The 60,948-nt window shown below is 38.3% G+C and overlaps 4 protein-coding genes, 1 long non-coding RNA gene and 1 pseudogene across 5 annotated transcripts in view; all 6 read right to left on the bottom strand.

The window, feature by feature from the left end:
• Positions 1-855: 855 nt before the first annotated feature.
• On the bottom strand, positions 856-2,717 carry LOC116314644 (annotated as a pseudogene).
• Positions 2,718-7,449: 4,732 nt separating this feature from the next.
• Positions 7,450-27,248, bottom strand: LOC116309447 (class I histocompatibility antigen, F10 alpha chain-like). The gene is made up of 9 exons (XM_039607609.1): positions 27,114-27,248; positions 25,751-26,012; positions 23,843-24,121; positions 19,085-19,387; positions 18,507-18,641; positions 17,955-17,999; positions 17,346-17,405; positions 7,674-7,712; positions 7,450-7,514 (listed from the first exon to the last, which is right to left on the bottom strand). Exons 2-8 carry the CDS (start codon positions 25,935-25,937, stop codon positions 7,708-7,710), a joined length of 1,014 nt encoding a protein of 337 aa, XP_039463543.1. The 5' UTR covers positions 25,938-26,012; positions 27,114-27,248; the 3' UTR covers positions 7,450-7,514; positions 7,674-7,707.
• A 6,209-nt stretch (positions 27,249-33,457) lies between these two features.
• LOC120436746 lies at positions 33,458-34,251 on the bottom strand. Its single transcript, XR_005610575.1, has 2 exons — positions 34,132-34,251; positions 33,458-33,822 (listed from the first exon to the last, which is right to left on the bottom strand). It is a non-coding gene; the product is annotated as an uncharacterized LOC120436746 (long non-coding RNA).
• Positions 34,252-34,356: 105 nt separating this feature from the next.
• LOC116318461 (class I histocompatibility antigen, F10 alpha chain-like) lies at positions 34,357-40,004 on the bottom strand. The gene is made up of 6 exons (XM_039607608.1): positions 39,873-40,004; positions 38,857-39,117; positions 36,881-37,159; positions 34,973-35,290; positions 34,561-34,641; positions 34,357-34,382 (listed from the first exon to the last, which is right to left on the bottom strand). The coding sequence occupies exons 1-6, from the start codon at positions 39,937-39,939 to the stop codon at positions 34,357-34,359; spliced, it is 1,032 nt and encodes a 343-aa protein (XP_039463542.1). The 5' UTR covers positions 39,940-40,004.
• Positions 40,005-48,103: 8,099 nt separating this feature from the next.
• LOC116309575 (DLA class I histocompatibility antigen, A9/A9 alpha chain-like) lies at positions 48,104-52,457 on the bottom strand. The gene is made up of 7 exons (XM_039607611.1): positions 52,400-52,457; positions 51,494-51,760; positions 50,535-50,804; positions 49,866-50,168; positions 48,692-48,796; positions 48,442-48,454; positions 48,104-48,347 (listed from the first exon to the last, which is right to left on the bottom strand). The coding sequence occupies exons 1-6, from the start codon at positions 52,449-52,451 to the stop codon at positions 48,444-48,446; spliced, it is 1,008 nt and encodes a 335-aa protein (XP_039463545.1). The 5' UTR covers positions 52,452-52,457; the 3' UTR covers positions 48,104-48,347; positions 48,442-48,443.
• A 3,247-nt stretch (positions 52,458-55,704) lies between these two features.
• LOC116326653 (class I histocompatibility antigen, F10 alpha chain-like) overlaps positions 55,705-60,948 on the bottom strand; it is a 6,043-nt gene continuing 799 nt past the window's right edge. Inside the window, exons 2-7 of the mRNA XM_039607610.1 lie at positions 58,847-59,125; positions 57,781-58,083; positions 57,203-57,298; positions 56,511-56,528; positions 56,271-56,339; positions 55,705-55,943 (exon numbers count right to left, since the gene is read on the bottom strand). Of these exons, the coding sequence (XP_039463544.1) occupies positions 56,293-56,339; positions 56,511-56,528; positions 57,203-57,298; positions 57,781-58,083; positions 58,847-59,125 (743 nt within the window). The 3' untranslated portion in view covers positions 55,705-55,943; positions 56,271-56,292. The remainder of the gene's footprint in view (positions 55,944-56,270; positions 56,340-56,510; positions 56,529-57,202; positions 57,299-57,780; positions 58,084-58,846; positions 59,126-60,948) is intronic.

The following is a 60,948-nucleotide window of genomic DNA, read 5'->3' as shown; positions in this document are numbered from 1 at the left end:
CAGAGAAATCTTTTAAACGTCTTCTGTCTCAAACATTTTAAATAAAAACCAAATACTTACTGTCAGTACAGCTTTGAAAACAGAGAGCAATAGTTATTTATTCAGAACATATGAAAGCAAAAATAATCTCATACAAATATTTACACTTTATGAACTTTATCACATGGGAAGCAACAGACATGAAACATATCAAATTATAAGAGCATTAAATTCAAAATTTGTTTCGTATTTCTCACTTTAATACTTTCTCCTCCAGATGAAGATTCCAGAGAAGCAGACTGTCAGCAGGAGCAGTATTCCCATAATCCAGATAACACCAGCAGGGAACACCGAAGAACCTGAAACCAACACATTTACATTCTGTAGTTCATCTCACTGTTAGACCAACGTTCATTAACACCACAACAGTCCTTTATCTAAAGAACACCACGGGAACTAAACACAGACTTTTATTTGTAGATTATAGTGAATAATCAAACTTAGGTTTTATATTACAGTTCAATGTTTGAGGCAGTCATAAACAATAAATGAATGAACACAGTATCAGAGTTTTGATCCTTCCATGTTATAAACAGACCACACAAAACCAGAACAAAATATCAGCGTCACTAAAACCACATTAACATTAAAGTTTGTTGTTTTTATTATTTAAAAAAAATCCCTCCCAGTGATGATGATGAAAGATGAAGATCAGTGTAATCTGAGCGATGTGTGATCCTCAGGCCTGCTGCTGTATTTATTTCTTCTTTATGTGCTCTTGTGTGATTGCCGAGGGCTCCATTTGCTCTTTCTGTTTATTGTCTGATTTATTTTCATCTGTGCTGTGTTAGTGGATCCTTCAGACTTGTTTGTGTTTTAGTTCTTGTTAGTGTTGTAGTCACAGAGTGTTATTGGTCCTTTAAGGGTCCCTGTTTCTGCCCCTGTGTTAAGTTCACTCAGTGTTTCATCCATTTCCTGTTAGTTTGCTTGTCATTTGTTCTTTACATCTTGGGTTTAGTTTTACGTCATTCTCTGATTACCTCGTGTGCATACAAACAGTCTCCTCTCCCTTCAGTCTTTGTTTTAGTGTCTGTTTGTCTTCCCTCGTGTGATTTCTCTGAGTGTATTTTGGATTTAGCAGTTTGTTGCCTTTTTTAGATACTTGTTGAAAGTTTTGGATCATCAGTTTAACGACCCCTTTGGACTAAAGCCCAGATTATTACTGTTGCTGCCTAATCTGTGTCAGACACCTGGTTTGTTCTAAGCATGTGTGAAAAGGGCTTTTTCCTGTTTCCTTCTTTCACATGGAGCCAAATGGAAAACCCAAATAAGACAAAATAAAGGTTTATTTTTAAGGTTTCTTCTCTTATGTGTCTAATCTTACCCTCATTAGTCCGGATCACTGCTTTGTCCAGTTTGGTGACGATGTCCTCGTTCACACCTGAGAGCTAAAGCACACAGTTGTACCTCCTCCAGTCCTTGTGTATGAAAAATCCAGATCAGCACTCATCTGGAAGGTCCCATCATGGTTGGAGAGGATGTCTCCTTTAATCACACCCTCATGAAGCTCCTCTCCATCTTTCTTCCAGATCATCTCAGCTCCTTTGGGATAGAAACCTGTAGTGTGGCAGCTGATGGCAGAGGAGGGAGTCTTCTGGAGGAGAGACACTGAGGGAAGAACTGAGGAATAAAAATAAATAAATAAATTAAAAAATCACAGTTGATAACAGCATGCTAAGTTTACCATTTCCATTTGATGTATTTTGAATGTCTTAGACACACAAATATAAATGCCGTTTAAAGAATGGGGCAATAGTACACAAGTGAAGTGAGTGCTGTAAACAGCTGCGGTGATGGTTTGGAAAAGTAAAATAAACAGAAACTGTGACAGGAAAAAGATAAATGTGATAAAGTGGAAATTCATGAGATCAGGATGTGGCCTGTTCATTATAGAGTCACATGAAATACAAGTTGTGTATTACAATAAATCAGGTCATGTGATTTTACCTGTCCTCATCAGAGAGCTCCTCCCATAGTTCACGTACTTCTCAGGACAAAGCTGGGTGTGATAGTTCCTCAGATCACCTGAAACAGATCTGTCACTGTCAAGTTTGGTGATTACAGCCTGTGTTACTGGAGCGATCCATGACTCTGATGACATCCGTAAGCTTCAGCCGTTTCATCGTCCCATTCACAGCCGTACATCAGCTGGTTAGTGTGAACACCTGAGGTCCAAGAGGAGCAGGAAATAGTTGATATTTTCCCACAGATGTGATATTTCAGTTTGGTTGAAGATCTTCATCAAAAACTACATAAATACACATAATCAACTTTTTAGATTTGGCTGGTCAGCAACCATGAAAGGCGCTAACAAGCTAGCTTATGTTTGTAACAATAAACATCTTTAAATCCTGGAGAGATTTTATTCAGTGTCAGCAGCTGGGTTAATAAAAAGCTTCATTTTAAGAGTAAAAAAGTGAAAGAGAAACAAACCTCCAGTTTGGTTGAATCACTGCTTCAAAATGTCGATGTTGCCTTTAAAGACCTGCTGGGTGTTCATGAGCCTGTTAGTCTGGCGTGCTGAGTACTCTGGATCATCTTCTGCAGCTTTCTCCATCCACTGCTGCTTAAACTCTGCTTTCTGTGTGTTGCTGTCATAGTGAATCATCTGAACATCATCAACCGAACCAACTAGGGTTGCCAACCATCCCTTGAAAAACGGAATCATTCCGTATTTAGAAACAAAAGTATTGAGCTGAAAAGGGACGCACTTTGTCAAATGGTTAAAAAAATAATTACACACACAAAAAAAAGAGCTAAGAAATTCCCCACACTGGGAAGGGTGAAGACAATCGGGTCGCCCAGCCCTGGCCATGAGAGCTTTTAGACTCAACAGAAACAGCGCATCTTTCATCTAATCATCCTATTATCATTCTGACAGTGCTGAATTAAGGGCAGTTTTTATAAATTATATATTATATCAGGGTGATTAAAATGTAAACAAAACAAAAATCTAAGGCTATGCCACAGTCCAACACAAAGGGTTTTCTTAACTATTTTTTTTAGACTGATACTGATGTGATTATTAATCAAATTATCACTAACTCGTTACTGGCTCCTTGTAAATGTTGCCAAATTAAAAAATATCAGATTGTATTTTTGTTAAAATTTATTTTAAATTATTTTAAAAGTCTAAATTGATGTGATTAATAAAGATAATGAGTAATGGATCATGTTACACTGTTAGTAATGTTGTTGACACACCCTGAACTGTGCAGGAATCAGGAAGTCCTCACTGACACATTGATGTGATTAAAACATCCAAACCTATTTTAGAGTTTAGGACTGGAAAGTGATGCTAATCATGCCCCCTGAAGCATTTTTCCCAGAACTAGCAGAGATATTAATGGCTTTTATTTAAAAATGGGAAAAAATGCTTATTAACAGCCTTTTTAAAAATGATCTTAAATATGTCCTTCTTAGCAAAACAAAGTTTAAAAAACTTTACTGTAAGTGATATAAATGTCTAACTCATGTCCCACTGTGCCGTGTATTTCCAGGAGAAACAGAAAAATAAACAGTTTCATGGTGACCTCTCGATAATCTAACAGCTAATATCTTATTATCTATGTGGGTCTGGGTGGAGACCCAAAGCTGAGGTCAAAGCAGCATCATCTGAGCCAATGAAAACCATCCTCAGTGCCAACGTCACTAATATCTGGGTTAAAATGACCGACTGATGTTATCAGCAGAACTGAAAGTAAAGTCTGCCAAATGTGATGAAATAAGGAGGCGGGGAGAGAGGCCGGGTGTTTCCAGCTTTGTTTTTATACAGGAGTATGTTTAGTTTATGAGTCATGCTGCTCAGATCTTTTGTAGATTAAAGTTTCTATTGTTTCTATTGTCTCTGTGTTGTTAAACTACATTTAGACTGAAAACATTGCCTAATAAAATGTCACCAGAGGACAAACACAGTGTTTTATTGACGCTACAAAGACTAAAACTGTGGTGAAGTGCTTCCCTCAGTGCTTCAAAAGGAAAACAGGTTATACATATACACTGACCGGACACTTTATTAGGTACACCTGTTGAACAGCTCATTAACACAAATTTCTAATCAGCCAATCACATGGCAGCAATCCGATACTTTCAGGCATGTAGATATGGTCGAGACGCCCTGCTGAAGTTCAAACATGGCAAGCTTCCATCCAACCATCTTCTCCCACTTATTCACCTGGTTCAGGTCCTGGGGGCAGAAGCCTGAGCAGGGAAGCCCAGATTTATCTCATCCTGGCACAATTACCTCAAAAAACTGTAAATTCATTCTGTGGTGGTTAAAGTATCCAGATAAAATTTCGTTAGCAAAATCTTATAAAAGGAACTGTTTCTTTTTTCTATTTGCAGAGCCGTTTTCTCTTTCACAACACAGCTTAGTTGCTCTGCAATAAATGGCACTTGAGGAAACAGGAGACCTTACTTTTCTTTTGAGTTTGTAAAGTTTATGAAGACTAACATAATCACAGTAGTAAGTTAATGCCACTGTTATTTTACACAAAGAGCAAAATAAGAGGAAAAGTTGGTCCAACAAGCCTCCAAATCAGGCCAAGAAAATCAAAATTGCTGCAGGGGCAAGAATATTAAGGCAATATGCTGCTTGCAAATGACATCAACCATTTTCACATTTCCAAACCTTAATTCAGTTTGACACACATTAAAATATTACCTTCAAAGGCAACGTAATTAGTTGGATGATGTGTCTCTAAAAATAAATCAGAGTGAATAATCAGAGATTTTAATCTAATCCACCCGTTTCAGGGCGGAGCCTTTAGTTATAAAACTCAATGCAAAGGCTCAGTTGTTAAAGAAGTTAAAGAACTATTTGTGGCAAAACAGATAAGATGAGAAACATTATTTCAGTCTCTTAACCACACAGAGGCAGTCCACCAAACCATCAAGAATTTTAAGTGGCATTGTTGAGTACAGAGCCTAGAAAATCACGCTGCCACTCCACAGACGTGGAGAGCAGATTTGTACTCTGTCACATTATTGTAGTGGCAGCAATATTCAGCCATGTTTAGAGTGAATCCTGTAAAATGCTGCTATTCACACCAATATGCTCTGTTTACAATGTTCACTGGCAGGTTTTACATGAGCTACTGGAAAACAAAGTCTCCATGAAATACATAAAAACTACTCTGTGACAAATAACTTTTGTTTTTCTTCACTGTCTGCTCCCTCGTTCTTCCTGTTCTTGTATCTCTGTCCTCTCTCTCTTCACCGTCCGCACTCAACTAGGAACCAGAGAATAAAAAAATATAATCTTAGAATAATTTTTGTGAGATTATTATAAGAGCAGGTTTGGGATCCATAATTGATAACAGTGTAACTAACAGCTTCGTTATGCGAAATCTTTATCAGTGAATGTGGGTAAAACAGAAGCTACAGCTTTATGTTTGGTGAATTTGACCACACGTCCACTCGGTTTCTTTTCTCTCTCTCTCTGCTCTCTCCTCCTCTCTCAAACCTTATATATTACAGTGAATAAAGGACATAAACAAATCTACATCAGCTTACAGCAAAATTCACAATGAATACAGACTGATGTTGGGCATTGAAAGGTAACATGATTTTGACTTACTGTCACTTGGATCGAGAGCTGTAAACAAACACTGAAGCCCAATTTGACCAGAATTGGAACAGAAATCTTTAATAAACGTACATCATCTCCTTGGCTGGCAACTCGAGATATTCCAGTGAATTAATCTACATTACCTAATGTTTTTGATGCTTTTAGAGAACAAATAAAACAAATAAAACACTTTATAAGTCACATTAATGTCCCTGCATTATCACAGCAGTTTGAACTTTTGCTGTATTTCAGTTAAAGTGTGTTTTAAATCTGCATCACTGATTTGTGTCATAAATTAAATTACCTCTGCATCTTCTTTCTGCCAGAAGTCTTAATGAGGTTATTAATGACAAACAGCCTCTGTGTGAGAGACTGTAACATCATGACATCAACAACACTGGACAGAACTATAGAGAAGTTAGGAAAACGTAACATTTGAAGACAATAATACTAAAATACACTATTATCACTACTGTTAATTATTTTTAGGGGCTTTGATGAAGAGTCTAAAGTGGTTCATGTTGTTCATGACACTTCATGTTGGAAAATATAAATGCAGCACCTTTTACATGAAAGTAGTGATGCACCCATCTTTACATACTAAGTAATTCAATATTTTTGGTCTCAGGTTTGGAACATGACTCACTTTTCACAAAGTTTCTGTGCACTCATGTTATTATACACTCCTCTCCACACTCTGAATACTCGACATTATGCACGACCACAATGTTAAACTTTTATTTAGATGTACAAGTATAGAAACAGTGCAGTAGTCTAACAAAACAAAGATTCATCTCCCTGATTCCATAAATCAAAACACAGCTGACCTGAAACATCCAACATAAAATAATCTTTACAATAAATTCCACATGAGGTACACACACACACACACACACACACACACACACACACACACACACACACACACACACACACACACACACACAGTAAACCTGATTTTTGGCAGCAGCATTAACCATCTAACAGAACAAACAGTAATAAAATATGCACATACATGTCTCTGTAGTATTTACGTAATACAGTTACCATTAAAGTCATGACTGTTCATCACTGTCACATGTACCAGGGTTTGAACAAAAGATATGGCAATAACAGAGTATTTGTTTTGCAATACTTATTTATAGGTTTCATCAAAGTGTTAACTAATTATTTATCACAGCTTTAATAAATCTTAAGCTCTGTGTTTCAAGACACTTCGTGTTGATACTTAGTGATTGTAAAGTGAGTGTAAATGAACTGATCTGCAGTTAATTCAAAGCACAGCAAAGCAACCGAGAGAACTATTAGTTCAACTTATTGACCTTGAATCATGATGCCTCCAAAGGTGCAGTGGTTAGCATATTGACCTAGTAAGTAAAAGGTTGCTGGTTGGATTCCAGCTCAAAACACAAATCCCCTTTGAGGTTGTGTCAGGAAAGGCATCCAGAGTTAAACCAAACATGCTTACTTATTATTGTATAAAAGTATAAAGTTATATTTTTACAGTATAAAGTTATATTTTTAAAAAATCAATTATTGCTCTTTTTATGTATTTTTCAGTGTTTTTATTTATGTATTTTTATGTGTTTATGTCTGTGAAGGTTCTCAGTCATCCAGGTCCTCGTAGTCTAAGGAGCTTGGAAAGAAAAGCGTCTGGACTTGTTTAAGTTGCTTGAAGACGTTTCACCTCTCAACCGAGAAGCTTCTTCAGTTCTAGGGTCAAATGGTGGAGAGTCCCAGATTTAAACCCAGTGTGAGTAACCCTCTGAGAGGGACAATGGACCCCCTAATGATCCTCTACCTAATCACATGAGCCAAGGTGTGAAAATGGGTGTAGGTCACAATCAGCCAAGGTTTCAGGTGAGCTCTCATGAAATGAAGTTAGTCCACGTGTTAAAACTGTCTCCTGTTCAGACAAAAATTCAGCTTCACAAACGAGGAGTGAACGAAAAATTCCAAATGCATCAGCAAATGTAATCAGTGGGAAAAAATAAGGATTTCTTTAAAAGCATCCAGTACAACACAAAGGTGACTGTGATGTGATGTGTTCAGTGACATCAGTTACCTTTGCTCCAGATCACACTCTCTTTGTCAGTCAATCAATCTAAAGAAAAAAATCAACAACATTCAGGTCAAAGACTAAAGTGCTGTATGCTGCTAAAGTATTTATACCTACATTTCTATATCTATATTCCATACTGGTACTCAGGTTGTTGCACTCTATTTATTTGTATTACTTATTACTTGTTATTCTGTTTTTCTTTCTTATTCTGTTTCTTCGTTATTCTGTTTCTTTTCGCTCCAGGATCGTGGGCACGTAATTTTGTTCCACCTCATGTAAACATGTGATGCGAATGACAATAAAGAATCCTTGAATCCTAAAATACAAAACTCAACAAGATGCAAGAGGTGTCAGACAAACACTGGGCCATGACCATCTCTGCACAAACCCTCGCCTGTAATGTCACTAGTTATACAATTTAACTAGTTACTTATTCCCCAGTAACAATCTGTTATATGGCCTCGGTTTTCTTCATATATGAGGCTTTAGTGGAAGCCACTGTTTCTTACCCTGTGTTACGGGTTCGAAATTGAGGATGAGAGTAAAACAATGATAGTCCAGAAGAGGTCGTTCAAACAATTGATTTTATGCACATAGCGTGGAGAGGTGTAAACTGCCACACAGTTGTACATCTCTACCCAAAATACACTCTAGATTGCTTTTTATAACATCAGGGTATTGTAACGCCCTTCTTGCGTTTACAAGCACATAATTTGCATGTACAGAACATTCATGTATTTTAAGAATTAAATGCAACATAGAGGTTCCTCCTTGTGGCATACTCTTCCGAATATGGTGATGACCTAAGGCCTTTGAGGTCACCATGGACTGGACATCCTTCCGTCACCTGTAACTAGGCAAACTCAAATACCACAAGAAGCTGAATACATTCAGGCCTTTGCTCAGCTACTATTTTACTGTAACAATATACTCAGCATATGAGTTATGATACATATATATTTAACTCAATCATTTTAAAGTAGTTATAACTGCACCTGTAATAAACATGTTAATATTTGATTATGATAACCCCTATAATATAAATTATAACATAATGCCAGCAGCTTCAATAAACACTTTGATGAAATGATAATTAATGCAATGATAAGATGATGGTTATGTAAAATAATCCCTGTAATTCCACAATTCCCCCTTTTGACGTCTTCCAAAGACGTCACTACACCATTCCCATGTCCACTACCTTCGCTCTGACCCTCTCTCTGCTACACCTTACTAACCTACTGTGTTCATCTAAGGTTCCTGTCATTATTCATAGTTGGTTCACAATATCATATCAGGCAAAATGATAAACCCTACTGCCACGTCTGCTTTGTTAAGCTCTTCAGTTAGACTCTGTACCGGTTTGCCAATCTGTGTGTACATACCTCTACACTTTTAATGTCTAAATGCACATCTGGATGTATGTGCACTTGTATGTCTATCTGCATCTATGAGTCAATCATTTTTCAGATATAAGGCGTTAATGTGAGAAATGTTTCCTGACTATTAACTCCTGATACTGGAGGGACTTTCCGGGTTGCCCAACCTCTTAGGTTTGGCCTTTTACACTTTACTAAAGAAATTTTTAACAGAGCCCAAAGAGATTTTTATTTTGCTCCTGTGCTTGACAGGATAAGGGAAGTTGTTTTTGTTTTGTTTTGAAATTTTTCCTTCTGTGTGTGTGTGTGCACATAAGTAAGGATATGATAATCAACATAAGATCCCTGGTTTGCAAATGATTTTCTGCCCCGCTGCAGAATAACATCATGTGGTGGTGAGTCTATGTTGGCTAGTTTAATACAGATATGTAACAGTTGCTTCATTACATTGCCCACTCAGAGTTGCGCAGTTTCAAAGTATGTGGAGAGTGTTTTCACAGTTTAAACATAGGTTACTCACATTTCTAGCCTGATTGTTTCCCAATAAAAGTGAAATCAAACATTGCATTTGATTTCACTTATATATTATCATGTTCTGGGCTCTATCCATTATATTAACTTTATTCAATCTCAATACTCTTTATGTGTGTGAGCAACGCTTTTAGCTTTATTAAACACAACCCGAGTAAAATACACACCATCCCCTGTCAGCCTAAATCTCCGCTAAAAGCACACTTCAAAGATTTCTATCTGGATTTACGCCTCTTTTGGCCTCAAGCATATACATAACATGCAAAAGTTACTGTTAATGCCCATTAGACAAGTTTCCATTATCTACAACATTTTGTTTCACCCGGCTCACCCTTACACATTTCCTGTTCACTTATTGCATATTTATCTTTAACACCATTTACCTCAGTAGTTGCTAAGCAGAAACAAAGCAACCTGTGGTCCACCTTTACCCTGTAAAATAAATCCCTGTCATGTTTGTGTCTGTAAGCATGTTTTGCATTCATTCATTACACTCCCGCCATTCCTGCAAGTTAGGAGCTGTAAAGTTGAAAGCTGCATCAAGGCCTTTGGCCTGGCCTATATATAAATCATGTGTGTTTGTAAGCGTGCGTGCAATTAACCTGCTATGTTCTCATCTTCCCTCAACATGTATCACCTGGACACTCTCACCAGTGAAGCTTAAAACCCTTTGGGACGGAACATCAACTCTAAACAAGCACAGTTATGCATTGTGTATAAAATGAACTCAACCTGTAAATAGAGACATCACTGTTATGACAAACATAAAATAATACTGTACAACACGTTATTAACACAGTCATCCTAAGGCAGATTATATGATAGCAATAAAAAATCTCTAAATCCCCAATCCCAACAGGTCCTGCTTTTAAATCTTCCCTGACTTTCCCTTCAAGTTCTGCTGTCTTAGTACAATAATTAGGTCCTCCTAATCCCATTAAATCTGCCATATTGATTCCTTCATGTGTAAATGTCAGGTTTCGAGCATCTAAAACTTTACTCAGTCTCTGTTGTGCTAATGATGTCATAGTGAACGCCTGCAAGTTCACATAAGCCACCACACTATGTTAGTTAGAACTTTTAGTGAGTGTCCTCTCCCTACATGTGCTGTTTCCTATATTATTTTGGCAGCCCCTGCTGCATGCTGTCTTGCATTTAGGGTGCCTTGCTTCTGTTGGACTCAACCTCATGCTAACCTACATAAATACCTGTCTTAAGAGAGACCTCTGCACAGCTCAGGCGCCAGTTGCAAGAGCTCTCTAACATTAGAATCATCCACTGTGACTTATATAGTGTTATTTCGGTACTTTATACTTCACACATTTTCAACGTTGTTTATATGGGGAGTTCCTCTTTTGTGTCTATATTTATTAATATGCCTTGTGCACTAAAACTTCCTGTTTTTCAGTCTGGCTGAGCACTTGTTTGTGAGTAAAACTGACCTCTACAAGCCTTCACAATTAAAGTACATAAAACAAGATAATGAGCCGATACACATTACAAATGCTTCATATATACAGAGAAAAACCCAATAATCCACATTTCACTATTTTGTTCTTTGGTTCAGATTTGGATTCTGTATTGTTCTTTATTTGTTATTATTTATATTCAGATTGTTTTTGCTAGTCTTGGTTTGTTGTTGTCTGTTTGGGAGCTGACATAGTCTCTATAAATAAACTTCTTTTGGTGGAGTAGCATCAGGAGAGAAGCTCCAGAGAGGCATCTTCCATGTTAAACACTAAAATATAACAAAAGAGATCTTCTCAACGTGTTGTATATTTTTAATATTTCCTTATTATTTTGTCATAAAATAAATCAACCAAATAACTTAAGCTGTGTGACAGCACCTTGCATTTACGCCGGGCTGTGAGCTGCCCTGAAGCTACACCCCCTTTTACCCCATTTACTTTCTCAATCTTAGTTTAAACTATTCCTGACCTTCTCCTTCTCTCATCTGATCATTTCAAGTACGTCCTGTACCAAATTTGCTTCCTCTTTTCAAGTCCCACATTTAATTACAAGCTCCAACACATTTGCCCTATATTGCTGTCTCGACGTGTTTCCTGTCAACTTAACAGAGTTATTCTCAAAACTCAGAGCTGAGGTTCCCCTTTTCTAAGTCTGTATGTTCTACAAGAGAGCAAGTCGGTAAACAAGTTTATCATCACAAAGGTTGTTAGGTAAAGGTCACGTAGACATTTGCTTAGTAACCCTAAAACAGCACATTTCATGTAGCTAATCGCATATATTAACACCCCCCTTTTTGTGACACATCTCATGTGTTACAAACTCAAAATCCTTCACTCAGGTTAGGCAATTAAAAGAAAAGTTTAATCCTATCATATTATGTATAAATGCTCCGGAGCTTAAACCTGTGTTTAAGGAATGAAATCAAATTACTCATCATGTCAAATCCTTTCTTGGCTCCATCCACAGCCTGCATCCTTGAAACGTCCTTAGTCCAGTCTTTTGTCAGTGTCCAGGTGGTCCAACCTATGGTCTGCCTGGTCCGTCCATTCACCTGTCCATTCCCACACATTCACTCACACGCATTAACATCTGGTAGTGGTAAACGTCTGCACAAATAATCACATTTTCCACTTTCAGTAAACTCAGTTAATTTATATACTCATCTATTTTCTTTTTAGTTGTTTCTAGGAAAATAGTTCTTTATACTTTTGGACTGGATTGGCTCGCTGCAATCCTTTTAGACAGGGACCCACAATCTGACCCATTGTAATTCGGACAAGGTCACCTTACTTTTTGTTCTCCTGAGACTATTGTCAGCGCTGTTATTCATTGTTTTCTTTTGCAGGCCTGCTTACAACAAAAATGAGAAAAAAAGAGAGCTGAGTATTAGCTCATCAAAGTACCAAACAAAATCACCTGACAGGTTTTTTCTTTATAAGTGCACTGTTACAAAACCCCTTAAACATGTCCATGTTTATTAAAACTCCCTCTTTAAAAATAAAACAACAACCTCAAAAATCTTCAACAATCTTAAATTTCACCCATCCAACACACCCAAAACGTAAAAAGCTACACCGTTTTGTACACAACATCCCCCTTTAAGCACTTTACCAAACTCACATTCAACCTTAACATATAAGCACGTTCTCACAATATGTCAACACTAATTTAAAACCTCCTAACCAAATTTGCACCTCTGAACAATCTACCCCTCCTTTAAGGCCTCAATCACACACACACAGCAAGCTCCTCTGTCCACATTCACACGAGCTCTCAAACTTTTTGCATACTCAGCCATATCTCAACAATTTAACTTGGCGAACGAAATACATGATTACACTTCATCACATTATTTAATTATTGTCAATTTCTTCCTATACTAATCCCTTGTTTTGATCAATCAGTGCAAGAGCACTCCTAAGTCACCTTTTTAAACTAGTTTAATCAGTTTATTCAACATTCACACCATTCTATCACTCATACAAGTAGCAAGCCGATCTTCATTGCGTATGTTTGTGTGTGCTATTTTTTGCATATATGGCTTCACAGTCTCACAGACACTTTCCCATTCTCCAGTTAAAGAGTCAGTTTTCTCCGTCCCCCAATCACTAACCCAAACTTTACTTCCCACCTTAAATCACAGCCCTGCTGGTCTTCCACCACCAGTTAGGGCTTGCTGTCAGGTTCCTGGACACTGTAAACAATTCAACCAGAAACTTGCCTTAACATATCCATTCATGTTAACCTGTACTTTCGTCCGACTCCTGCATCTGGAGAATTGGTCTGGGTCTGCTTTACTCCTGAAAATAACAAACTAAAACATTTTCATTATTATCACGGACGCCTAAACGACCCATTTCTCTTTTCTATTCAAAAATACCAATTATGCCATGTATGTAAGCGTGTTCTTCCTTGCGTTATGTGGTCATGTAAATGCAGTGTAAGCTGTTTTCTTCATTGCATTTTCATGTATTCATATTTAATTTATGCATCTTTTCACTGAGCTCTACATTCAAACTATCTCACTTCTGATTCGTTTCAAAAATAATCTCACATGTAACAATTTGTATATGTGTGTTTTCTATTCATTAATATAATTGTCAGTTATTTTGATTATCTTTACCTTTTGTATTGTTTACCTCTTTGTTGTGATGTGGTGGACATCCCTAAACTATCACGAGTTCAGGGTTCAATTTCAATCCAATCATCTCCTATCTTCTCATGATCAAACTCGTCCAACTTCATCTCTCACTGGTCCTTTTCCATTCACAGTGTCCTGTTCGGACTTCAGAGCCCCAGCAAACACAGTGTGTTTCTTCTCTGTTTTGATCTTTCAGTATTTCCTCTTCCTTCAGTCTTATTTTCATTTGCTCTGTTTTCTTCTCCATTCATCTTTTCAGTCTTTTCTTCCAAGATTGCTCCAAGCTTGGCAAATATGACAGTCAGTGCCTTCAAGCAGACATATCACGCTGTTCTTCACCAGCATGCATGTTGCATCACGTGCTTTCTGTCATGCTGCTGGACTCATCAGTCGTTGTCAGTGTTACTGCTTTCGCCTGCACTGTCTTTTAGCTTCCGTTACTTCTTCACGTCCACGATGTTCTATCGGTCTTCATCAGGAAATTGACTGTCCTTTACGTGTCTTCTCGGGTCAAGGACAAAGTGAGAGCTCAAGCTGCACAATTTCGAGCCAAAGACTGGCTTATTTTCTCCCAATTCTTTTAATCTACTTTTCTGCTGCTGAACTCAAGGTTCCAATGTTGAGAGAGTCCACCTGTATTGGCACACTAAAGCATATAATTAGTACTATATTCATTTTATCTTAAAACCTCCCTTTTGCTTCATCTGCCCAGAGTTAAATCTCTCTCTCTACTCTGGGTGCACACTTGTCACCGTGAGCTTCCCTTTATGGGCATGCATTTCCTGTCCCAGACACACACACGGTTTCCTGTTTCTACAGCTTCTGCAGAGACTTCCTTTTAATTTCACAGTCTACAAATAATCAGTAATTCTACTAAATCTTTATCTAAAAACAATATGCCTTCATTTCACTCACACACATTTTAATAGCGCTCTTTCACATCAGGACAACTAACACTTCTCCACACACATCACCATTCTTTAGGTCAGTTTTGTAGCATCAGTCACACAATAATTTCTTGAGTGGGTGTACTAAGTGCATATACTTATGTGTTTTCAATCAGCGTCAGTGGGATTTAGATTTCTATCCTGCCTACAGTATAATTCCAGGGCCCAAATATAACAATACTACTACATGCAAAATCTAATAATGCTTCTTCTGATCGCCTTATTACTTAAGTTACTAAAAAGCCGTAATGAGTATCTGAAACCACAGCGTGACATCGACAGGTTACGTCATAAACATCCCCTGTCCATGTATATTCAACTACACAATACCCTGAATCCAACATATGTATTTACATAAACTGTTATAAAATGTTAAAAAAGCGGTGTCAGTACAAACAGTCAATAAAACACAAGTCCTATTACTTTCAGCAAGTATTACGTCGTTCAGGGACGTGTAAAGCAAAACCCATACTCCAATTCTACATGTATCATAAAGTAGTCGTCATATTTAATAACCGTAATGCCAACAAAGTAGAAATAAAAGCAATTCTTCCCTTAAAACACAGGCGTAAGTCGTCCTGAACCCAGTCTCTGCAGTCAGTCATTAGTTACTCATTAGTAAACAGGAAATGTCACTCTAAATAAGTCACAGGCATCTCATTTACATAGACACAGACACACTCTCAAAATAACCAGCCTGCTGCAGTGCCCGTGGCAGACAGAGCCTATATACAAACATAGAAATTATAACACAGAGACGTCTTATAAATTAAATAATATTTACAAGGCCTTAAATTGCACAACCTACATAATTTAGACAAAATTTGAATTAACCCTCCAAGGGACAAACTCTAAGTTTTTGATCATCAATGACAGTCTCAGTTCCAAACTGTATCTGCTCTAATCCCTAAATATCCTAAGTAAATTTAAAAGCGTCCAACGCCCAAGCTCCAAGCTTTACTGCCCAAAAAAGTGCATAAACCATTCCAAACGGCAAAGTGGTCCAACCACTAGTTATTCTGGAGTGCCCCAAGCTCCACAGTGACCAACTGACTATCCCTCATAGAGGACGGAGTCTAAGCGTCCCCGACTCCGGCAAGCGTTACCTCTGGGCGATGCACTTCCTAGAACTTCCCACAGTTCCGTCCTACAGAAATTTAATCGTGTTTTAAAGACATCCTGTGAAACCACAAAACCGACTATATTGATGTCCAAGCCCAGCTTTATATTCAATTATAACTGTATGACCATATACAGATTTCAAATGACCTATTTCCTAAATTCAGTAGTCCAACTACTTTAACTTGTCCTTTTCCTATTTCCGTTACTTTTACCTATTCCTATTCAGTAGTCCAACTACTTTAAATTCTCTTTCCTTAGCAGTCCAACTGCATTTCCTTTAATCAGTACTGTCACTTAACCTTACATTATCATTACTTCAACTTCAATTCTCATGAGATTTTCACCAAAATCAAAACAGACCTTTACCAGTAATTTTCAGTGAGTAGACTTTCAATTTTGTCAGAACCAATTCAGCACTGTTTGGAAATAATTCAACAGGTAGTGCCTTACCTTTGAATAAGCCGACTTATGTCCACTCACTTCGACCACTGACTCGTGTCTGCCTGTTTGAGCACCTTGGACCCTCTCAGTCTCATTCTCCAACTTCTCTCCCTCAACCTCGGCCAATGCACCAAATGTTACGGGTTCGAAATTGAGGATGAGAGTAAAACAATGATAGTCCAGAAGAGGTCGTTCAAACAATTGATTTTAATGCACGCAGCGTGGAGAGGTGTAAACTGCCAAACAGTTGTACATCTCTACCCAAAATACACTCTAGATTGCTTTTATAACATCAGGGTATTATAACGCCCTTCTTGCGTTTACAAGCACATAATTTGCATGTACAGAACATTCATGTATTTTAAGAATTAAATGCAACATAGAGGTTCCTCCTTGTGGCATACTCTTCCGAATATGGTGATGACCTAAGGCCTTTGAGGTCACCCTGGACTGGACATCCTTCCGTCACCTGTAACTAAGCAAACTCAAATACCACAAGAAGCTGAATACATTCAGGCCTTTGCTCAGCTACTATTTTACTGTAACAATATACTCAGCATATGAGTTATGATACATATATATTTAACTCAATCATTTTAAAGTAGTTATAACTGCACCTGTAATAAACATGTTAATATTTGATTATGATAACCCCTATAATATAAATTATAACATAATGCCAGCAGCTTCAATAAACACTTTGATGAAATGATAATTAATGCAATGATAAGATGATGGTTATGTAAAATAATCCCTGTAATTCCACACCTGCTAAGAAACAGCAACTAGAGAGATGTGCATGGTCATAAAAATGTCTAGTTTGTCATATCTAGATCTTTGCCAGTGGTCGCATGTTCAGCTTATATGTTGCTCCCACTGAGGATGTTGTTCCCTTTAGATGAGAGCATTTTGAAAACAGTAATGCGAAAACAATCGACTGTATGAGAAGAAACGTGTAATATGAAGGCGATGGCAGGTTTATATGTCAAATCTGCAGCTGGTGAGTCAGACCAGCTGAACATTACAGAATTTTTTAAAAACAATTTAAAGTGCATCAGAGTATAAAAATCCATGAGATTAATGAGTGAAAACATGCAGTACCACACAGAGATTAAGGCTGTGTGTCACACAGAGCCTTACTGACCTGTCATCAGCTCAGTTTTGCTGGTTATGTCTGAAAAACTATGAGAAGAAAATTTTGCATCTGAGGAGGAAAAATACAATATGAATAACAATGTTCAGCTATAAGAAACAAATCATACAATCTGTTGATGTTGATGATAGTGTTAAATACAAACAGCTTGAACACAAACACAGGGAGAGAATCAAAGTTTTCTAAGTTGCAGGAGGATTCGTTCTGTTTTTGTCACTTTCATATTTTAACTTCATTGTGTAGGTCAGAACTATCTTAGAAAATCTGCTGACAGGTTTAAATCATTAGTATTAAAATGTAATTTATGTGAGCACAACAGAAATTTCAATTAGTGCACATGGAGGAGCTGCTCAGGTAAAAAGTTGACTGTGCAACATCCAGGCCATGGAAGAAGAAGAGGAGTGACGATGTGTGGTGGTGAAAAATGACAGAGGACAGAATAAATGAAGATCCTGAGGAGTTCTGGGGATGGCTGCAGCACATCATTTGAATATCCAACGTTCTACTTTAATATTTACAAAATGTAAAAAATAAAGCCATTAGAGTCCAGCTTTATGAGGACACAAACAAATACTCCAATCCAGTTACAAACAGACACACCTGAAGGGCTCATTTCAGGATCATTTCCAGGTGACGTGATCGTGTCTATAAAAAAAGAAAGAAAAAAGAAAAATCAAGATATTAAAACTTCAGTAAACAGCTGAGCTGCTCTGTAGTGATGCTGTTGGTAATTTCTCACACTGCCAGTCATCTGCATTGTTTCCATGCATTTAATTTTAGTCTCTAATTCATGTTCAGTGAAACGGATGTTAATGTGAACAGAAATCTGCTCAAAATGTCTGAACGGAAAATTTATTTATAAGTTTTAGAAGATTTAGTTGTAAAAACAAGAAGAAGGAATCAAATGTCAGTGATCATAGCTGTGAATGCAAGAGCACTGATCCCAACACCGCTAACTCACACAATGCTCTCTATGTCACTTTACCTGTTACTTTATTTACTATTGGTTCCTGCTATCACTATGATAACAACATTATATTATCCTGAGTCTGTGGCTTAAACATCATTGCTGTACTAGGATCTGAAGCTTGTTTTAATGTGCAACCTGGAAAAACACTAAAAATACTGAAATCATCACTTTGGTTCACTCACCAGTTTTCTTTTTGTAAATAATGAATCCGATTATTGCAACAACAGCAAGAACAAGAGCAGCAGTGACAATGGGTACGCTGATGGGGACGGCAGTGGGGCTGGAGCTGATCGTGATGTTGGGCACTTCTGTCGAGGCTAAAAACAAACAAATGAAAAAAGAAAGAAGAAGAACAGTAAACAACTGATTTATTAATTTTAAATATTGTTTTGTAAAAAAATATACTCAAATACACAGACAAAAATGTTGAATTTGTTTTAAAAATAAAGCTCAAGACAAAACTGACATTTTTGTCCTCAACGTCTTTAACTTCTTTGACTTATACTAATACTTTATTATACTAATAATATAAAAAAAATAAAATTTAACCATGACTGATTAGTTAGTAATAAATAAAAATTATTTGTGCTTGTGGGTTGTTGTTTTTTCAGTTTTAGACTTTTTATATCTGATCTGTGTCACATGATGAGTTTATACAGGAGCTCCATTGTGGGCTATAAAATGAGTAAAATTACATTTTGAAAATAAAGTCAGTATTTCATGATACCCATCACATATTCATTTCTGATCATATTCTTACCTTCATTTGTCCTGATGGCTGTTTTATCCAGTGTGGTGGTGACGTTTTCATTTATACCAGAGAACTGAAACACACAGTCGTACCTCCTCCAGTCTTCAGCTGGAACAGATGTCAGATCCAGGTTAACACTCATCTGGAAGGTCCCATCATTGTTGGTGAGGATCTCTCCTATCTCCACACCCTCATGAGTCTCCTCTCCATCTTTCCTCCACATCATCACGGCTCTGTCAGGATAGAAACCTGTAGCGTGGCAGCTGATGGCAGAGGAGGAAGACTTCTGGAGGAGAGACACTGAAGGAAGAACTGGAGAGTAAAGAGAAACACAGTTCAGTGTTTTTATATAACAGCATGCTAACTTATCATTTCTGTTTGATGCAGTCTGAATGCCTTAGACATGCATATTAATGTAAATACCATGTAAACTCTATTTTAAAAATGAAGGGTACTAAGAGTCAAATAAAGAAATAAGAAAAAATCTCTGAAGAGAGGGAGAAACACATTAGAAAGGGCTGTGGTAATGGTTTTGAAATTTGAGAATAAAATTTTGATTGTTAAAAATTAATTTGAAAAAAAAACGCGTAAATTTTTTTTACGCATTTAATCGCACTTTGCACTCCAAGGAAAGGGCAGCTTTCCTCATTATACAATTTCCTGGTATACCGATTACACTGATGCACTCATCAGAGCTACGTTGCAAGGACTGATCGGAGGCAAATTTCATTTCTAAAGACAACCAGACAGAAGCCTTGATAAAAGTGTGGTTTTGTGCAAACTGTGCAAAAAGGAGTTTGCATACCACCGAAGCACTTAACCTTATGGTACCATCTAAATGCAAAACATGTTGCAGCCATCACAAAAACTGTGGGAGCTGTTAGTGCTAGCAGTTTGAGTACAAGCAAAAGGTGTCGGCAGGCCAAACTGGATGAAATGACTGGCTTCAGGACCAAAATTAGCAAGTCAACATCAGTCAAACTTACAAATTCTCTCACAAAATGGATTACTCTGGACTGTCGACCAGTGGTAGAAGATAGGGAGTTAGAAACTGTGCTGCAGTTAGCGTCAGGTGATCCAACTTTCCAACTGCCGTGCCAAAAGACTATTTCAGTACAATTCAACAGCTTTATGACACTGAAAAGCAAGTAAAGATAGATGCATCACAGACAGACCTGCTAATATGGAGGAACTACACCAGGAGCAAACAAAACTGGGGCAACAGAAAGAGCCACTCATACAGGATGTTTCCACACGGTGGATTTCAGCGCTGGATCTGGTTTCTCGTCTACTAAAGAATCAAGAGGCTGTTTTGCCGCTTTAGACAAACTAAAGCACAACTCCAAAAAACTCGAAAGGCTGGCGACTGTCCTTGAGCCATGCAGGTAAATAACACTATTTTTTAACTTATCGTTACTGTTTCCTCAAAAAGCTCTATAGTTCACAGTTATTGTGTAGATAAATAATTACTTTCTTGAACTGTCTACTACAGGTTTGTAAGTGAGCTTCATGGAGGTGAGACATGTCTCATGTTCAGTGGTTTTACCTGCTTTCTGCCACCTGCATCACAACATGGAGGTCTCTGATAGGACTACCTTCACAAAGCACCTATCCCAACGTCTAGCTACACTCAACCATCACTGACTCAAGATAGCTGCTGTGCTTGACCCACACTTTAAGGATTTAAAGGGTCTTTCAAGGGGAGCGCGAGAAGAGGTTTGGACCAGCCTTGAGGGACCTGCTGCAGGAACAATGTAAAGATGACACCACAAAGGAGCCAACCACAACAAAGAGCCTCCTCCTCTCTTCATTGTATTCAGACTCTGATTCAGATGAGGACACCCTGTGTAACAGGGCCCTGAGTTTGTGCAGAGCAGAATCCACCATCAGCGAGACAGACTGGCCGCTGCAGTGGTGGCGAGTCGAGCAGGGACCCACCCACAGCTGTCTGCAGTACCAATCAAGTATTTGATTAGTCCTGCCACTTCTGTCCCATGTGAGAGACTGTTCTCACTTGCAGGTCACATAGTAGCAAAGCAGAGAGCTGAAAATGTGAACAGGTTAGTTTGTCTAAGTAACTGGCTGAAAGAGACAAACAGTAAATAAGCATGGAGGTATTGTGAGTCCAGTGGGCTTGTTATTTTTTGCACTAAAATATTTGATGATCAAACTCTTTTAGCATAATGTACAAAATAATGTTGGCTAAGGTTACTCAGAGTTTAAAGGTGAAGCTGGTCAAATGAGGTTTTATGTTTCTGCCTTATTTTTTAAGAAGAAAAAACTGCACTTTATGTTGAAATGTTTATTATTATTATTTAAAGACAATACCACTTTGAACATGCACTTAAAGTACTTAAAATAACACTTTATTTTTAAGTCTTTCAAATTTTGTCCAGGGATATTATTTTTTTCTCTGTTTTGCATTGGAAATGCAGTTTCAGTGTTTTTTTCCCACCAGAAATTAAAAGAACCTGAGTTTACAATATTCTGTGTGTCTATTATTTGATTCTGTCGCCCACTAAAACGTTTTTAAATCAAAAAAACATTTGCACTTTGGGGCAAATTTTCTTGTGTGATTAAATGTGATTAATCGAGATTAATTAATTACAAAGCCTCTAATTAATTAGATTATTTCTTTTTAATCGAGTCCCACCCCTATTAAAAACACATGGGCCCCCTTTCCCTGGCGGGTTGCACAGCATGGGGGTGCCTACTGGGGTCAGCGGGGAGCTGGCCCCAGGAGGGGTCACTGCCCCTCCCTTCCTTCCCTCCCCATCTCCAGCGGCCTCCCTCTTCCCGCTCCACCACAATCACCCACACATGCAGGGCCTTGGGGTAGGGGTGTGTCACCAGGGTGCAGAGGAGACATCCCCCCTCTGTCCCCTTCTGGCTGCCTCTGCCTCAATTTTATCCCACACCTTAGACATTCACATTACTCACACTCTCATTACACATACATATAGGATCTTGGGGTGGGCACGCTACACGGATTCCAAACTACCATCAGGGTGTACACCTCACCCCTGGCGTCGTTGCCCACCTCTCAATTTTAAATACATGTAGACATTGAGGGCTAGCAGGAGGGGCTATACGCTTACCTGCTGCTCTGGCAGGTGGCTCCATGCCCTCCTGGGTTTTAAATGCACCTTAGAACACACATACATCAACAGTACATATGAGCGGGTGGAGGGAGGTTTGAGTCTTCCCACACCCCGTTCTCTGCGGCCTGCTGGGCGGGGGCTAGGAGGACGAGTTGGCCGTCCGACTGGGGTCTGGTGTATGGGGCCTCCCTGCTGCTGCGGAGTCGGGGCGGTCTGCTTCTCCCCACCGCAGGGAAAAGGGTAACACCACCTGAGTCTGGGTGCAGTTTCCCCCTCCAGGGGCAAGGGTACCTAGACTCGGGGCTTAGAGTACGCTTGGGGAGTGTGATTGTGTGTACAGCATCTCTCTATGTCTGTCTCCACGTTGGGTGAGTGTTGAGAGCATGAGGGTGGGAATAGATATTTGTATCTGTGTGTGCCTGTTTGTCTGTGTCTATATGTCAGGTTGGGTATCAGACGCCACCTCTCTGGGGACATCTCAGGCCCTCCAAGGTTTGAGGCCCATCTCCCCCACCACTCCCCTGCCAGTGGCGGACGCCCTCAGACATCGGTGCGTTGGTGGTTCTCTGTGTCCGGGGGTGGGCGCCCAGGTACCCACCGGCTCACTCCTTGGCGGCTGCTTATTGGGGCCTGGAGCCTGGGGCTCGCTCGGGCCACTTTGGGGATGGGGTGCCCTCGGCCTCTCGGCCCGGGGCTCGGCCACTCAGGCACAGCTGGCTGCCGGCGGAGCTCACGGGCACGTCACTGCAACCCCGGCTTCTGCTCCGCGGCTGCTGAGTGACCCCTCATCTGGGACTCTCCTCAGCTCTTTCTGGGATAGTGGCGCGGCTGCCCCTCTGTTGGTCTTCCTTGGTCTCTTGTGTTCTGGGGGCCTCTGGATGTCTGGAGTTTTGATCTCCTCCATACCTGCTTCATGCCCTGGAGGTCGGGGCAGTGGCTCCCCACACCCTCTAGCAGATCATTACATGAAGGAACCTTTTAAAAACAAGCGCGTTCATGCTCACAGGTGTACACACGGGTGATCACACACACAAACTACACCCTTTTTGGCTCTTACCTCAAAGCACACTGTGCGCTGTCGATCTCACGTGCTGCACAATAATGTTTAATATTTAGTATTTACTGTCATATTCCCATGTATCATTGTGATCTTGTTTATTACTCTCGTTTTCTTCTGCTTGCTTTCTTCTTTCTTTCTCAACAGGTGATCCAGGTGATCGATATGTATTTTTTGTCTGCTTATTCTGTTGGTTTTGTTTTTGCCCTTTTTCCCGTCCCTCTTCTCAGGTTTTTTCTTTCCCTCTTTCTTTCTCCACGTTCTCTCCTCCAGTCAAGTCTGTCCCAGATTCAGCAAGTGAAAATAAAATAAACAATAAAAGTTGAATCAAATGGACCATTACGGCAAGGCTGGGATGGTCCATTTGGTAAAAGTAAATCCGTTGGGCATCTTTCTTTGCCTTTAGACAATAATTCTGATGGCAAAAGAACCAAACGGGACAGGTTAAAAAGAAAAAAAAACAAACAAACAAACAAAAAAAAAACCACATGAGATTAGCAGGGAGAGAGTAAGAGAGAAAAAACACTAAAATGAACTAAAAAATAATGTATTAAGTATTACTTAATAAAAATGAGGTAAATTATCACACTAAGTCTGGTCATGTGATACCTGTTCTCATTAAAGAGCTCCTCCCATAGTTCAGATACTTCTTCACCCACTCAGGACAAATCTGAGTGTAATAGTTCTTCACACTGGTTAAAAAAGCTTTGTTACTGTCCCACTTGAGTTTGGTCACCACAGCCTGTTGTTTTGTAGCGACCCACGTCTCTGTCTGCAGGTCAAATGTTATGAAGTCTTCTCCATCATAACCAAACTGCTCATATCCGTCCACCTCATTCGTCTCATCGTCCCATTCACAGCCGTACATCCACTGGACAATGTGAACACCTGAAAGAGGAACAGAGACGAAGGTGATAGTGAGTCAGAGTGAGATCCAGCATCGTCTCGTATTAACATAGAGACCAGTATAAACACTCAGTCCTCGTCTAATCTGTGGACCTAGAACAAATATTTAGTGCTTCTATTCTCTTAAATCTATTGGGATGGGTTTGTTTTAATTATTCAGCCATTAAATGTTTAAAATGAACCAACATGTGTTTGAAAGTTTACTTATTAAAAGACTGAAAACATCAGATTATCATCATTTCGATCTTTTTTTATAACGAGCTATGTAAGATGTGATCTCAGCACGAATGCTGTTTCCAAAATGTTAAATAAAACCAGTGAATAACACCTAATTAACAAAATCTTTGGGTTTCACTATTCTTCATTTTGCTCTTCTTCCTCTTTCAGTCACTCTCTTTAACGGTCACCAGAGCAGATCTACCTCCATCTCACTCCATCCATAGCATCCTCATCGGTCACACCAACCCTCTTAAATGTCTTCTCCACATCCATGAACCTCCCCCAGGGTCTTTCTCTTTCCAAACCATCTCAGCCTCGCCACTTGGTCACTCCCAATAAAAACATCATCAGCTCTGTCACCTCCAACTCGGTGCCTTCATCTGCACACCATGCATCGCAGCAGGTCTCAGTACCATCTTGAAAACTTCCTTTAGACTCTGCTACTATCTTCATGCCATAGATCACACACTGCCTCTTTTCTTCATCCCTCTTGTGCACTGCCTGCAGTTTTGGAGGTTGACCTCAGGTATTTAAATTAATAATCTTCACTATTTCTGCTTCTTGCATCCTCTCTGTTACACCGTTCTCCCTGTCATTCACACACATGTACTCTGTGTTGCTTCTACTGATTTTCATTTCTCTTCTCACCAGTGCATAACCCCTTCCTTTCCACCTGCTTCCTGCTCTCACTACAGATCACATCACCGTCTGGAAACATCATTGTCCATTGAGTCTTCAGTCTGCCCTCATCTGTTAACCTGCCCGTCCCCATTACAAACATGAGGGGGCTCAGAGCAGATCCATGATGTAATCCCACCCCCACCTTGAACCCATCTGTCACTCCAACCACACCCACCACTGTCCAGATACAGGTCCTGTGCCACCCTCACATACTTCTCTGTCATTCCTGACTTTCTCATGCAGCACCACAGTTCACCTTTTGACATCTTATCATATGCTTTCTTTGCAACACCTTCTGACCTCCTCTAAACTTTTCCATCAACACTGAAAGAAACATCACGTCTGTGGTGCTCTTTCTCAGCATGAAGCCATACTGCCGCTTCCCCATTCCCCAGACGTTAAGCAGTCTGGTTAAAAAGTCCACTGCTGTCTCTCCTAAACATCCCCATAACTCCACAGGGATGTTATCTGGACAAACTCTCTTTCCACTCTTCATCCTCTTACAGCTGCCCTCACGTCTTCTTTACTCATCCCCTGCACTCTGCCTCCATCTGCCCTTTACATTCATCGTGAGTCATCCTGTATTTAAATCTTTTTTATTTGAATGAAGTATTTTTAAAGTGTATGTATGCAAATCTGTTTACGAGTAAAATAAGTGCTGAAAACATTAACAGCAAATATCAGTAAAAAAACAAGAAAACATAAACAAACCTCCAGTTTGGTTGAAGCGCTGCTTTGCAATTTCAATGTTGGCTTTGAACACCTGCTGGGCACTTACAAAGCCCCCAGTCTCTCTCTCCCAGTACTGCTCATCTATATTTCTGTTCATCCAGTCCTGTTTGGACACAGTTTTCATGGTGTTGCTGTCAAACTGAACCATCTGAACGTCATCAACCATCCCAACAACCACGAACTCTGGGAAGTTTCGGGACTTGAGAGGAAGCAGTGTAGAAATACTTCAGAGAGTGCTTCACTGGAAGAAATGTTTAATGTAGTGAGAAATGCAACTTTATAAATCACAGTATTTTCAAAATTTAAAAAACTATAGTGTGTCTGCTCTAAAAATAGAAAAATAAATTTATGAATCAATGTTTTATTTTTCTGATCATCTTTTATTAAAAATTTACATTTTGTAACTTTTAACAACATTATTTTGTAAAAACTGGTGTTTGTAGGTAAAATGTAATTTTGATTTGATTATATTTTCATGATGCATCAGTAATGATTTACACTCCTTATTGTGGCATTAAGCTGACCAAAGGCTGCCAATGAATTCATTTTTTAAATATTCTGCAGTGTAAAATTGTTTTGTTTTTGCTTCTATTACATTTCTACATTACTACACTTCACACCATAAAACGTTACGAGCATCTTACATTGTTCTTTTCTAGAATGGTACATTTAATTTTAGCAAAAAGTAACTTATTATAATTTGTAAACCACGGCTGATTTAGGTTTTGATGTTTGTAGCTGTTTGTAGGTTTTCTACAAACAGCTACAAACATCAGGGACCTCCACCAGTCCTCTCATGGCTGGTCTCCCTCCTGCCATCTGGAAAGAAGTGCAGGAGCATCAGCTGCAGAACCAGCAGGATGCTGGAAGACTTCTTGTAGAAACTGTGAGCCTAATAAACGGACTGTGGCCCTTCCCCCTTAAATCAGTACACACACTTATCTAATCTGATCTAATTTAATCCCTCTCTGTGAGAGGACTGCTGCTTGCTGAATGAATGCCATCGTTAACACCTGAGAGTTTGCTGAGTGTCTCGGCAAACTGCTGCTTCATTGTCTTCTTCATTTTTTATTTTTTTTTTTTATTTTTTTTTTTTTTTTACAGATTTTTGTACTGTAGAGGCTGGAGAGAAGCAACATTTTGTTGAAGCCTCTATATTTCTGTAAAAATGACATTAACCTTGAATCTTGATGTATATAAACGTGCTTAATGCACATGTTCTAAACAAAATCATTGCTTAATTACGTGTGCAAGCTGAGAGTCTGTTTACAGTAACACCTGAGCCACCTTTGAGCATCACTGTCTCTAAAGAACAGTTTCATTTTTATAAAGCTTCATTTACCTGCAGACACAGATGCTGTCCGGTAAAGAAGTAGTATAATAAACGTCCTCAATTTCAATTCAATACTCGCAGTATAAGAAGAAGAAGAAAAAAATTACATCCTTTTATTGTTTAAATTTTGCCAGAAAAATGAAACTTCAGCCTCTGAGTCCGAGTGCGCAGTAGCACCTCTCTGACCAATAGGAATTCAAAGCTGGATGTGCCTCACCAGTAACCGGGCAAAATAAGAGAACAGAGTTTTTTGTTTGTTTGTTTTTTTACCTTATGACACAACAGGTAGAAACAAAGAGCTAGAGTGACGCTGGGGTTAAAGACACATACAAATCATGTATATGTGTGTCACAGCTTTTATCACACATTTTCTGGACTTATTTATACTTAATCATATTCTTACTAATTTCATTTCATAAAAGTAATTTAAATTATGATCATGTTTAAACCCTTATGCAATAAATCTTGAGTTCGCTGGGGAATCCAGATATAATTATTCATCCACCCGTACATTTACATGTAGCTGACAACCTTTTCCGTCTGGTTTTGGACAAGAGATAAGGTACATCCCAACAGGTCTCCAGTCCAGAGAGAGAGAGAAAGAGCAAACTATACACTCTCACATCAACACCTATGCTTGATTAAATCACCGGTTAACCTAAAATACACGTTTTTGGACTATAGGGTCAGTCAGAGTGTAAGAAGTCTAAAAGAGGTGTTCAACAAACTAGCATCCTACAATATACCAACGTAAAAACACATTTTTACAGGTAAAAGTCCTGTAGTCAAAATCACTCTTAATTATATATAAATTTGTAAGAGATTACTGATTTGTAAGCAGCCTTTTTATGGTGTTGTCTGGTTGAGGTCCATCATATACAGTTCAGCAGTTTAAAGCTTGGCAAACCACAGGGGTCACCCACCTCTGTGTAACCTGAGGATTCCTGACATGAAAACATGAGAGGTCAAGATCAGATACTGCTGACTCTTTAACTAGAACATACTCAGAGGTTTCAGGTGCAGGTGTCATGTGCTTTTAACAGTGAGTTTTATTTCATGAGCTTATAATATGATTTCAATTCCTGAAAAGTCAATGAAGCTGTCAAATGTATAAAGCAAAGCAAAAAAAAGAAAAGAATTTATTCCTAGTATATTGGGGTAGACAGACCAAAGGAAAACATGTAGTGATAAAAACTGTATACACTTAATAACGTGGCTAAGGTTAGACACTAATGCTGCAGTGCCAGGAGGAAACAGTCTGAGCCAGAGAAAGGTGCCCAATATTTAGGGTTGGTAAATATTCAGAGATTCTCATATTTTATCTTAGAAAAGCAGAAAAGTGCCCAGTTTAACCAGATTACAGAGGCTGTTTTCAGTGTTATAACATGATGATGAATTAGAGCTTTAATTATGAAGAGAAAATGAGCAGGTTTTTAAGATGAATTCAGAGAACATGAATGTGAAAGAACCAAAGAACCTTGAATAAATGAGCAAACTGAGTGATCCCATTTATCCTCCTGCAACATCACATCTTTTACAATTTAGATTTGGCTCTTAATCTTTTAACTTGTCTGCATATGTAAACTTACAGCTTCAGTCATTTTCTTCTGTCTTTAAAGTGTAAAGAAGCACGTTGTGCTCCTTAAAAAAAATGGCACATTTTTCACATCAGAACAAAGGAACCCACCTAAAATCCGACAGAGCTCTGATGCATGAGTTTGTGTTTCTGTGTGACCTTGCTAAACTCACACAGACACACGCTGCTGTGTGTTGTCACTGTGACACACCCAGCTGGTGCTTTTCTGGCGTGACTGAAAAAAGAAAGAACATAAGCTGAAGCTCCAGTGGAAACAATCCTCTGATCATTCACGGCGTTAGAGCGCCGCCACTGGACAAACAGCACGTCCCTCTGCGCTTCCTTCTGAGAAATCACGTGACCACTCTGTTAGGTTTCGTTTTTGTGTTTTTGATGGTGGATCTGGTTCGGTTTGCAAGCGTGCCGCGCAAACAAAGAGGCTGTTATCTCATTTAAGCGCGTCAGGAAGTCAAAGCTTCTTGTTTTCCTGGTTCTGCAACATTGCTGTAATGATGAACAAGTGAAGCTATCGTCAGAGAAACTTTAGCAGTCTAGAACTATGTATGTATAAGAACGAGTACAACTACAATATTTAAGTATTTAAGTCCAAGAGTTACAGACGTAATATTTTGCATTTACAATATAAAAACAAACCTGTGTGTTTTTGGATTTTACGATTTTTTACTGTTTCTGATTCTCTTGTCCTCATCTGAAATTTTGCTTTTTTATTTATTTTTTTGAGTGGGATTTGCCACAATCTCCAATTTAACCCCCCCCCCCCAAAAAAAAACAACATATCTCTGGCCACAGGCAAAATACGCAGTAGCTTCTCTCTGACCAATAGGAACTCACAGCTGGCTGCATATCAACAGTAACCAGGGATAAAAAAGGGAACCAAGGTTTTCTTTGGAAAGTGAAAGTTATCAGGCCAGAATGATCTCAGAAACTAGTGTTATGTAATCTGTGTCTTTAACCACTTTAACCGCCGTCTAATCAAAATCATCTATATTTGTGTCACAGTTGTTACCACATATTTTCTGATGTTATTCATACTTAATCAAATTTTTAATGTCATTTCAATAAGAAAATTAAATTATGCTCATGTTTACACTCATATGCACCCGCACCCCCCACACACACACACACACACACACACAAATTCAAGTGGCAACCTATTCAGCAGGAATGTTGTTCTTCAACATTCCTGCTGATTAAGCTCAACGGCAGGACTTTCCCCCCAGAGAGCAGGGTTCTCCACCATGTGCTGCTGGTTTGTCAGATGGCGCCATTTAGCAATAGGATTGTAGTACTACTACTGACTATAACAGATTGCAGATTTCGGTTAACCAAGTTCTGTTTTCTTATCCCTCCCAATCTCAGTGCATAATGCAGGTACGGTGGCTGCTATAGAACAAACAAGTTTTTGTTCTGCCCCATTTTGGCTGCAGGGCTCTCTGCAGAAAAACGTGCCATCTCTGGAATGCAAAAGTGCTTCCTGTTGATGTTAGAACTGAAGAAGACTCTTTGATGAGAGGTGAAAAGACTGAAAAGGAAAACAAAGACAAATCAAGAAATAGGGGGCAGTGTTTTTAGATATAGAAAAAATCTATGATATGCTCTGAAAGAATTAATTCTTATTAAACTTTAAAAAATGGATGTAAAATGTAGATTTGTTTAATTGGGTCACAGACTTTCTTGATAAAAGATCGATAAGGGTTTGTATGAATGGTGCAGAATCTAATAGCTCTGTAGTTAAGAATGGGACTCTTCATGGCAGAGTGTTTAACCCATTATTCATTTTAATTATGATTAAACATATCTTTGATCAAATTCCTAAACATATACAGATTGCAGCTTTTGCAGATGATAGAGTCATCAGGAAGAGAGGAAGAAGTATGCAGACTATTAAAAAGCAGCCGCAAGAAGCATTTAAGCAGGTACGAATATGGACTACTACATGAGGATTTCAGTTCTCCATAGAAGATAACAAAACAAAATGGTGTATTTAAAAAGGAAACATTGATTGCTTCATCTGTCATCTGCCATTTAAATTTTTAGGATTACACTTTCATGTAAAGCTTACATGGGCACAGCATGTGGGAATCAAGAAATGCCATAAAAAATGTATATGCATATATATCACTGATAACATTGAGTTTGGATTATGAAGCTGTAGCACCAGTATCGTGTTATTTGTATTGAGGCACAATCAGTTTTGCAGCATTTAGCTGAACTCAGCAGAGTGTAGTGGACCTGCACGCTTCACATTTATTGTGCTGCTTCTGTGAGCAGTCACATCAACAATAAACATTAGTGGCACTAGTGGAAGGAATAACAAAACAGACCAGAAGAAAGATACATATATTTTTAAAGACTAATCTTCCTCTGACTTCAGTCTTACCTGTATTGCTCTTGATTTTTGTTTTGTCTAGTTTAGTGATGATGTCCTTGTTGACACCACCAAGCTGAAACACAGTGATGTGGTGTGACTGACGAACGTTTCAGATCAGCACTCATCTGAAAGGTCTCGTCATTGTTGGGGAGGCTCTTTACTTTGTGTAGGGCCCACTTATGAGTAGGGATGGGTATCGTTTAGGTCAGCGCTCCCCAACCTTTTTTGCGCCACGGACCGGTTTATGCCCGACAATATTTTCACGGACCGGCCTTTAAGGTGTCGCGGATAAATACAAAAAACAAAACAAAAACTAGTATCGGTACCGAAAAAAAGAAGATTTATTCATAACACACGTGAAAAGACCCAGGAAAACCGAGTTAATGATAAAAACGATAACAAAATAACGCTAAAAACCAATAATAATCCTGAAAACCATACATTTCACACCCGAGCCTCAACTCTCGCGGCCCGGTACCAAACAACTCACGGACCGGGGGTTGGGGACCGCTGGTTTAGGTTTTATCCGATACCGGTGCCAAACCGGCACTTAAACGGTGCTCGAACCGGTGCTTAAAGAATGGAGAACACAAACTTTGCCCAAAAAGTTGTCGTCGTCAGATTCGAGGTGTTACCTCCTTTGACAGTATCACAGTATCAGCTTAAAGCACTTGTTGCAGGCGGCTGAGTTTGCATCTTTTGCTGTGAAGTACAGCCAGACTTTTGACCGCTTCGCCTTGGGCATTTTTAATCTGTAGCTCTGCTCTAAAAGAACGTACGTACCTGGCCCCGCCTACTATCCTCGGAAACGTAAAATGATTGGCTAGAATCCAAAGTGTATGACATCTCAGGGAAATAAAGCACCGAAATATGCGCTGCTTTTCGGTCTGGTTACTACTGTTTATGTCAGAACGATGAGGACATTATACTGCCACTGTTCTATCACCATTTTTATGGTGCAAACTTAAAGTTATGGTGTAAACGTTAGCTTATATTGTTGTAAAGCAGTTACTGTTAAAACAATGTTAGTGTCACACAGTGGAAATTTATATTTCCCTTTTATATTGGTTTTATTCTGATTTTAGTGTTTGTGAGTGTATTTATTTATTTTTTTTGCATGATTTTATCCTTTTTGTATTGAATGTTTTTTTACTGTTTTATTTGACATTGTTTTAATCCATTGTAGACTGGCTGGGCATCGTAGTGATAGTGATCACCTGCTGAGGCATGGGTATGTCCTGAAGCGGCCTATCAGCTATTTAAAGGATGCTGGCTGAGCACTGGAAGAGAGAGGCCCCAGATATGAAGAGAAATGCATGAATGCCAGCGTGGAAAGGAGGGACTGGCTGCCTGTTCGTGGGATGCGACGGGTCATTTGGAGACGGTCAGCATGACCTGGCGACCCTGTCCCAAGAGCAGGAACAGCGACAGTAGGAGACAACTCGTTGACAGCGGTGGTTCTGTTTAAGAGGAACACAAAAATCTTAATCTTTGATTGTATTGAGACTGCTGTGATGCTTCATTGTGTTAAATATTTTTTAAACATGCTCTGCTTCTCCCCTTTGATTTATCAGAAGAAATTACACCTTATATTAATAACAACGGGAAACTAAACGCAATAATTTAATGTCACTATTATTTTAGATCTGTTGAGCAAACTTATTTCCCATCAATTACAATCAATAAGCATCTGAAACTAGATTCTCAACAATTCATTTAATGATATGAATCATGAATAACCAATGAGGTCACAGTTTATGGAGGCAAATGAAGTGACACTGCTCCGTGTTTCTTTGCAAAATTTGTCTATAAGCTTAAAAAGACAAAAATAAAATTGTAACAAATCCACGGCAGACCCAGTGACAGTTCAATGCTTTTGTCACGTTCCTGGGTCTGTTGACCCTGCGTTTTAAGTTTTAGTTTATTTGGATGTTTATGTTTAAGTTCTTTAAGTTAGCTCTTAGTTCATTTGTTTATTAGATTTCCCTTGTGTTTTCTACCCCTGTGCTTAAGTTTCCCTCACCCTTTGTGTTTCATGCTGCGTCTTATGTTATCAAGTTCGTGTTGTCATATCTGCTTTCCATTCTGTTTCCTGTTTTATTGTGAAAGATTGTCCTATATGCAGTATGTCTATTTTTCCTTCCCCCTGTTTCGTTAGGTCTGATTTGTCCCAGCTGTGTTCCCACCTGTTCCACATCCCCTCATTATCTGTTGTTTCTCACCATGTTTCCATGTCTCCAGGGTTTTTTCCATGTTCAGGTTTTTACCACGATCAAGGTTTTGTTCTTTGTCTTTTGTGTTTAGCATTTCGTTTCTCCCAGTTTAGTTCTAGTTGGTTTCTCCCCAGTGTGTATCTACTTTTGGTTTTTGTAGCTTTTCTTTTAAAAAATCAGCATATTAGACGGCTTGCTTTTTCTTAATATTCAAGTTTTCTTCCACCGTCTTTGTGTCTGTATTTTGGGTCCTTTTCGTAACTCCATACAGTCTGCCTCTGCCAGACTGACAGCTTTTCAGCAGCTCTTTATTCTGCACAAGGTTGCTGTTAAAAACACAAAAACCACTGCAGCTCTACAGCTGCCAGCCGCACACATCACCAACAACAGACAGAGCAAAGTTCTCCCTGCTGACTTTGTGACACCACCGCATGCTCCCGCTGTGTGGCCGCCAGATCGGCCACCATTTGGGCCAGCTGCTTCCCTCGCTGGCCCCGTCCAGAGTCAGCCGTACCCCCATCCTGGCTTTCGGCACCACTGTAACAAAACAACAGCAGACCCGATGACAGTTCAGTGTTTTTCAGCATTGCTTTATTCCTCACACTGTTGCTGTTACAAACACATGAACAGCTGCAGCTCTACAGCTGCTAGCCACACACATCACCAACAACAGACCGCACAGACTTTTAGCTGGCAAGGTCCACCTCCCCTGCAGCAGCACTGCAGACCACATCCCACCACAAAAATATATTAACATTCCTAGATCAATCAAGCAATGACGTTTTGTGCTTTTGAAGCACAAAACGTGGTAAAATAGTAAATGTAGTAAACATAGTAAAAACTCACTGTGTGCAGGGTAGTTTGTCATTTAGGCTTTAGGAATCATTTGCTCCTGTACCTCAGTGTTTGCTACAGCTATAGAAGTCACAAACACACTGTTAGTCCACATCCTGCTCTGATCTGACATTTTCTCAAAAATGATCCTGAAAAAGTTATTTAACATAAAATACAGAAAACATTTTATTCTGCACAGGGCATAAGCGAGCAGAGAAAACAGAATAGAAACAAGTTTTACTTATGAGACGGGGGATGTTTTTCTGAATTACAAAGAAAAAATAATTTCAGTTATTACATTTATAAAATATTATACATCATATCTTTGCTCACATTGTCATGCAGCTCCTTTTCTTATGGAACTGTGACTCTGGGCATGTGGAGCTTATTCTGTTTTGGATAAACCATCGAGCAAAAGAGATTTCTGTTTTTGTCTCTCACCTGTTCTCTTTTTGTAGACAATGAAACTAATTACAGCAATGGCAGCAAGAACAACGATGATCAGGATTGCGAAGGACTTTCCTGTAGATGACACAACAACAAATAAATCATAACCTGAACAAATGAAACACGTTAAAAGAGACAAACATCAGTTTGCCAATGAGATAAGAATACGAGAAAAAAAAAAAAGATCCTCGCAAATTTAAACAAACTGTGAAAAGACAGCAAACTGGACAATAATTTGAATCAGAGCGCTCGAAACTTTAAATGTCAATATTTAACAAATCAGTATCAGTTTGAGAAATTTCATAACCCTGTATACAAATGGGGAGGAATTAAACTTTTCATCAAACTCAAATAAAATCCCATGAACTGCACGGTTTTTACAGTAAACTACATGCGTGTTTCCTACCTCTATCACTTTTACCCTTGTTGGTTTTGATCACTGCTTTGTCCAGTTTGGTAACGATGTCCTCGTTCACACCAGAGAGCTGAAACACACAGTCGTACCTCTCCCAGTCTTCAGGTCTGACTGATGAAAGATCCAGGTCAGCACTCATCTGAAAGTTGCCATCATTGTTGGTGAGGATCTCTCCTTTGTTCACACCCTCATGAAGCTCCACTCCATCTTTCCTCCAGACCATCTCGGCTCTGTCAGGATAGAAACCTGTAGCGTGGCAGGTGACTGGAGAGGAGGGAGACTTCTGGAGGAGAGACACTGAGGGAAGAACTGGAGAAAAGAGAAGATAGATGCTATATCACTATTTAGCAGTGTTGGGCAAGTTACTTTGAAAAACTAATTAGTTATAGTTACTAGTTACTTCTTCAAAAAAGTAACAGAGTTATTAACTGAATTACAATATTCTAAAGTAACTAACTACTAGGAAAAGTAACTGTGGCGGATGTGTGGTCTTGGTCCTGCAGAGGAGGACCAGCCAGCTCACAGCACGCACAGAGGCGGGGAGGAACAGGTGCACAGAACTGGCTTGATGAATAGGGACTGTCCTTTTGTTTTTCAGTGAGCTGAGAGAGACAACTGAAGTGACGGAGTGGCTGCGTCCAGGGCAGGAGCCACAAACCACAGAAATCAAACTTATAAATAAAAGCACTGTTGAACTGGCAACGCCAAAGTGTCCGTTTGTGGGTCGAGTGTCACAGTAACTATTGTGTTACTTTAAAAAAAAATGTTTAACCCTCTGGGGTCCAGGGTATAATTGGCCATTTTTGACATCTTTTGATTTTTCCTCTACATTTCACCTTTAAAAATGATTGGCTTGTTTAGTATCATTCTTTTCAGCACAACCTCACGTGTCTGAATTTTTTACAGTTATGTTTTCATTTTGGCACTGTACTGTATTAACACGATTGACCTAAAAATCAAACAAAAACATAAAATCCGAGTAGAAAAAAAGTTAATTTTTTACTGTGACAACCACAAATTAACAAATCATTTTCACAACTTGAAATGCAAATATAAATTTTAAAATCTATGCACAATGTCACAAATCTCTCACATCTCAAAACTCTCTCTCTCTCCCCGTCATTCCTAAAACTTCCCCCTCTTCCTAAACAACCAAATGTCATGTTGCCATATCATGGTGATTTGATTGGTCGACATGGTGCATTTTTCCACCCACATGAAAGGGCTGTTTTTTGTTTCGTTTTTTTTTTTTTGTTGTTGGTCATAAGCAGCGAGTGCTTGCTGCACTGTAAACATGACGAAACTATTCCCCCCAATTTCTCGGTAAGCTGAAGACAGCTTCAACCATCTGTTTGTTAAAAAAAAGTAACGCATCCACGGTGCATTTTCTTCTGTGTAACGGTAACAGCATTGTAACGATAGAAATAGTAATTAGTTAGATTACTGATTCCTGTAAAAGTAATGCCGTTTGTAACACCATTACTTTTAACGCCCTTATTCCCATCACTGCTGTTTAGTGCATACTAATGTAATTCCTGTGTGATGTACTCTAATTTTAAAGCCTTAGTTAAGTCTTTTAATAAACCTATTAGCAAATGTCATGACATGGAGGTTGGGAGAGACTGGTTAGAAAGGTCAGGGTTTAGGTGGTGGATGAACTGGGCAAGACAAAATTGGGGCAAAAGGAAAATATGACAAAAATAATGGTAATTAATATGTAAGAGTGACAGAGAAATCAGGAGAAAGGTGGGAGGCAAGTGTCAATGTGTGAGTGGAAATTAGAGAAAGAGCAAGTTTAATACAACTGAGGCACATTAATGGTTTCTGAAGGGAGGGGGGTTTGCAATGCTTTTATGTGATGGTTTAGTGGCCACAAAACAGCAGGTTATATGATTTCACCTGTTTTCATCAGAGAGCTCCTCCCATAGTTCACATACTTCTTCAGCCACTGAGGACACTCCTGGGTGAGGTAGTTCTTTTTCTGAGCAATCAGAGCCCTGTTCTTATCCCACTTCATTTTGGTGGTGACAGCCTGAGGTGTTGGAGCGATCCATATCTCTGTGTCCAGGTCAAGTGCTACAAAGTCTTCTCCATCATAGCCATGCTGATCATAACCTTTAACCTTTCCAGTTTCATTATCCCATTCACAGCCATACATTCTCTGAACAATGTGAACACCTGACAGAAAAAAAGAACTGACAACATCTTTACAACAAAAAACCACGGTTACCACGGTTATTTGTGAATAGAGGATGTTAACATCTGTTGTTTTTGGCTCAATGGAAGCCACTTACAGATAATCATCACCTGAACAGTGTGAGCATCTTAGGGAGATAGACACTGGGAAACATTTCCACATACTCTCTTTATCAAAGAAAAACAGCCTCAATAAGAGACCAACACACAGTTGTTCACTGCTGTAGGTGGAGATATTTCCGGTGAGCTAAAGAAACAGACAAACACACTAAGATGAAGTCCTGAGCAGAAGAGAATGATGCTGGATTTAACTTTCCATCCTCTGAAATTCTGCAGTCATTGTCAGTCCAACAAAATCCCTCCTGTGTGAAACTAAACATCACACTGTCCTAAAGTTTACAGAAGCTTCAACTAAGCTTCAGTCAGGAGCGTTTCAGTCCAAGATTAATGAGCAGACTCCAACCAGGACAGAGATAACTGTTCAGTCTTTAGTGCAACTGGTCACAATAAACCAGAGACCAGTAGGACCAGTAATGACACTCTGAGTCTTCATCTATTCTGTAGTGGTCTTCGAGAATATGTAGAGAGATTAGACACATTATTATTTTTTTATTTATCAGTGGCTATATTGATTTATTATTTCAATATCAGGTCTTTATGTGTTTATTATGGAACAAACATACTGTGGTCATGTGACATTAACCTAATCCAGTGGTTCTCAAACTTTTTACATCATTCCCCACATGGCAGGAAGAAATATTTTCTTGCTCCATCTAAACAAAACAATGACAGAAAAGCCTAGCTGCGACTTTAGATTACAAACTCATTCACAATGAATCCTTCAGTAATTTTTTCAGACCCAACTACATGTTCGCACTTCTCAGTACACTTCTTTACACTTCTTTGCAGATGTCAACTTACACACAAGACTGCGGCTTTTCAGCGGAAACAACGGATGTGCATATTATTAAGGCCAGCTGTGATCATGTTATTTGGTTTCTCTGTATTGAGGATGATTTTGGAAATAAGCGTCAGTATTTGTAATTCAGTATGTCTCGTTCATTTTGTACGAGGGAAAGTTGATTGAAGGTTTTTTACTTGAGGATTTAGTCGCTGTGAGTTTTGTTGATTAAAGTGAGGAAATTTATAAACTTGAAAAAGAGCGTTGTGATTTATTCTGAGAAAAACGTTTGATCAAAAGTGATTCTTGTTTATAGTCATTTTACAGCTCGCTGTCAGTGATTTTGTCAACATCACTCATTACATCACCAGGTCAGCTGGTTGGGTAGCGCTCCCAGGAGTCCAGCACTAGCAGTGAGGTTATTAAAAACAGGAAATTTAACTGTTTAATCAGTTAATTGAGAAATCGTAGAGACAAAAAATCCTAAATATAAACAGAATACTGCGAATATCATGAATTGATCTTTATTATTTGATTATTTTGATCAACTAATCAGTTAACCGACAAATTAAATGTGATCATTAAAGCGGTTTGAATTAAATTAAAGTTTCCCAGACTGTAGTTCTACATTCATTATGAATTATTATGTTAATAATTGAAATCTGTAATCTGAGTGATTTTTTTTAATTTGTATGCAAACCTGTTTACTACAGAAAACAAAACACACAGTGAAAACATTAACAGCAAGTATCAGTAAAAAAAAGAAACATGAACAAACCTCCAGTTTCATTGAAGCGCTGCTTTACAGTTTCAATGTTGGCTATAGACGTCTGCTGGGAACCCCTGAAGATCTCAGTTTCTCTCTTCCAGTACTGCTGATCTGTGTTCTTGGCAAACCAGTCCTGTTTGGGCACAGTTTTCTCTGTGACGCTGTCATAATGAACTATTTGAACATCATCAACCATCCCAACAACCACAAACTCTGGGAAGTTTGGGACTTGAGAGGACGCAGTGTCGAAATACTTCAGAGAGTGGGTCACTGTAAGAAACAGTTAATGTCAGGAACACAGACTTACATATCACATTATTTTTTTAATGATTAACACAATAAGAAAAACTACAGCACGTTAAAGGCATCCTGTAATAATCCTGCTGTCCCTTCAATAAATACAAAATAGATTTATGAATAGATATTCAGTGTTTATTGTAATTTTTCTGATCTTTTTTCTGATTTTGTAACAGATTCTAGTTTGAATCTGATTTTCACAGAAAGTTTTAAATTTTTAAAACTGGTGTTTAAAGAAAGTAAACATTATTTTTAATCTGTTTTTCTTTTGTTAGCCGGTGTATGAAACGCAAAGTCGATAACGTTTCTTATTTCTTCTGAATCAAGCAGCATGACTTCTAAAGTGAGTGGTTGTCTTTTGTATTTCCATTTTATATTACAAATTATGTGAACTGATTTCATTCTTTTGACGTGAAGCAACCCTGAAAAGGATAAGCGGTTTAAACAATTATTGCACACTTTCTGTAAATCCAATAAACTTCATTTCACTTCTCAAATATCACTGTGTGTGTCTCCTATATTTAACTGACATTTTTTATTGTAACAACCAACGATTTATACAGGAAAATAATGACCATTAACAAGGTTGCCCAACCTTTTTGCATCCCACTGTATTACAACTGTTTAGCATACAGGAACTTTATGGGGAGCATACAATGTTTCCATTTGTATTACAAATGACATAAATCGGACATAAAAATACAGAAAAACATTAAAATCAAACTGACCTGCCACTGCTCCCCGTATTCTCAGGAAAAGAAGGAAGATGATGGCCTTCATTGTGACCATAAACATTCAAACTTTTAACAGTCTTTCTGCGTTCAGTTGTCCAGAAAAAGCTAAAGCTAAAATGGGAGAAGAGGAGGAGAACCAGGAAGTGCGTCACCACTGCGATCCATCAGATAAGAATTTACTCTGAGAGTAAATGTCACTTAAAGGGTGCGTTTAACCCAGATTTAGGGTTATCAACGACAGTGAAAGTAAAATATCTTCATATGAACCAGTTTATGACGAAGGGAAGGGTTAGTTTGATCTCGTCTTTATTATTTTTTATGTTATGACAGGTGTAGTTCGCGTTATGCTGGGTAGACATTGTATAATTTATTATTTATTTAATCTTCACTGTTCACTGTTTAGCTGTTTAGTACAAATTTCCCCTTGAGTCTGTCTTTAAAGGCACAAAACGAATTTTAAAATTGTTTTTTTTTTTTGCAATTGATGAGGAATACATATCAAATATGATTTCACCGAGTTTCACTGAACCGTTGTAATGTGGGGCTTCCTCCAGTGGATAAAACCTCCTTGAGTTTCTCAGTGTTTGGTGATTGGTATTTTAAACCGATATGTGAGGTGAGGGGCGCCGTAAGGGGAAAATGATGAAAACAGTCAGTTAGTCCTTTTTTATAAAAAAAAAAAACCCCATAAGATATTGTTTTCTTCACGAAGTATTTTTAAACGTGTTTGTTTCCTGCCATTAGTTTTGTTTGGGGCAACAAAGAATAAATTCCAGTCAGCCACTGATTCCCCCCCTCATTTCTTGATTTGGTTTGGTCCCGGTGTACGTTCCCAGCTGATGAACTGGGGCGGAATGACGGTGGTTATAGGGCTTTGGAGTTGACGTCACGCCGCAAGTCTGAGTTTCAAAAAAGAAAACAAGTTCAAATGAAAGAAACTGCTAGTGTTTGTTAGCTTACTTCACTTCTAACTGAACATAGTCTGTTTGTGTTATTTTAGCCAACAACCTGCCGCCAGACCAAACAGATCAAACCTCTGGCTCAGGCTGTCCCACTCCCATCCCCCCACACCTACAGTCCTGACACTCAACCAGCCCACTGATATCTGAAGAAGTGGGTGAAAATGTATTTAATTGCAGGAGGAAAATTTTCCCTACACTATTTATTTTTGAATTATACACATTATCATTATCAGTGGTGGTTGTAATTTACTACTTTGCAATGGTAGTATCACATCTAATAACAGTGTCATTAACAATAGTAAAATGTAACACAAAATGCTTGCCCATGTCTCATTAATCATGCACAAAATAATAATAAAAAAATATTTATCTAAGCAGAATACTGATCCATGTCTGTGTTATTTTCTTTAGGGCTGGCATGGTTTTCAGTATTAAAGTGGTGGGGCCCAAATCATTTTTTTCCCCACAGGGCCCCAAATCCCTGTGTACTCATACTTTTGTCATTTCATTGTATTCTTATCTTGTATTTTATTTGTGTGCTAGTATTTCTAGGTACTCTTTGAGCTTGTTGTTATAATAAAAAACAAACTTAATGAAATGTAATGAAAAAGACAAAGACATAAAACCAAACACAAGGAGTCGAAACATGTACTTAAACACAAACAGCAGCTCTTTCCTGCAGGCTTAATGCTGGTGTGTTAGAAATGCTGGAGAGCTGAGCAGGCTGAAAACACCTTGACTGAAAAGATAATTGAAACCACTGTTGATATTTGACATCTGATTGTGTTTTATTCTTAATTTGCTTTTTCTTTGGTACAGTCTATAAGTTCTCATTTATCAGCTCCGAATCATTTTATAATTTTTGTACAGTTTAATTTAAAATTAATGTGAATGTTACAGTTACGAAAAAACAAAGCAACACTGTCTTACATCTTATGTTAACATTAGGGTCTGAACTGTGTTTGAATGAAGCACTTCTTACTCATTGATAGTTAGTCGCTGTTATAGAGGCATAAACAGTGTCACAGCGCCCCCTGCTGACCAATTCCGTGATTGTTACAGCTTTTTTTCAGTTTGGCATATTTCTCACAACATATTTGAAGTTTTCAAACATGAATAACCATTTTCCAAAAACTGTCTTGATGCATGCTCAATCATCCAGATAAGCAAATCCCAAAATGTTGATTCTGTTCATCTGGACGTAGCGTTTTAGTGGGAGAAATGTTTCGTCACTCATCTAAGTGACTTCTTCAGTCTCAGCTCAGACTGCAGGTTTCCCCAATCTTATAAACAGTACATTTGCACAATAACTGAGGCTGGGAGGTCAATTCCTTGACCACTGATCAAAGACCATTCATCTCGAAGAAGATCTGAAGAAGTCACTTTGATGAGTGACGAAACGTTTCTCCAACTGAAAATCATACATCTACTTGAACCGAATCAAATTTTTGGGTTTTCTAGAGCTATAGTTAACATGCAACTCAATCAAAACATTTATTCATTTTGAAAAGTTAAATGTCTGTGAAGAAGTCGGAGCAATCACGATAAAATAGTTCCTTTAATACTGTGTGAAACAGTGTGGTCACAATATTTAGACATTTTGTGAGATATATTAGCAGGAAATTACCTTAAATTATACACAGTACAGGAGAGTGTAGTCTTAAAAGTGCCAACATGAAGTACAAACATGAAGTTGGTACTGCCCCTTTCGCTCATATCTATCTATCTATTTATTTATCTGTCATGTTTCGGCTGTGTGCAGGCAGGAATTGGACCCAAATGCAAACTCACTAGAAACGGGATTGAACTCAAAATGGCAGCTTTTATTCCTGAACAAAGAACATCTACAAAACCTAAACTGAGAAGAATCTAACAAAACAAACACAGGGCGCCACAGGTAGAAACACACAGCATGAGGGAGATCGCGACACTGACACAGAGAAACACAGGGCTTAGATACACTGGGAAATGAGACACAGAAGGGGAGAACAGCTGGGAGAAATCGGACATAACGAGACACAAGGGAAGCGAAACTCAATACATTCACGTAAGACACAGACCTTCAAAGTAAAACAGGAAATGTAACATAGACGCAGACTTGACTAGGGGAGACAGAGCAACTAAGAAACACAGAGAACAACAACAAGGAGACACAGAGGGCAGCTACTAAATACTCAGAAACTAAAGAGAATACAAGAAAACCAAACTAAGACACTACACTAAAGAATAAGCTGGGACAACAAAGAGAACTAAGATCATAATACAAAACTCAGAGGCACAAGAAACTCAAAACACTGGGTCACTGACCCAGGACCGTGACACTCTCTCTCTCTCTCTCTCTCTCTCTCTCTCTCTGTAAAAAAAAAAAAAAGCTGTAAAATAAAAAGCTGACTGCTGGGGATGTCCCAGGTCCAGACTCTCTTAAGCTTTAGTAGCTTGTAAAAGGGCTGATCTACTGCAGGGAGAGCAGGGATGTATCTGTCCAGGACACTGACCATGTCCAGGACTTGTTTGAGTGGCTGGACATTTACAGGTGGTTTACAGAGCTTTAGGGCTGCTATATGAATCCAATGCAGCCCCTTTTTAAGTCAGGCATCATGTTGTTCTATGGTGGCCTCATAAACCAGGATGTCATATCCCTCTACTACCTCAAGCTCCTTGTAACAGGGTGTGGTTTGTGGCTCAGCTGCAGGGGAGGGGTGGAGCAGTGGGTTCAGGGCAAGGTTATTATCGTTAACGAAAACTAACGAAATAACGAATAAAAGACAGTTTCGTTAACGGAAATAAAAATAAAAACGAGACTTTGCAATAAAAGGAAAACTAACTAAAACTGAAATGACCGTTCACAAAACTAACTAAAATTAACTGAATTTATAGAGAAAATGTGTTTAGTTTTCGTTGATGTGTATGTGTCATACGTTAGTCTGGGTGAGAATGAAGTGTATTTTCCAGGTTATGTTCTTGCTGTGCCTTATTATGCCAGCAGGTGGCAAGTACCTCAGTCGGGTCGTCTGTGTTGCCGCTCCGTCCACGCGTAGCATCATGTCAACAAAAGTCGGGAGAAAGCGTCAGAGTCCAATTTGGGATTACTTTGAATATGACTGTGTTTTGGATAAAGCAAGTGTCTTGTAGTGGAACGAGACAAATTATGAGGACATTTCTAAAAGGAAAAAATCCCACAAACCTTAAAGTGCACTTGAAAAGCTCACACAAGAAGGCTAACCTAGCTTACCTGGAGAAGGTAAGGAGCACGCCCAACCCTCATCCCCAGAAACAGAAGCTAACACCAGGCAAGGCAGCGTGATGCATCCCGAGACAACAGGACTGGGATATCTACATAACTGTGTGAGTCAATTGCCTTAACACCCGGTGCTGCAAGAGTTAATAGTCTCATTGGGGCCAAGATATACATTTTATAGTTGCCTGGTATCAATGGTTGTTCATCTGCCTTTATTTATTTATTTAAAGAACCCATAGGTGGGAATGTGAGTTGTCTGTCTCTGCGTGTTAGCCCTGCGACAGACAGGCGACCTGTGCAGGGTGCAGGGTATGGTAGCTGGAATAGCAACATACCCATGAGCAAAAGAGAATGACTGATATGATGAAACTGGGATTTTGTTACACTTAATTATTGCAAACGCAACTAAAACTATAACTGAAACTAATCAAAACTAAACTGAAACTAAGGATTTTCAAAAAAATAAAAACTAAACTAAACTATCAAACAATTGGTAAAAACTAATTAAAACTAATATAAAATTGAAAATCTGAAGTCAAAACGAAATAAAAATAAAAACTAATGAAAATTGCAAAACTATTAAAACCCTGGTTCAGGGTGTGGTGTCAGGGGCCCTCATCTAACCATGTCTTCCCTATTTGAATAGGATGCTTGGACCTGATGGGAGAGTGAGCGGTGTGCAGAGTGGATGGATGCAGCTGGAAAGCTACGCAGAGAAAACTTGTTGTGGGATTCTATGCAAGTAAACACCTTTCAAAGTGCAATACCAGGTGTTTGGGTCCTTATTCCTGCCACACTCCTCTAGATTCTCCAGCATATCCTGCTGGGAGATCTCTGGCGTACTTGTTATGCTGAAAGGTAGCCTGTTAAAGCAGTACCTGCCAAACAATGCTATGAATGTTGTCAGTTCACAGCTGTCAGGAATCAGAGGAATTCACTTGCAGCATCAAGGGAGGAGAACACTGCTGTGCCACTTAGCTTAGAGGTTATTTCATCGGGAGTAGGAGGGTAGGATGTAGTACTCTCTTCTGATTGACTTAGTTATGTCAGTGACGTAATCGCCCCACGAAGTTCATCCTTACCGACAGGAAAATGCTGAATATCTTGTTGACTCTTGGACAGATTGGAAGCAGAATCAAAGCAGTTGTGTGTTTGATGTTACAAAAATTAAGGATCCCTTGGATATCTGCTGTAAGATATACAGACATCAAGTGTTCAAACAACCCAAGATGGTTGACACTCTGCTCCAAGCACTTTCATTCCTGTATCAGAATCTAAATTTCCCTCATACTGTGCTAGTGTTTACGTAGTAAGGAGAGTTTATTATCTGTGGTTCATCTCAGAGAAAAGAGGAGGATCTCTTCAAAGGTCAATAAATCCCTCTCTGTTACTCTTGTATATGAAATAGGATGAATTTAAAATACTGACATTGATTTTGACTTAATTAAACCAGGACAGTGGGGATGTTATCAGTGAAATGATGAAGACTGTAACCAGTAAACCTCATCTACACAAAAGAACTGAAATGTTTTTTCAAAAAAATATTCCTGGAAATAAATTTGAAATGACTGAAAATAAAAGTCTAGAGTTCTTGAGGATTGGCTCAATGATTGGTGTCATTATGTGGGAGGAAACAAAAATTCTGTCCCCTGTGTCCACTCATCAACAGAAACCTTGTTCCCATTCGGATCTGTTTCTCCTCTAATTTCATTTCTGACAGAAAATCATGAAGGCAAACCAGGTCATGTTATTATGTAAAAAAATATGAAACTATGACATAATAATCCTTTAAAAAAAGCATTTTATTTATGAAACTTTAAGATGAACAGATGAAAACCATAAAACATTTGTATTACAAGTTCACAGCTGGACAGCTTTTGAATATTTACAGATTATTATGAGAATATTTACACTCAATCATGGAGGCTCCTTATCCGGTCTTTAAGTCTGACGTCACTAGCCGTGTCTGGGCTTAAACTCCGCTGCAGGTCCATAAATCAAATGATCACTATGGCATTACCGAGAGTTGGAAAACTGTCTAAAGTCTTTCATCTTTAATAAAATGATCAGCGTTCTGCTCTACCAGGTGTAACAATTGAGTTTAACATCCAGGCATCCATGAAAACGGAATTTATGACATTTAACGGAGTTAGAAGTTAGCAGGACGTTAGCTCGCTAGCTTCCATCTAAATACCATATAGCATGTCCTGACTGAGGGATTTGGGGAAACAAATTAAAACGTACAGCTCTGCTATCACTTCCGACATAAACGAAGACAGAAAACTAAACAGCAGGGACGTTTGTAGGGTTACTGAAGTTTGGCTAGCTGGTATATAATGATGTGCTAGGTGACCGCTAGCGACACAGCTATGTGAGCTTAATATAAACACCCTAACCTTTTTCCACTTGATAAAAGTTAACGTGAGGATTCTCGGTGGTCAGGAACAAATGCAATGGCATGGCAGGATGCTGTAAACGGACCAAACTTCAGCCAGGAGAACAACTGATATAATCCATCCACAATACGAGGTTAGTCGTTCATATACTGCTGCATGGGCTGGGCTGTAGTTACATCGTAAGGTTTTAAAAACTGAGCTTAAAATGATTAGCGGTAATAACAGCCGAGGGAGGTCAACAGTGATCACTGACTTTTTTTAGGAGCTTTTTGAGATTAAATAGAAGAAAATACAAAACATTAAACATGTTAACAACACAAAAGCCATATTAAAAGCAGACTACTTTAGTAGTAGGATTCGTCACGTCATCACTTAAAGACCGGATTGGGAGGTCGGGTTATTTTTTTTCTTTCTCTCACCCTCTCTCTCGCACTTTTTTTCCGCTTCACTCCGCATGCGCCTTGTGCTTTGCGCTGGGAAGAGGGGGGAGGGGCGGGAGTTACACTGGCAGTAGCACAGGAACAGAGCGGGAGGGAGAGAGAGGGAAAGAGAGCCAGGGACAACAACGTCACATTAGAAAGGTATAGTGATCATCCACAACTATTTTCAGATAAAGGATTCAGGAAGTTTATTCATGCAGGCCCATAGGACAGAGAATGTGCATCTTCTTTTTGTTTTCATATTTTAATTTATATTTAATTGTGTTGTGGTTTGCAGTGTTTTGTGTTGTTTCACTTTGAATTTGTTTAAAAGGAAAAAGCTGAAAATTTAAATGGTTAAAAGTTGAAATGTAAATAGTTGGTTTTTATATTATATGATTTATATATTACATTTTATGTGAAGTGAATAAATAAAAGTATATTTACAGTGGCCCCTAGAGACAAAGCACGTACAAACTCTAAAACATGTACGAACTCCAAAACACGTACAAAAACAGAACAGAAGTGCTCCACAATGCTAGGCACAGTGTTGAGCTTTTGTTACCTAGTGGCTACACAAGCCAGGAAGTACCAACGACCGGATTTGGTGTTTGGTAGTAACAGCTAAATGAACATTTTTTTTTCAAATATTTTGAATATATATGAGTGCTTGTGTATAAATACACAAACCATACACATATGCTTTCAATTGTGTAATTTAAGTGATCTAGGTAGCTCTGTTTTGGAAGTTCAGTTAACGCTAGAAATGTGTTTTGGAGTTTGTACGTGCTTTGTCTCTAGGGGCCATATTTATATATAAACATATATAAATAAAACCATGTTTTTTTTGCATAATTTTATATTGTTGTTAATAATAAATTAATTAAAGCAACAAAACAACCTGAAGAGCCGCTCGGCTCACTAAAAAGAGCCGGAAATCCCATCACTACGTTATACATCAGCATCTTTGTATGTGAGCAAATCAAAGTCTGCTGCTTGTTTAATTACTTTAATTTTTCAATGACACAGTGTGTGTGTGTGTGTGTGTGTGTGTGTGTGTGTGTGTGTGTGTGTGTGTGTGTGTGTGGTGAGTGAGAGAGAGTGTTTACAACTGAATACTAATTAAAAACAAGAATTTTTTGACCTTAACTGAGGAGGAGAAACTAATTTTTTTCAGTCTTTGTCTGAGAGCTACTACAGTAAAACTAAAGGTTCACAGTGCAAACACTTTATGTAAACTGAATTTGACTTTCAAATTAAAACCAAATAACTTTTTGTATTATTTGCAGTTTCTCCATCTTGTTGCAGCAGAAAGGTAGAGGAAGAACATTATATATAATATATACATCAGGTGAATGTGCAGTCATAGCATGTATGCAGAAAGCAGGTGAATTCTGGGAGAGGCTGTCTTCATGCAAAGCTGAGATGGTTGAGCAATTCTTTCTAAAGCTGCACTGAATCACACACAGAGAAATCTTTTAAACATCTTAAGCATTTAAATTTGAGAATTGTTTTTTTAAATCCAGTTTGAACATGTAAAATACTTACTGTCAATACAGCTCTGTAAAAACAGAGACAGTAATACAGTTATTTATTCAGAACATATGAAGCACTTGAGAAAAAAGTAGGCATTTGCACCACTTGCATGGAACATTTCAGCTCATTAAATATCAAATATTTACACTTTATGAACTTTATCACATGGGAAGTAACAGACATGAAACACATCAAATTATAAGAGTATAAACATCAAAATGTTGGAAACATGTTGGAGGTAAATGTGTTTCATATTTCTCACCTTTATATTTTCTCCTCCAGATGAAGATTCCAGAGAAGCAGAGTGTCAGCAGGAGCAGTATTCCCATAATCCGGATAACAACACCAGCAGGGAAGACTGAAGAACCTGAAACCAACACATTTCCATACTGTAGTTCATCTCACTGTTGGACCAACGTTCATTAAGACCACAACAGTCCTTTATCTAAAGAACACCACAGGAACTAAACTACACAATGTTTTAATGTAGATTAGTGAATAATCAAACTGTATTACAGTTTGATGTTTAGCAGTTACACTGAGCCAGTCATAAACAACAGATGAATGAACACAGTATCACAGCAGGTTTGATTCTTCCATGTTATAAACAGACCACATAAAACCAGAAAAAAAAAATCAGGGTCACTAAAACCACATTAAAATTAAAGTTTGTAGTTTTTACCTCCCAGTGATGATGATGAAAGATGAAGATCAGTGTAATCTGAGCTGTGTGTGATCCTCAGGCCTGCTCCTGTGTTTATTTCTTCTTTATTTGCTCTTGTGTGATTGCCGAGGGCTCCCTTTGCTCTGTTTATTGTCTGATCTTTATTTTCATCTGTGCTGTGTTAGTGGATCCTTCAGACCTGTTTGTGTTTTAGTTCTTGTTAGTGTTGTAGTCACAGAGTGTTATTGGTCCTTTAAGGGTCCCTGTTTCTGCCCCTGTGTTAAGTTCACTCAGTGTTTCATCCGTTTAGTTTTACGTCAGCTGTGTCTCATCACCCTCCTGTTTCCCATTCTCTGATTACCTCATGTGTTTATAAACAGTCTCCTCTCCCTTCAGTCTTTGTTTTAGTGTCTGTTTGTCTTCCCTCGTGTGATTTCTCTTAGAGTATTTTAGATTTACCAGTTTGTTGCCTTTTTTAGATTTTTGTTGAAAGTTTTGAATCAGCAGTTTAACTTTGTACTAAAGCCCAAAAATTAAAGTTTTTTTGTTGGTTTTTTTTCACTCCTACATCCTCCATTATTAAGATCAAGTACTGAATGATTAGTCCTGTTGCTCCCTAATCTCTATCAAACGCCTGTTTTTATTTCTAAGCATGTGTGAAAAGGGCTTCTTCCAGTTTCCTCCTTTCACGTGGAGCCAAATGGAAAACCCAAATAAGATCAAATAAAGGTGTATTTATAAAAGTTTTACTCACTTCTTTTTCCAATCTTACCCTCATTGGTCCTGATCGCTGCTTTACCCAGTTTGGTGACGATTTCCTCGTTCACACCAGAGAGCTGAAACACACATCTGTATCTGTGCCAGTCTTCAGATTTGATTGATGAAACTTCCAGGTCAACACTCATCTGGAAGGTCCCATCATTGTTGGTGAGGATCTCTCCTTTGTTCACACCTTCATGAAGCTCCTCTCCATCTTTCCTCCAGACCATGTCGGCTCTGTTAGGATAGAAACCTGTAGCGTGGCAGCTGACTGGAGAGGAGGAAGACTTCTGGAGGAGAGAGACTGATGGAAGCTCTAGGGAATTTAAAAAATAAAAATAAATAAATCAAAAATCACAGTTCATACTGAGTTTACCATTTCCATTTGATGTATTTTGAATGTTTTAGACACACAAATTAATATAAATGCCATTTAAACAATAATTAAGAAAATGGGAGAATTACAAGAAGTACACAACTGAGTGAAGTGAGTGCTGTAAAAAGCTGCAGTGATGGTGAATAGAATAGTAAAATAAACAGAAATTGGGACAAGAAAAATGAAAAGCATAAATGTGATAAAGTGGTAATAAATGTATGAGAAGATCAGGATGTGGCCTGTTAATTATAGAGTCACATGAAATACAAGTTGTGTATTACAATAAATCAGGTCATGTGATTTTACCTGTCCTCATCAGAGAGCTCCTCCCATAGTTCACGTACTTCTTCAGCCACTCAGGACAAAGCTGGGTGTGATAGTTCCTCAGATCACCTGAAACAGATCTGTCACTGTCCCACTCGAGTTTGGTGATTACAGCCTGTGTTACTGGAGCGATCCATGACTCTGTCCTCAGGTCAAATAATATGAAGTCTTCTCCATACTGATGATATCCGTTAACTTCAGCTGTTTCATCGTCCCATTCACAGCCGTACATCAGCTGGTTAATGTGAACACCTGAAACCAAGAGGGGCAAGAAATAGTTGATATTTGCCCACAGATGAGACAGTTTGCTTTTTAAATTTGGCTGGTTAAGCTTCCATTAAGGGCGCTAACAAGCTAGCTTGTGTCTGTAATAGAGTTGGATGTCTCGAGACCGGTCTCAAGACCACTTTTACGTGGTCTTGGTCTTGTCTTGGTCTCGCTGTCTCTGTCTTGCTGTCTCAGATCGACATAGTGATTGTGTACCCATGACACACAAACCAACGTTCGATAATGTGTCGTGCACAAAAGCATCAGCCCTAAGAGCCGTGCTTAGAGAGTGTTTTGTAGTGAATCAGAAGAGTTGACTCCCATTGAGCGAGAGCCGGCTCCTCACTTAATTTCCTTTCGCTGCTCAGCTCTCACAAAGTGGCTCAGCTATGCTCCAATCCCTCCATATTGTGGCCAATCACATGCGAGGATATAGAATAATATAATTATGTGAAAAACAAGAGAGGGTGAGAGACGTGACAGTGTAAAGACTTTTTTGTCTCGGTCTCAGTCTCATCTCGACTTTGTCTTGGTCTTGGTTTAGGCGGTCCTGACTACAAGTCTAGTCTGTAACAACAAAGGTCTTTAAAACCTGGAGAGACTTTATTCAGTGTCAGCAGCTGGGTTAATAAAAAGCTTCATTTTAAGAGTAAAAAAGTGAAACAGAAACAAACCTCCAGTTTGGTTGAACCGTTGCTTCAAAATGTCGATGTTGCCTTTAAAGACCTGCTGGGTGTTCATGAGCCTGTTAGTCTGGCGTGCTGAGTACTCTGGATCATCTTCTGCAGCTTTCTCCATCCACTGCTGCTTAAACTCTGCTTTCTGTGTGTTGCTGTCATAGTGAATCATCTGAACATCATCAACCAAACCAACAGCTACAAACTCTGGAAAGTTTGAGACTCCAGAGGAAGAAGAGTAGAAATATCTCAGAGAGTGAGTCGCTGTAAGAAACAATGACTGTTTCAGCTTTTAGACTCAACAGAAACAGCGCATGCAGTTCATATTTCAGCTAATCATCCTATTATCATTCTAATAGAGCTGAATTAAGGGCAGTTTTTATAAACAAAACAAAAACTATGGCACAGTCCAACACAAAGGTTTTTTACTATGTTTGAGACTAATACCGATGTAATTATGAATCAAATAATCAATAACACATTATTGGCTCTTTTCAAATGTTGTAAAATGAGAAAATATCAGATTGTATTTTTGTTCAACTTTATTTTGAGAGTCTAAATTGATGTGATTAATAACAGATGATGAGTAATGGATCATGTTACACTGTTAGTGATGTTGCTGGCACACCCTGAACTGTGCAGGAATCAGGAAGTCCTTTGGTGTCACTGATACGTTGGTGTGATTAAAACTCACAAACCTGTTTGGTGTTTGTGACTTCAAAGTGATGCTAATCAAGCTTCCTGAAGCATTTTCCCAGAACTATAAGATATTAATGGCTTTTATTTAAACATGGGCAAACGCACCTATTAATAGCCTTTTTAAAAATGATCTTAAATATCTCCTTCTTAGCAAAACAAAGTTTCAAAAACTTTACTGTAAGTGATATAAAATGTCTAACTCACGTCCCACCGTGCCGTGTATTTCCAGGAGAAACAGAAAAATAAACAGTTTCATGGTGACCTCTCGATAATCTAACAGCTAATATTTTATTATCTATGTGGGTCTGGGTGGAGACCCAAAGCTGAGGTCAAAGCATCATCATCGAGCCAATGAAAACCATCCTCAGTGCCAACGTCACTAATATCTGGGTTAAAATGACCCACTGATGTTATCAGCAGAACTGAAAGTAAAGTCTGCCAAATGTGATGAAATAAGGAGGCGGGGAGAGAGGCCGGGTGTTTCTGCCTTTGCTTCCACACAGAAGTATGTTTAGTTTATGAATCATGCTGCTCAGACTTTTTGTAGTTTAAAGTTTCTATTGTTTCTACTGTGTCTCTGTGTTGTTAGGCTCCCTTTAGAGTGAAAACATTGTCTAATAGAATGTCACCAGAGCACAAACACAGAGTACAGGGTGGGCCATTTATATGGATACACCGTAATAACATGGGAATGGTTGGTGATATTAAAGTCCTGTTTGTGGCACATTAGTATATGTGAGGGTGCAAACTCCTCAAGATGGGTGGTGACCATGGTGGCCATTTAGAAGTCGGCCATCTTGGATACAACTTGTTTTTTCAATAGGAAGAGGGCCATGTGACACATCAAACTTATTGGTAATGTCACAAGAAAAACAATGGTGTGCTTGGTTTCAACGTAACTTTATTCTTTCATGAGTTATTTACAAGTTTCTCTTTGTTCACAGCCACTGACACGTTGAGGTTAACACGTGAGGAGCGGATCGAAATTGTGTTGATATCTGGTGAACGCAGTAACCGGGTCATTGCAGCAGATTTCAATGCAAGACACCCTACGAGACCACCCATCTCCCATGCTACAGTCAGCAAACTGCTTGCTAAGTTTCGTGAAACTGGTTCAGTGTTGGATTTGCCAAAATGTGGACGCAAGAAAACTGTCACTAATGAAGAAACACCAGTGGCTGTCCTAGCTTCATTCAGCAAGAGCCCACAGCGTAGCACTCGCCGCATGTCACTGGAGAGTGGCATTAGTCGAACATCCCTTCGGCGGATATTAGCTACTCACAAATGGCACCCTTACAAACTCCAGCTACTGCAGCATCTCAACGAGGATGACCCAGATCGGCGCACAGAATTTGCAGAATGGGCAAAACAAAAATTGTCGCCATTTTTGGAAAAAACGAGGACAATTTGTGTTTCCTTTTTTATTTTATCGTAGTTTTGTTTTTAGTTTTGACAGACTCAATACATTTAACTTTGTCATAAACTTTTATGAGCCTTTAAGATTAGTTGAGTGGCCGCATGATTTTTCATTGCTCAACTAGTGTGATGAAATCAGTTTTTCTACTTTTTTTTGGCCTCACTGTAGATGTTTAAGACGCTGTAATTCTTAATGTTTGTGATTTATTAAAGGCTACATATTCTGTTTTGAGGCTGGACAATATGCGAGTTTTTTATTTATTTCACTGTAACATCCCCAAAACACCATTTTTAAAGATATGTTCTTGTATTGTATTTTTATTTTCTGGAGTAATATACCCACTGAGACCCAGCCTTATTTCTTCAAGCAACGCCCTCTACTCATGTTGTCTCTGTGTATCTCCCTCTTCAGATTCTTCACTGAGATCACAACCTTGACACCTAAAATTCCAAATACTCGAGTTTAGTTATGAGGAGCAGTTAGAACAAGGAAACCAAGCCTTTCTTAACAATGGTACTCTTCTGCATCCAAGTACCAAACTCAAATTTGTTATATTGCAGAGTGTCAGAAATGGTCAAATACAAAATGTGTCCTTCCAGCGCAGAATTTGATAATGTAGCCGTGGCCCTGATAACAAAGTATCCGTGTTTAAAGGACCAAGGTTCAGTCACCGGCTATTAAAGATGGAAAGTCAGCCTGAAATACAAAATGGCAAACTAGACTAAGGAACATCGGCTGCCAAAAGCTGACCATTAATTCAGTGAAAGAAGGGCAGCCGAACCACAGACGCCATACCGTGGATTTTTTTTTTAATGTAGCAGGTAAAACCAAATGTTTTTTGAATACAGCCTTTCACAGATGACGCCCTTTACCACAAGTACACAAGATTGATTTATAACGAACCTTTTTTGAAAGTTTGCGTGCATCCTGCTGCTGGGGGGGGGGGGGGAATATTACCGATGACTCTTTATTGGCAGGCGCTGAAACAAACAACTTATCATCATGCTTTTCATTCTGACATTTACTCGCTAGTCCCAAAGTTGGATTGTTATCACCATGGATGAAAGCTTAGAGGTGAGTGTTTTTTCTGTTTAATCATTTTATTTATAACCACATTTAAAAACAACACAGGTTGACCAAAGTGCTGTACATACTAAAAAAAAGCAGCTCAAACAAAGACAAAGAACAAAACAAAACTCAGTTACAATTAAAAGCTAAAGAGTAAAAATGTGTTTTCAAGCTGGTGTTAAAAATGTCAAGTGTTGGAGAGAAGCTAATTTCAAGAGGCAGACTGTTCCAAAGTTTAGGCGCAGCAATCGCAAAGGCCCGGTCTCCTCTGTTGTAAAAGTAGCTCAAAAAATAAAGAAAAACTCTTTACCTCACAAAACCAAAATACCTCATCCGAGGATGAAATTGTTTTAATGTGTATGAAATTCTTTGCACGGGTGTCGGTACTTTGCTAGGTTACAAGCATTAAGAAATATTAATATTGATTAGAGGGGTTGTTTTTATGGGTGACGTTTTGTTGACTCCTTATTTTGTGCAAAACAAGGCAGTTTCTCACAGTAATTATCTTTTAGGGTTTGTTTTTCTGTCTATCGAGAGTTTTCTGCTAATGAGAAAACCTGATGTAAAAGTGACTCTAAAAAAAAGAAGTCTTTCCCACACAAAACCAAAATACCTCATCCGAGGGTGTTTTAATAAAATTATTTGGGACCGAGTTCTGAATATGTGCGCAGTGCTTTTTTTTTTTTTTTTTTTTTTTTAACTCAGTGTTATTTTACACGTACAAGAGTCGGCGGAGTGTATGAAATTCTTTGCATCGATGCTTTGCTAAGTTACAAGCAGTAGGATAATCAGATAATATTAAAATCCCAATGCTAGGTTACAGGCAGGGTGGTCAGAATATCGGATAATCTTAAAGGTTTTTATTTTATTGCGTATGTAATAAGAAAGCAAAATAAATCCGCTATTGTAAAAAATAATAGCTCTTTACCGAGAAAATGGTTATCAAGATCTCTGTCATAATATTGATACTAATACTGAAACATTTAAACAGAATTACATCTTTTTTTTAAATCGCCTTTTTTTAAACTGAAAACAACATATTCAGAATAATTTAATGCCACCATTATGATGTATATGTTAATGATGTAATGTTTGCCAACTCATTTTCAAACTCCTTTCCATTAAATCTTGACTAATAAGCATCTGCAACTATATTTTAGATTTTAGATCTTTTTAACAGATTTTATGATGTGAACAATCAAAGAATTCAATGAATTCCAGTTTATGGAGAAAAACGAGCTGACACGTCTTCTCTCAGGTTCTCTGTAGAGATAGAAAAGAAATAAAATAAATTAAGGATTAATCAAATCCACAAATAACCTATTTACAGTTTCATAAAGATCTAAAATTCTGATTCAATCAAGTATTTACTTCATATGTTTCTAAATGGAATTAACACATTTGTTTTAATTTTGTTAAATCATTTCATGAAATGTTATTTTGAAAGCATCTTTCTCTTAATATGATTTAAAGTTATACTAAAGCACTTTTTTTGGTTCTGTTTAAACAGGAGATTTTACTACAGCCACTATTTTACATAAGTTTGAAAAAGAAAGCTAAAACATGAGACACAAATATGAAGTAACTCACTGTGTGCAGAGCTGTTTGTGGTTTAGGCTTGAGGAAGCATTTGCTCCTGGACTTCAGGGTTCTCTACAGCTGTAGGTCAGAAACACAATGTTAGTCCACATCCTGCTCTCATCTGTCACTTTTACAACAATCGAACACAACAGGAAACAGCCCTGAAAGACTGTTTAGATTAAAGTACAGAAACCCTTTTTAATTTAGTGTAGACAAGAGATTAGAGAAAAGGGACAAAGTTTAGCTTACGAGATGGGGGACGTTTGTCTGAAATAAAAAGGAAAAAATGCACCATTTTAATAATTTGTTATAAATGTTAACACAATTTTTTTCATGTATTATACAAGGCATGAAACATAATTTCATATTTTCATTTTGTAATCTGGACAAAAGCATTAATTTAATTTGTAAAATTAAAAACATAGACACTGGCCTTACTCACTAACATGTTTATAGATATGTTGTGACCTTGCACCCACAATGTGCTCGTGTAAAATTTATAAGTAAAGTGACTGAAGGTAGAGAACGTACACATTTCTAATGCAGGTAAAGGTGTACCTTAGGATGTGTTTGTTTGGCAGAGTTGATGGTTAAGAAAAGAGAAACAATGTTTGGGTTTCAATAACTGAGTTGGTGGTTATTTTGTTCCTTGACAACCAAACTGTAGCTCAGGTGTAAAAAAACAAAACAAAAACAAAAAACAAAAAAACCACAAAGACAGAGAAAGTGTTAAAATACTTTAATATTAACCTGAAGACTCAGCTTACACTGCTTTTGGTTGTTACCTGTTTAATCCTGTGTGCATTGTTTGTTTTCTTTTGAAAACTGTTAATAATGACTTCAATTAAGTCATATTACTCTTACTATCATTATTATTGTTTGCACTATGTCATCATTGTTGTTGCATTATACAAGAAAAATCCAGGAAGTTTGTTTCTCACCTGTCCTCTTTTTGTAAATAATGAATGCGATCACAGCGATAGCAGCAAGAACAACCACAGCAACAACAACAGGGATGATCAGGGAGAAGGAATTTCCTGTGGATCACAGAACAAACAAAAGGTGAGAACAAAAAGTTTCCAATCAGATAACAATCGTGTACAATAGCTTCGTTTATGGTCGCTACATATTTGTCTCACTAATTTTTGTTTTCATTCCAACAATAAAAGTTCTGCCATTAAATTTAATTTCAATACATTGCCAATAAATTTGAACATAGCAATGTTTCAAAATATACATTTTCCCCCATTTACTATTTAATCTTCTAAAACTGTCCATTAGTCAGATAATCAGTGGCCACATATGAACATGTTTTATATTCATCAATGTTCAGCAAGGAAAAAATGTGGTGGAAAAACACAACTTGGTCTAAACTGATTTAGGTCTTAAAATTATTCTGACAGAAAGAATATCAAAGCAAACAAACTTTCTCATCCAACATGAACCACAGGGCTATTGCAGTAATTCAAGTGTGTGTTTCCCATGTTTATCACTCATCTGATCCTGATTCCAGACTCACCTTCATTGGTCTTGATCTCTGATTTGTCCAGTCTGGTGACGATGTCCTCGTTCACACCAGAGAGTTGAAACACACATCTGTATCTGTGCCAGTCTTCAGGTTTGACTGATGAGACATCCAGGTCAACACTCATCTGGAAGGTCCCGTCATTGTTGGTGAGGATCTCTCCTTTGTTCACACCCTCATGAAGCTCCACTCCATCTTTTTTCCAGACCATCTCAGCTCTGTTAGGATAGAAACCTGTAGCGTGGCAGGTGACTGAGGAGGAGGAAGACTTCTGGAGGAGAGACACTGAGGGACGAACTGGAGAGATATTAAAATTATCATAAGGAGTGAGAAGGATTAGAAATGAGTATATCAGAGCTAAAACTGTGGAAGATGATCTGCTATGACGACCAGGAGCAACTTTAAAAGATTATTATTATTAGTATTATTATTATTATTAAAACCATACTAATTTCTTTTGATGTGATGTAGTTTATTAAATTAAATTAAATTTTAAAAATGTGTCAAAATGCCACGCGAAGTGCAATTATATTAACCCTTTTACACATAGGGGTCACTACAGTGGACAACTATTCAAAGGCTGTTTTCTTGTATTTGTGTCAGTGTTGATGGTAAACTTGCACATAAACCACTACATTGGACACTGATGAGTCACTCCATGCCTTGCAGGGTTATAGTTGTTATAATTGTTACATATATTGTTATACTGTTATAAAATAGTTTTAAAATATATTAAAAAAATATTTTTGTTATGTTATAGTTTTTACACAGTGTATATAAATTATTCATTTGTCAAATTCATAAGTCAAAATGTTTGTTGTACAACTAAGTGGACATGTAAAAATACTCTTTGAAAATGAAAAGTATATGTTTAAAAAAAAAGAAGTTCAAAAATCTTTTTTTCATGCCTTAAGATGAATAAAAATACTCAAGAAAAAAAAAAGCCCTGATTGAGGTTTTCATAATTCATGCATGAAAAGGTTAATTTAATATCATATTAAGTAATAAACTGAGACATATAACTTTTGGTTAACAATCTAATTCTGGTCATAGATTTTACCTGTTTTCATCAGAGAGCTCCTCCCATAGTTCACATACTTCTTCAGCCACTCAGGACAAATCTGGGTGAGGTAGTTCTTATACTGTGTGATCGTAGCTTTGTTACTGTCCCACTTCGTCTTTGTGATGACAGCCTGTTGTTTTGGAGCGACCCACGTCTCTGTCTTCAGGTCAAAGCTTATGAAGTCCTCTCCATCATAACCATCTTGGCGATATCCATTCACTTCACCTGTTTCTTCATCCCATTCACAGCCGTACATCCGCTGGACAATGTGAACACCTGACAGAAACACAGAGACAAAGACTGCAGTGAACCAGAGAGAGACTGCAGTAAAGTCTTATACTGGCACAGAGACATGATCAGCATATAGAGGATCTACATTTATGGCTGCTTTTGTCTCAGTGGAAGATTTTTAAAACCAATCATCATTAACAATGTAGATTTTAGAAAAAGACACTGGGACAAAACAGAATTCATTTTCTCCTTTTAGCACATCTACGTCCTGCCTGCAGAGATATCACTGCACAGTTTATCTCTGCTGTTGTAGGTGGAGCAACTTCCTGTGAGCTGCAGGATCAGACAAACACACTAAGCTGGAGTCCTGAGCAGCCGACACAGATCCTGATTCTAGATTTACTTTCCATCCTCTGAAACTCTGCAGCCGTTATCAGTCCAACAAAATCCTTCCTGTGAGAAACTAAACACCAGACTGTCCTGAGGTTTTTCTAGAGGTGTCTCTGTTTAACCCTAGAACACTATCGCCGGGTGATTTACACCCGAGCAAATACATTTACATGATTTCTCTCTCCTGCAGCTGTTTGCGTGTCGAGGAGCCTGTGCCTTCACCAGGGAAGTCTCAAATGTCCCAGGAATGGGTGGACCAAAGACCAGCTTTCCAGAGTCATTATTTTGTTTTAGGATTTTTTTTTTCATTTTGTTAGACATGGCACAGTTGAAAGTGAAAGAAGATCACTCAAATTTGTCATGTGTTGTCATATTTTGATATATTTGATTACTTTTTATTGGTTATATTATATTGGGTAAAAATCACCCGGCATTAGTGATTGTGTTACTATTTATAGCGATAGTGTTCTAGGGTTAATGACCAAAACAGCCCGTGGGTTTTTTCACCACTCATAGGGAGGCTTTCTGGAAGGGTTCTTGCTAACTGATTTAACGACACCACCTTAATAATCAGCCTTCAGCCAGTTTATGGGAAAAGTGAGACATTTTAACACTTTACTTTCCTTGATTATATTTTCAGGTTGTTGTTTATTAGTAAACAAAACAAAACAAAAAACATTAAATTTTAAATCTGGGACCAAAAATATTAAACATTGACTGAAACTCATATTTACTGTCTTATTTTTAAAAAATCAGAGTAAATTTTAGAGAAACTGTTAACTGTTAAACGTCTGTCTGTTAGTTTGTGTTTCTTTTTTTTGGTCTATCTACTTCTCACCAAACTGTTGTGCTATTGAAGTAAAACTAAAAGTTAAATATTTATTTATTTTCCACAGAGTAGCTTTAAGTTTGTCACCGATTTATTTATGGAACCTCTGCTAATGAAAGATGATCCTGAAAACATTTCCTCATGAAAACGGGCTGAATGTCTGTTTCATTTTCACAATGGTTGATGCATTTAGTTAAATTCATTCATAAAGAGGCCGTGGACAGTGAACGGGTCATTGAGCTGTCTCTACTTTCAGCCTGTTACAAAGTCAGCCCTGTTTGATTCTACTTTTTGTATTAAATATAACATCATTATTATTATTATTAGTATTGTTATTATTATTATTATTATTATTATTATTATTATTATTATTATCATTATGTGTTTAATGGAATCTGGAAAAACTGCTGTCAAAACTGTGACATCACAGCACATTTAACATCTCAGCTAGATGATAAATTATTTCATCCTAAGATGCTGTTGATGGTGTCTGACATATTTTCTTTTTCTATAATTTATTACAATATGTGATTATTTGTGAGGGTCGTCTGAACTGAGACACGGAGCGACTTCCTGTGAGCTACAGGAAGAGACAAACACACTAAGATGGATCCTGAGCAGCAGACACAGATCCTGATCCTGGGTTTAA

Source organism: Oreochromis aureus, unplaced genomic scaffold (assembly GCF_013358895.1).
Source record: "Oreochromis aureus strain Israel breed Guangdong unplaced genomic scaffold, ZZ_aureus HiC_scaffold_105, whole genome shotgun sequence".
Taxonomy (NCBI): Eukaryota; Metazoa; Chordata; class Actinopteri; order Cichliformes; family Cichlidae; genus Oreochromis; species Oreochromis aureus.
This window is presented reverse-complemented; position numbering and strand designations above follow the sequence as displayed.

Coding starts and splice junctions, on each gene's coding strand:
- LOC116309447 (XM_039607609.1), bottom strand. CDS start 25,937: ATGGTTGATGACGTTCAGATGGTTCAGTTTGACAGCAACACCATGAAA. Junction 18,000..18,506: donor TATTTACAAAAAGAAAACTG/GTGAGTGAACCA, acceptor CTTTTTTTATAG/ACACGATCACGTCACCTGGA. Junction 17,406..17,954: donor TCCTGAAATGAGCCCTTCAG/GTGTGTCTGTTT, acceptor TTTCCTCCTCAG/ATGCAAAATTTTCTTCTCAT.
- LOC116318461 (XM_039607608.1), bottom strand. CDS start 39,939: ATGTTTATGGTCACAATGAAGGCCATCATCTTCCTTCTTTTCCTGAGA. Junction 39,118..39,872: donor AATACGGGGAGCAGTGGCAG/GTCAGTTTGATT, acceptor TGTTTCTTACAG/TGACCCACTCTCTGAAGTAT. Junction 35,291..36,880: donor GAGCTCTCTGATGAAAACAG/GTGAAATCATAT, acceptor TCTTTTCTCCAG/TTCTTCCCTCAGTGTCTCTC.
- LOC116309575 (XM_039607611.1), bottom strand. CDS start 52,451: ATGAAACTGTTTATTTTTCTGTTTCTCCTGGAAATACACGGCACGGTG. Junction 50,805..51,493: donor ACGGTTCAACCAAACTGGAG/GTTTGTTTCTGT, acceptor TCTTGGTTTCAG/GTGTTCACATTAACCAGCTG. Junction 50,169..50,534: donor GAGCTCTCTGATGAGGACAG/GTAAAATCACAT, acceptor TAAATTCCCTAG/AGCTTCCATCAGTCTCTCTC.